Genomic DNA, 72,089 nt, shown 5'->3' with positions numbered 1-72,089 from the left:
ATCAGATGGCAGGAACAGTTCACTTATGGTTCTCTCCACTGAGAAGATCCAACTTGACACTGTTCCACGAGGAAAAATGGAATATAGAAGCAACTAGCATTTCCATTCTCTTGCTATGACATTAAGTAATGAAAGCTTTGACTCTTACTTTCATTTCAGCTTGTTGACTTAACCAGGCACCTCAATACCTGGCAACTTGGCTCTCTGTAGCTCAGCTCATGACAACATACTGCTTTGCTGTCATGTCTTTGCATGATTGAATAGAGGAAAATTAGTAGGGGCATTTGTGAAATTACTCAGGAAGGGGAGAAAAGAGAATGGACTCATTAAGCAGATAAATGCAATGCTGAAAGGAAAAAGCTGAGAAAGGGCTTGGGAAATGGAAAGAAGTGCAAGTCCTATAGACTGATTAAGCTGTTGGATGCATGCTGGTAAGTGACTAATGGTGCTGCTGAGAATTTCATCCACGGCCTTCCAAACCTTACCCTGAACTTGATAAGGAGTCTGGACTAAGAACAAATTCCATTGATATTTAAAAGACAAGTCAAAGTTTCTCACTTAACAAATCAAAATTACCTCTTACAAAGGGAAAGAGAAAATAATATAAAGTAACAGGTAGATTATATCCCCAGAAACCCAGAGCTTCCCTGCAGGCAACACATTGCAAGTGGACCTCAGCATCCTTTGCCCAGAATGTCTGAAGGTACCCAAGACAGTAGACTTGTAGGTCTGCTCCACCTAGGCAACCACCTAATTCTGACCTAGCCTGGCAAAATAGGAAGAGTAGGTGTGACGTGCCAAGTACCTGGCTAACCTTGAGCTAGAAACTTCTCTTTCCTGAAAACAACTTCACATTCTGCCGCCTGCACAGTCTCAGGCTCCCCTCATTCCCGCCATGTTTATGGCAAGCTCCAGGATAAGGCCATTGCCTTGAGTCACACCCACTAACTGGCAGAATTCTAGCTGTGAACTTTAGACAGTGAGGAAAAACTGTGGTCCCTGACCTTTGTCTCTGAGTTCTGGATTCTGCCATGTAGATCGTCATCTTCTCTGAGGCCCTGATTCATAGCTATTCACATCCCTACAGCCTAAAGAAAAATCATAAGTAGATTATAACATGGGATCCTTGATGGGATGCTGGAATATAAATAGGACATTAAAAATGGGAAACTGAATGAAGTATAGATTTTGGTTAAATGTAATTGTCTTATTGGCTTATTAATTGTGACAATTATACTAAGCAAATCTAAGATATTAGTAATAGGGAAACTGAAAGTGGCATATGGAAACTGTGCTAGATTTGCATAATTTTATAAATCTAAAACTGTTTTGAAATGAAAAGTTATTAAAAACAAGCAACAACTGGATGTGCTATACACACTTTGTAATCCCAGCTACTCAGGAGGTAAACATTGGGAGGATCGTGGTTTAAAGTCAATCCAGGCAAAAAATTAGTGAGATCCCCATCTCAACAAAAAATCCAGACATGTTACTAGCATGTAGGAGGATTGTGGTCTGAGGCTAGGCTGGGGAAAAAAAGCAAGAGACTCTATCTGAAAAATAACTAAAGCACAAAAGGGCTAGAGGCATGACTCAAGTTGTAGAACACCTGCCTAGCAAGCACTGGACACTGAGTTCAAACTCCAGTAGCCCTCTCCCCTGCAAAAAAAGAAGTAACATAATGTAACAATGATTATATATTTTGTTTTATTCTAGAAAACATGTTCCCTGCCCTACATTTTCCAGATATATTTTTTGTTATTAATTTAATTCTCTTATTTCTTTTTAAGAGACTTACAGATTTCCCCTTTCTCCTGAACAAATTGATGAGGTTACTTAAGGTCAGGTTATCTATAAATATTAGAACTGGCTTCATTTAGAATGGAAAAAGCAGAACACTTAAAATCATTTTAAGTTAATTATTTATTCCTGAACTTTCTGATTCTTCCTTTTGTATATTGATTTACAAGAGCACAAGCACACATTTGGCTGCTTTATAAAGCTTTCATTATGCCTCCTTTCTCTATCATCAAACTGCATCTTCTCAGTTGGCCCATTTTCTCTCATCTAAACACCTGTAGAAAGAAGATAATATCCTTACCTTCAGCAGCCATGATAATAGAGCACGAGGCTGATTGAAGAAAAATAGAATCTCACCCATTTAATAGGTTTTTGACCTTGGGCAAGCTCTGCAACTTTGTGCTACCTCTACAACAGAAATAATACCAGTAATTCACATGTCATAAGGATTAAGTGAAATACTGCATTTAATATGCTTAGCATAGGAACTGCCACATAATAAGGCCTCATAGAAGCTGGTGCAGAGGAAAATAAGTAATCCTTTTCCAACCCATTGCAAGGTTCATGGCAGAGGCCCCTGTAAAAAGAGATGATTTACAAGAGAAAAGCAATGAATTTATTAAATAGAATTCCTACATGACACAGGAACCTTCAGAAACAGACTCAAAGGAAACCTGTATATTTTTATGCTATTTGATGAAGTGTGACAGCCAAGGGGAAGTACTGGAGAAAAGGTGTCTGGTATAGTGGTGAAACTTGGGGGACCTTTGATACCTGACTGTTCAGTTCTTCCTGGCACCTCTGTCTCTTTGAGGATAAGGACGCTCCTCCCCTCTGGTCCAGGGAGGATACGTCTACAATGAAGGTTTATAAGCTGCTTCAGGGGGAAGGGGGAAGAGGAAGGTGAGAATTATCTTTTGCTTCTGCTGTTCTCTCAAAAGTAAAGGTGCCATATTTCAAGTAATGTGTCAGGAACCTTATTAGTAGCTATTGTTTTTAGGACTATGGCCAGCTATGAACCCATGGATGACAGAGAATCAAGCAAGTCACCGGTGGTGAATGATGCAAGTAAAACATCAACCTATGGAGGCCCAGGTACTCCTAGTGCTGGAAGTCAGAATAAAATGAGAAATTAGAGGAAAGGTCATATATTGATGAGGCAATAATGGTGATGACAAAGTCAGGAGAGCATCAGATGTAGAGCAGCCTGGCCTTTCCTGCAGTTTTAATGCAGAGTTATGACCTCCTCATATGTGTAAACAGATCGTAAAAGGTGTGGTTTTGAAATTAAAAGAATTTAATTAGTTTTGAGACCCACTCCGGTATCTGGAAGAGACAAAAAGAAGAGAGAAACAGAAGATCGTTATCATGGAAACTAGCTCTCTCCAGAGACTTCATAAGAAATAAAATTGTGTGGTTTTATGCAGGAAATAAGTATTTGTTGGTCATATTTATACACATTTGGCACCCAATAGCTATTTTTTTAGAGCATTGCATATGTGACATGCATTCTATGTATTTCATCATGAGTTGTTTTTTATTTTGTTTGTCTGTTTGGCAGTATCATGGTTTGAACTTAGGGCCTTGCACTTGGTAGGAAGGTGCTCTAACATTTAAGCCACACCCCCAGCCCTTTTTCTCTTTAATTATTTTTTGGATAAAATTGCTCCTTCTTCTGCGCAGGGCTAGCCTTGGACCACAATCCTACCTGTGCCTCTAATAGCTGCTGGGATTACAAGTGCATGCCACACCTGGCTTTCTGGTAAGATGTGGTCTCACTAATTTTTTGCCCTACTGGCCTTGAAACATGATCCTCCCAACCTCCACCTCAACTAGCTTGGTCTCATCTCCTTTGCTGATCACTATGGATCAATGAGGTAGATTTGTACTACCCCCATTTTATATATATATTTAAAACAAGAGATTCAACATCATGCCTGACATCTGTCATTTAAGAAAAGGGACTGGCTGCCAGGTCTAACTATAGATAGACACTGGGATGCTTATTCTTTGTGCAGACACTCCAGGTATGATCCCACATGAGATAACTCCTACCTCCAAGGAGCTGACAGTCCACTAGGGGATACAAATGGAGTAAGAGAAGTATGGATGCTATGGGGTCACCCAGGCAGAGACCCTCACCTAGAGACGATTAACATTCATGGATCACATCACTGAGAAAAGTACACTTGCTATGAGGCTTAGATGCGTGAGGTTCTTAGCAGTAGGGAGAATGTCTTATTCTTGAGTAATGCCATAGTCCAGGGAGCAGTTCAGCACAGCTACTTTAAAGTCAATGTATATACTCCCACACCCTTGAACAGCAGGTAATTTTGGATATCCTGTGCTTTGGTTTTCTCATCTATTAAAGAGAGATGCTAATAATTGTGCTACCTTATAGGAAGATGACTTTATGAGGCGCTTAGAATTGTACTTGTTACATCATACTCCAGTGTATGTTTGATCCTGTCCTCTGGACAGTTAGAACCATGCCTGGCAACAGCAGGTACTCAGCCAGCTTTTTAAGCCAAAGTGGAGGTCTTAGCAACTTTGACTATACAGTAGACAGCCCTGCAAGTAAATTCATAATTTATTTCTCCACAAATATTTATCTATGGTTCATTTTCTCTTAACTTCTTATTCTATTCCTAGAATATATCCCTGTTATTCATGCAATAAAAGGGACAAAGAAAAGTAGAACAAAGAATATGAGAAACAGAACTGAGATAAGATCCATCCAAATTTTTCAGTTTCATTAGAATAACAATTGTCAGAACACTCAAAGAAATAAGTTTCAGAATTAACTCTCAAGATTCTTTATTCTACTACCTTCCTCTGTGAAGGAACCAGAAATCACACCAATCAGGAACAGTGTGATAATAACTCAGAATTTTCCAAATGAACCCAGAGGTAACAATAATAGCAGAAATGAATAAATATAATTTAAAAAAGAAAAACATCATTTCTTTCTCTAGACTGACCCGAACTCTTAATTTCATATCCGAGGCTCATGGAACTAATCATAATGAATTCATTTTGCTTGATTACAGGGTATAGTACAAATCTTCAGATGAAATTTTGTTCTATTATAATTTCATTCCAGAGCACCATATCATTAAAGTGAATTATTAATGATATTTTTATTACCATTGTCAAAAATTATGGACAGGATTCCAAAACTGTAAAAGCTTTGAACCGTTTTAGAAACCTACATTTTTTTAAATCTACTATTCAAAGACATTCAACTTCTTAAGAAAATAATGTATAATGACTCTCATTTATCATGGGTATTTATTATTCCAAAATTATATAAATGCTCAACTGAACCAAAGAATAGCAATAAAAGAATTTATGTGAAAGATTAATTAGAATAGAATATTTCCTTTTAGAATAACTCTAAAAGAACTCAATATGTTGGTGTTCATTTTAATTAGAATGTTCACTTTTTAAAAAAGTAACACTCTTCACAACTGTATCTACTTGGAGAAAAAGAATACTTTTAAATCACAGTTCTTTAGGGGATATTAAAGTAGTGTTTTTGGTTCCCAAAATGACTATGTGTAACTTAAACCACGAAAATGTGTCTTGCTTTAAAGTCCCATGGACAAAATTAGTATGAATCCTGAACCACTATTTCCTGTGGAAAATACTAGTCCAGTACTGGGAATAAATTTTCCCCTAAAATCTGGCTGGTATTATAGAACAGTTTTGACAATAATACTACTAGTAGGAAGTAGTTTTTGGTTTTGTTTGTTTATAATTATTTTTTATCACTATGAAGTTAAATAAATTCTTATCACCTTAAATTTTGAATGAAATTTATTCAAGAATATATTTCATTAGGAATTGACTAAGGAAAGTTTGTGTTAAAGACTTCTTTTCCATCTTTATTTTTGTATTTTGTCTTCTTCCTTTCTAAGATTATAGTTAACAGATTAATGCATTAGGAAAATTCAAGTGTATACCTTAGTAATTGAGAAGTCTTTTCTCTAGGAGAAAAAGCTTGCCTAGAACCTACAGGGAAGATATACATACTTATCAGTAAGTCAAAATTTGCCTATTTAAATATTCCTGAGATAGCCAGAGTTGTTTTATCTTAAAGCCTAAAAAGCCAGAATATATTTGAAATTTGTAAGAAAAAAAGATTTTAGTTATCAAAAAATTCTTTTATTTAATCTCATGTATTCAAAAGTGGCCACTTTGGGACTTTTTTTTTTTTCTCACTCTATTTTCAAATATAGCTCCAAGCTTCTTGGTTATCACATTATCCAGGCTATGGAAAATCCAAGTGGTGATTGGTGACAGATTTCCTTTTGTCCAAGGGAGGAGAAAAGAGAAAAACTATTTTTAAAAAATCCCATACAAACAAAAATGGCAAAAAAAATTTTGAGTTCACATATAGATGACCCAAGCATTGCAGACCTTTTCAGTTCATGGAAACATGAATTTCTGATGAATTATATTATGAATATATAATATATGTTATATATGGCATCAAATATTATCAAAAACTTCAGTCCACCTCACTTGAAGAATACATGACATAATATCTAAATACAGATAATAACAAAGGTAATACATCCTAACAAAAGTAATAATTCAAACTCTAGGTAAAATATTTCTTAAATATAACCTGAATTCATTGTACAGAGTTGAAAAACAGATTCTGGAAAGAATTTGAAACTTGGAAAATGATTTGCAAGAAGTGAGCTTCCTGTTTTTCTGTCTTTTAGCATGAAAATGCCAATAGAAAAACCTGTAGTGTTTACAGTCTGGAGACTCACAGGGTACAGAACAGAGTAAAATATTTTAAATCTTGAATGATGACAAGGAAAGCTTAGAACGTAGAGTTGCAGAGACATTGAGTTTCAAATTTTGCCTGTAAATTAATGCAATCTTATACAGGGCAGATTCAGTTCCAAGTAAAGATTCTTTTTACAGTGAACTTAGATAAGAGCTGACACCTCCAAAAAAGATTATAGTTTAAGTCCTAACAAGTTAATTGCCTACCAAGTCAAGAACCTCAATACTCCATGGATGAATATATAACAAAACCCAGATTCTTTATCACATCTGAAATGTCTTTGATATAATCCAAAAGTACATGATGTATAAAAATCTGGGAAAATGTGATCAGTTATCAAGAGGAAAGACAATCAAAATGTCTCTGAAATAACCCAAATTTTAAAATTACAAGGTAGAATTTTTAAGAAGCCCTAATAACTTTGTTCAGTGATAGAAAGGAAATGTGTGAGTCATAACTAAACCCTTACAGAGAGCTATAAGGTATATTATAAGTGGAAATTGTAGAATTTAAGAACAGTCTTTAAAGGAAATATTAACCGAATGAGATTAATGGCATAATAAAAATTTCAGAGGAAAGAAATAATGGATACAAAGTTAGTTCAATAGAAAATATTGAATTTGAAGAGTACAGAAATATATAAGGAAAAAAAATTAGAGAATTGAAGTGCTCTCTAGGACAATAACAGAAAGTCTAATTTATATGTACTTGAGGGAAAACATAAAATTAACAATTAAGTAATTCAGCAAATCACATGTAGAAAAATATAAAAAAAAATAAAGAAAACCATGCTCATGCTTGATCATCTCAATAGATGCAGAAAAAGCCTTTGATAAGATCCAACATCATTTCATGATAAAAGCTCTAAGAAAACTAGGAATAGAAGGAAAGTTCCACAACATTATAAAAGCTATATATGACAAACCTACAGCCAGCATTATACTTAACAGAGAAAAACTGAAACCATTCCCTCTAAAATCAGGAACCAGACAAGGATGCCCACTATCTCCACTCCTATTCAACATAGTACTAGAATTCCTAGCCAGAGCAATTAGGCAAGAAGAAGGAATAAAAGGAATACAAATAGGTAAAGAAACTGTCAAAATATCCCTATTTGCAGACGACATGATCCTATACCTTAAAGACCCAAAAAACTCTACTCAGAAGCTTCTAGACATCATCAATAGCTATAGCAAGGTAGCAGGATATAAAATCAACAGAAAAATCATTAGCATTTCTATACACTAACAATGAGCAAACTGAAAAAGAATGTATGAAAACAATTCCATTTACAATAGCCTCAAAAGAAATCAAATATCTAGGTGTAAACCTAACAAAAGATGTGAAAGACCTCTACAAGGAAAACTATACACTTCTCAAGAAAGAGATTGAGGAAGACTATAGAAAGTGGAGAGATCTCCCATGCTCATGGATTGGTAGAATCAACATAGTAAAAATGTCGATACTCCCAAAAGTAATCTACATGTTTAATGCAATTCCCATCAAAATTCCAATGACATTCATTAAAGAGATTGAAAAATCTACTGTTAAATTTATATTGAAACACAAGAGGCCACGAATAGCCAAGGCAATACTCAGTCAAAAGAACAATGCAGGAGGTATCACAATACCTGACTTCAAACTATATTACAAAGCAATAACAATAAAAACAGCATGGTACTAGCACAAAACAGTCATGAAGACCAGTGGAACAGAATAGAGGACCCAGATATGAAGCCACACAACTATAACCAACTTATCTTTGACAAAGGAGCTAAAAATATACGATGGAGAAATAGTAGCCTCTTCAACAAAAACTGCTGGGAAAACTGGTTAGCAGTCTGCAAAAAACTGAAACTAGATCCATGTATGTCACCCTATACCAAGATTAACTCAAAATGGATCAAGGATCTTAATATCAGACCCCAAACTCTTAAATTGATACAGGAAAGAGTAGGAAATACTCTGGAGTTAGTAGGTATAGGTAAGAACTTTCTCAATGAAACCCCAGCAGCACAGCAACTAAGAGATCGCATAGATAAATGGGACCTCATAAAACTAAAAAGCTTCTGTTCATCAAAAGAAATGGTCTCTAAACTGAAGACAACACCCACAGAGTAGGAGAAAATATTTGCCAACTATACATCAGACAAAGGACTGATAACCAGAATATATAGGGAACTTAAAAAACTAAATTCTCCCAAAACTAATGAACCAATAAAGAAATGGGCAAGTGAACTGAACAGAACTTTCTCAAAAGAAGAAATTCAAATGGCCAGAAAACACATGAAAAAATGCTCACCATCTCTAGCAATAAAGGAAATGCAAATTAAAACCACACTAAGATTCCACCTCACCCCTGTTAGAATAGCCATCATCAGCAACACCACCAACAACAGGTGTTGGCGAGGATGTGGGGAAAAAGGAACCCTCTTACACTGTTGGTGGGAATGTAGACTAGTACAACCACTCTGGAAAAAAATTTGGAGGCTACTTAAAAAGCTAGACATGGATCTACCATTTGATCCAGTAATACCACTCTTGGGGATATACCCAAAAGACTGTGACACAGGTTACTCCAGAGGCACCTGCACACCCATGTTTATTGCCACACTATTCACAATAGCCAAGTTATGGAAACAGCCAAGATGCCCCACCACTGATGAGTGGATTAAGAAAATGTGGTATCTATACACAGTGGAATTCTATGCAGCCATGAAGAAGAACGACATGTTATCATTCGCTGGTAAATGGATGGAATTGGAGAACATCATTCTGAGTGAAGTTAGCATGGCCCAAAAGACCAAAAATCGTATGTTCTCCCTCATATGTGGACATTAGATCAAGGGCAAACACAACAAGGGGATTGGACTATGAGCACATGATAAAAGCGAGAGCACACAAGGGAGGGGTGAGGATAGGTAAGACACCTAAAAAACTAGCTAGCATTTGTTGCCCTTAACGCAGAGAAACTAAAGCAGATACCTTAAAGCAACTGAGGCCAATAGGAAAAGGGGAACAGGTACTAGAGAAAAGGTTAGATCAAAAAAAATTAACCTAGAAGGTAATACCCACGCACAGGAAATCAATGTGAGTCAATGCCCTGTATAGCTAGCCTTATCTCAACCAGCAAAAACCCTTGTTCCTTCCTATTATTGCTTATACTCTCTCTACAACAAAATTAGAAATAAGGGCAAAATAGTTTCTGCTGGGTATTGCGGGGGGGGGGGAGAGGGAGGGGGCGGAGTGGGTGGTAAGGGAGGGGATGGGGGCAGGGAGGAGAAATGAACCAAGCCTTGTATGCACATATGAATAATAAAAGAAAAATGAAAAAAAAATAAAAAAAATTAAAAAAAAGAATAAAATTATCAAGTTGCTGAAAACTAAAAGTAAGGAGAAGATTTAAAAATAACTTAAACAAAATAACCTCTTCTATGCAGAGAAACAAATATTTGAAAAACTGCAGACATCTTACCAAAAACTGTGGAGACCAGAAAAAAAGTAGAACAAATATTTTTAAATATTTGGAACTAATGGTATAGGCAAAGACTTTCTCAATGGAACTCCAGCAGCTCAGCAACTAAGAGACAGCATAGTTAAATGGGACTTCATAAAACTAAAAAGCTTCTGCACAACAAAAGAAATGGTCTCTAAACTGAAGAGAACACCCACAGAGTGGGAGAAAATATTTGCCAGCTACACATCAGACAAAGGACTGATAACCAGAATATATAGGGAACTCAAAAAACTAAATTCTCCCAAAATTAATGAACCAATAAAGAAATGGGCAAGTGAACTAAACAGAACTTTCTCTAAAGAAGAAATTCAAATGGCCAAAAAACACATGAAAAAATGCTCACCATCTCTAGCAATAAAGGAAGTACAAATCAAAACCACACTAAGATTCCCCCTCAACCCTGTTAGAATAGCCATCATTAGCAACACCACGAACAACAGGTGTTGGCAAGGATGCAGGGGAAAAAGGAACACTTTTACACTGCTTGTGGGAATGTAAACTAGTACAACCACTCTGGAAAAAAATTTGGAGGCTTCTTAAAAATCTAAACATAGATCTGCCATATAATCCAGCAATACCACTCCTGGGGATATACCCAAAGGAATGTGACACAGGTTACTCCAGAGGCACCTGCACACCCATGTTTATTGCGGTACTATTCACAATAGCCAAGTTATGGAAACAGCCAAGATGCCCCACCACTGACAAATGGATTAAGAAAATGTGGTATTTATACACAATGGAATTTTATGCAGCCATGAAGAAGAATGAAATGTTATCATTCGCAAGTAAATGGATGGAATTGGAGAACATCATTCTGAGTGAGGTTAGCCTGGCCCAAAAGACCAAAAATCATATATTCTCCCTCACGTGCGGACATTAGATTAAGGGCAAACACAACAAGGGGATTGGATTTCTGTCACATGATAAAGCAAGAGCACACAAGGGAGGTATGAGGATAGATAAAACACCCAAAAAACTAGATAGCATTTGTTGCCCTCAATGCAGAGAAACTAATGCAGATACTTTAAAGCAACTGAGGCCAATAGGATAAGGGAACCAGGAACTAGAGAAAAGGTTAGTTCAAGAAGAATTAATTTAGAAGGTGACACACATGCACAGGAAAGCAATGCAAGTCAACTCCCTGTATAGCTATCCTTATCTCAACTAGCAAAAACCCTTTTTCCTTCCTATTATTGCTTATATTCTCTCTTCAACAAAATTAGAGATAAGGGCAAAATAGTTTCTGCCTGGTAGCGAGGGGGTAAAGGGGGAAAGGGAGGGAGTAGAGGGTGTAAGAGAGGGGATGGGGGGAAGTGGGGAGAAATGACCCAAACATTGTATACACATATGAATAAAAGGAAAAACAAATAAATAAAAGCTTTAAAAAAAGTGCTAAAAGAAAAATAGCAATCCAAAATTCTATACCAAGTGATAATATTCTTGAAGAATGAGAGAAAATAAAGATATTTTCATAGGAAAGAAAGCAAAGCACATTTTCACTAGCGACTTGCAGTATAGAAAATGCTAATGGAAGATCTTTAAGCTAAAGGAATTGAACTCCAATGTAAATCGGGTCATCAGAAAGAAATTCAGAGCATTGGAGTGTTAAGTGCATAGAAAATATGAAAGAGCATCTTCCTCCTAACTTCTTTTAAAACTAAATAACCATTTAAAGCAAAATAATAGTTATTTAATTAGTTCATAATATGTGAAAAACAATAATATACTAAACAGGAATGGGACAATATGAACTTGTAAGTTTTCTACATTGTACATGAAATGTTACAATATTAACACTAAGTAGAATATGAAAAGTTAGAATTATATTGCAACCTCTAAGACAAATAATGCAACAAGACATTAAAAAGGAATTCTAATAAACATTTCAAATAATCCCAAAGAAAATAGCAAGGAACTCATAGGCCAGTTTAAAGCAGATGAGACACGATATCAACTGACAGATGCAAAATAACTCATCACTAACTGTACTAAATTATTATGGAATAAATTTTCCAGTGAAAAGGTGGAGTTTAATGGGACAGATCAAAAAAGCAGAGCCAAATAAATGTTCTCAATAAGATATATTTTAAATATAAAGGTAGAAAGTTGTTGCAAAAGATACATTATATAATTACACTTAAGACGGCTGCTTTGACCAAAATGATATCAGGTTATAAGCATTAAAATAAATAATATTACAAGAGAAAAAAAGGGCCACATTTTCACTTCAGCAAAAAGTTTATTAAGAAGATAATAATCATAAAAGTGTAAGTACTAAATAAGAGCACTTCAAAATTTACAAAGATAAAATTGAAAGAATGTAAAGGAGAAATAAACAATTCAACAACCATAGGAGAGATTATATTTGACATTGACCTGGAGATCCTGCAGTAAAATTAGGCATAATATTAGAAAAAATGTAAATGCCGCCATATAAAATTTTGCATAAAAATAGGACCATATAGTACTTATTCTTTCATATAAGGCTTCTGTGACTCAGAACAATGCTTTTGAGATTGATTCATGCTGATTTGTGTATCAGTAATTTGTTCCTTTTTATTGCTGTGAAGTATTCTATTGAACAAATGTCTACTATTTGTTTACCCGTTACATCTCTTTCTACTTGATTTTTTTGCATATGAAGTTTACCTCAAAAGGAAAAATACACAGTCTTATAATAATGTATATGCTAAAGTGTTTGATAGGAGGTATACTGATGTCTACAATTTAATTTTAAATAAATCTAAAATAAGAAGCCTGAAGGTTTGGATGGATAAAGGCATGGACACACCAATATATGTTAAAGGTGACATCAAAAACATGGTGGATACAGGAGCATCAACTGAAATCTTATACAAATTATTTCAACATTGCTATAGATTTGAAAAATGGCATATATAATGGTTCATCCCATTATCTTCATATCTTTTTTTAGTGTCTATAGAATTTCTAGTGATTTCCCTTTACTTAGTAACTGATATTACTTTTCCCTGTTCCTTTTTCATCTTACTTGAGTTTTAGCAATTTTATTAGTCTTGTCAAAGAACCAAGTATTTGCCTTGTTTATTCTCTATTATGTACTTGACTTTATTTCATGAGTTTGTACTTTGAAATTTTTTAATTGTCTTTTTCTCCGTATTTGAAGGTATGGCAATTTTTTTCTGTTCTTTTTCTGTCTTCTTGACATGGACACTTACTTTATTTGAGGCCTTTCTTTTTCTTGATATCGTCTTTAAGATCTATAGAAGTTTCCCTCTTAAATTTTTCTGTCATGTTTTCATACATATTTTCATTTTATTTAACTCAAAATAAATCTGTGATCTCTTTTTTTGCCCAATGGGTTATCTAAAAGTGTAAAGTGCTTGATTTCCAAATCTTCCACTGTGGTCAGAGCACATGCTTTGTGTTATTTTAGAATTTCAAAAGTTGTTGAGACTTATGTTTTATTGCCCAGCTTTTCTTTTAAAAGGAAAAAACATGAGTATTTAACTGAATGAAGTCTAAAGTTAAATACTGTGTAAGTCCCTATGCCACCCAATATAAAAATCACAGAACAACACTGATCGCCTATTACTTGTTTACATATTTTTTGTTTTCATTTTCATTTTTGCTCTACAAACTAGAGATTATTCTATACATTGATGTCTGTTAAGATGTTAAGCCTATGACCATTCTTATTAACAGTGCAATTCTGATTATCATTCTGGGTTGGTTTTTTTTTTTTTTTTTTTTTTTTGCCTTTTTCTTCTTCCTAAAGTTATATTCCTTAAAATTTCATTAATGTAAGTTATGGGTAAGGAATTCTCTTTGTTTTTATTTATCTGAAAATTTAATCTTCATTACTTTGGGGAAGACAAGTTATTTAAAGCACTAACCAGAAAGAATAAAATTGACGAATTTCATTTCACTAAAATTAGAAGCTTTATCAAAAGTTTACCAAAATACATCCCTGAATAAAAACACAAACAACAGAGAGTATGAGAAAATTTTATTTGGAATACATGTAGCCAAGATTAAAATAATATTCACAGTATTTTTATAAAGGAGAAAAAAATCTACAAATCTGTAGATCAGACCTTCCCAAAAGACAGAATGGCACTTCTCAAAAAAGGATATTCAAATGAACAGTATACACTCAAAAAAGTTGCTCTACCTCATCTGGCATTAGAGAAAAGCAAATGAAAGTCATAAAGAGACATTGCTAAATTCCACAAAAGAAAGTGAAAATTTGAAAGTAACAATTTAAGTGACCTGGAGCATTTATAATACTTCTATAATTGAATATTTCTGCAGTTTTCTGTATGTAGGTACACTCCACTATTATTCAATATGGATGAAATTCAAAGATGGATAAAATTTCAGGACAACTATTAAAAGACAGAACTATATGTTTTATAACATGTACATATGCACTCACAAAATTTATGTATATTTTGTGATCTAGTAGGGAGAGAAATGTAATGACACAGAGAAAATGAATTCATCAAATATTTAGATGGGAGGAAATAAATTTAGATACATATTTCACTCCAGATAAATTCTAAATGGATTAAAAATCTGACAATTTTCCCAAACAGAAAAATACACAAGATCTTGAAAAAAAAGATGGGCAATTTCTTCTATAACCTGATTAGAGAACCTCTTCCTAGCTATAACCCAAATTCAAAAAAGATAAATAAATGTACCTATGTTATTTTTATTACCCTGGGAAGAAAAACATCACAAACAAAATTACTAATTGAAGATTTAAAAAAACGATTTGCATTTTCTGTCATAAATAAAAAGTTGATCCATGTAAAAAATGTCTGAAAATGAAGAAGAAATAATTAAATAACCTGGTAGAAACATAGGAGAAAGATATGGACAGGAAATTCAAAGAAGAAAAAGTGAATATGATTCTTAAACTTTTGAAAAGGTAGTCAGCTCATAACAGGAAAACATGAATTAAATTATGTCTAAGTCTACTTTTGTCACCATCAGAATGGCATAAATCCAACATTACATCGTGTTAGTCCTGGGAAATGGTCAAGTTCTATATTTCTGATAGAAATGTAAAATGATTCAAGCTCCATTGAGGAGAATTTGATAATATATAGCTTACATAGTTGGTAAATGTTGTTAGCTTTAATCAGTACAAATTGATTCTCTTTTTTCTCTTTATTAGTCTATTCTTTTTCATTTTATTAGCATATTCATTGTATAGGGGATTTCATTGCGCTAATTCCCAATGGCCTTACATTATACATTGGTTAGATTGCCCCATGAGTTTTGAAGGCTCAAAATCAGTTTCACCGAGCTCAAACCAAGTATGAAGGCTATGCTCTCCTCAGAGGTTCTAAGGTAAAATCTATTTCCCTGGCATGTCCACTTGTTACATTCCTTGGCTCGTGCCCCCTCCCATCTTTAAACCAGCAGCACGGCATCTTCAAATCTTACTCTACTACCATCACACATCACCTTCTTTTGCCTTCTGTGTCAAATCTCCCTTTTTTCTCCCTCTTATAGGGACACTTGTGATGTATAAGTCCCATTGAGGTAATTCAAGATAATCTTCCTGTCTCAAGTTGGTAATATTTGATTGTGCAATTTGTCCATTAATCCTATTTCTAAAAAATAATCTAAAAAAGTTAAAAAAAAAAAGTAAAGAAAACCCTTCTATACACTTTATTGGTTATGACATTTTACATCGTAGAAGAATTATGGAAGAAATTCAAATGGCTTATCAATAGAGAACTGGCCACATAGCCAATAGTACATACACACAATAATATTCTAGATCACTGTGAAAAGTGTTAAGAACAATCTTTAATTCCTGATAAGACATGATCTTCAGGGTGTATTGTAAAGTGAAAAAAGCAAAGAGACAGATGCATAACAGTATAAACAGTAGGAATTGATGGCAGACAAATTTGTGTTTGCTTGTATTTGTAAAGAGATATAGGGATAGTAGCTTTGGTTTCCAAAACCAAATGGTTAAATCTAAATGCAAGAAGAAATAGGATGAGAAAAGATTCCTCTTAATATTGCCTTGCAAATGCAAATCAAAACCACACTAAGATTCTACCTCACTCTTGTCAGAATAGCTATCATTAAGAACACCACCAACAACAGATGTTGGTGAGGATGCAGAGAAAAAGAAAGCTTCATACACTGCTGGTGGGAAAGCAAGTTAGTACAAACACTTTGGAAAACAATATGGAGGCTCTTTTAAAAAACTAAACCTAGATCTGCCATATGATCCAGCAATACCACTCCTAGGGATATACCTAAAGGAATGTGACTCAGGTTACTACAAAGGCACCTGCACACCCATGTTTACTGCAGCACTAGTCACAATAGCCAAGCTATGGAAACAGCCAAAATGCTCCACTACTGACAAATGGATTAAGAAAATGTGGTATTTATACACAATGGAATTTTATTCAGCCACAAAGAAGAATGAAATTTTGTCATTCACAAGTAAGTGGATGGAACTGGAGAACATCATCTTAAGCGAAGTTAGTCAGGCTCAGAAAGCCAAAAATTGCCTGTTCTCCTTCATATGCAGATTATAGACCTAAAACAAATGCAATAATATTACTGGACATGGGACACACACTAAGGGGAGAATGCACACAGGAGGAATAGAGAAAGAAAGGAAACCTAAAACTTGAATGTGGTTGATGTGCTCACTTAGAGTGAATATAGTAATCTTAAACTGGCAGAGGCCACTATGGGAAGCGAACCAGGAAGTAGTGAAAGGGTCTGGTAGAGACAAACCAATGTGGGTTGCAATACACGCGTGCATGAAAGCAATGCTAGGAATCTCTCTGTATAGCTATCTTCAGCTCAAAATAGCAAAAACACTATGTCTTTCTTATCGCTTATGTTTTCTCTTCAACAAAAGTGGAGAACAAGAGGGTGGAACAGGTTCTGCCTGGAAGTGAGTGGAGGTAGGGGAGGAAAGTGTCCCAAACAATATACATACATGGCAGTAAATGTACAAACAATAAAGTAAAATAAATATTGCCTTGCTGCATAGTTTTATTCAAGAATCACAAATGCATCGACATAGTCCAAAATAGTATAAAAAAGGCAAATACAGCAACTGAAAACAGGAAATAAATTAAGTTAACCACACAATAAGTTGATGTCAAATATCAGAGACTTTGTGTGACTTGGGAAGATGCTATTTTTTCCTTTTTTATTGTTGTGCTGGGTGGAGGTGTATTGTGTCAGTCACAAAAGTTCTTACAATATATCATACTTGAATTCACCCCCTCCACTATTCTCCTTTATCTCCCCCATGGTATTTTTATTGAATGTCCTTGATAAAATAAATTCTCTGGACAAATAGAGCTAGAATGAAATCTTCACTAGGTTTGATATAGTTTTGTATGTATTAGGATAAAGTTAATAAATAATTATTCTAATGGTAAGAGTGTTGTTAGGAACAAAGAATTTCTGTGTAAAATTTTTAGTGTAACTTTTTCACTCATGAAAATTAATGAATTATAATTATAAATAAAATGTAGGTGAATCTTATGAACATAATATCAAATAACACAAAACTCAAGTCCCAAAAGGTACACACAGTATAATGCCACTTTAATAAAATAAAACAACAAAATCCAAACATTATGAGAAAGACAGCCTCTCAGATGGCTTCAGAAGGTCTTCATCTCCTAACAGCTACACCTCTGTAAGCCTTTAGCCTTGAATGTGGGTTGGACTTACTGACCTGATTCTAGTGCATAAAATGCAACAATGTGATTTGCACTCCTGAGGTTAGATTATGTAAAGACTGACTTCTGTCTTTGGTGCTTTCTCCTTTTCTCGCTTGCTTGGTGTTAAGAGTTGAGCTGCATCTACCAAAAAAGATATGATGAGAAACTAACACTCGATAACTCAGAATGTGACCTTGTTTGGAAATAGAGTTGCTGCAAATGTAATTAATTAAGAGGAGATCATACTTCAGGGGATAGGCACCTAATCCAATGTGAGTGGTGTCCTTATTGAAAGATGGTCATGTGAAGACAGAGACACACAGGGAGAATTCCATGTGATGATGAAGGCAGACAATGGAGCTAAGCAATGACAAGTCAAGGAGCAGTAGAGGTTGCCAGCAAACCAGAAGCTAGGAAGTGGCAAGGGAAGATTCCCCTCTAGGGTTCAAAGGGAATGTGGTCCTGCTAACATATTGATTTCACACTTAGGCCTTTCAGAAATATGACAGAATACATTTCCTTTGTTTTAAGTAACCTAGTTTACGGTACTGTGTTATCACTATCTTAGGAAATTAATACATTTGTTTAGATTCCTGACCCACAGAAACAGAGATAATAAATGTTTACTGTTTTAAGCTGCTGAGATTTAGGGTAATTTCCTATGTAGCAATAGGAAATTGCTACATATTACACATATTGCTTTGGATGATCTAGTCAATTTATATGACATATAATATTATAACATTTTCATATTATATTACAATTCTAAAGGGAAAGACATGGAATGACACTCAAAGTTCAAAGTAGTGTTTACTTGTAGGAGGAAGTCAGAGATGAGGCATAGGAGGAATACAGAGGTATATTTAACCTTAATGAAGGAAAGCTACTTCTTAAGTCAGGTTTTGGGTTCAAGGGTATCCATCTTGATGCTATGCTTTATAATGAAGGCACATTTATCAAAATTGTGTTGTTTGTGTCAATATTAAATTACAAAAAGAAGAGGTAACACTTGCTTATAATAACTGAAAATATAATATGGAAAAATCCCCTCTAGCTGACACTTTATAAGGGAAAGACAAATTTGCAAATCTTTCAATTGACCATTATGTCTCAAGTTTGAGTGCTAGAGAAGTTAGTTCACAGGGTGCCAGTCTCCCTGCATTTTGGATCATTACCTATAATATCTAGAAAATTGCTAACATAAAAACAACCTATAATTATTACTAATGAACTAAATGTTTGTGGTCCCTCCTCAATTCATATGTTAAAGTCCTAACCCCCAATGTGATGGTATTTGAAGATAGAGCTTTAGAAAGAAATTAGGGCTAAGTAAGGTTATGAAGGTGGAGTCTGGTGATGGGATTACTGTTCTCATAAAACACACCACAGAGAGGGACAAAGAGAAAGAGAGAGAGAGAGAGAGAGAGCGCACAGTGAGATGAGATCCACCAACAAGCTGAGAAAAGAGGAGTCAGAATGAAATCTACCTCACCATCTCCTTGATCTTGGACTTCCAGCCTCCAGAACTTTGAAAAACAAATCTCTTGTGTAAGCCATCCAGTTTGGGGTATTTGAATATCCTTAGCTCACATATTATGAATATCAGAAGAAACTGATATTCACTGGGCAGGTGGAGAGGTTCAAGTGGTAGAGCTCCTGCCTAGCAAGCATGAGGTCCTTAGTTCAAAACCCCAGTACCACGAAAAAAAGAATGTTCAAGAAACTGATATTCAGAGCTGGATTTGCCAACGCCAAATGTTCACTGTCATCATTGGAATTCCAGCTCTACTCATTTACAATCAAAGCTGAAGGCTTACATGAGGCCCCACATGAACTAATATTCAGATTCAATAGTGCCAGAAGCGTATTTCCACCTTAGCTTTTAGTATATATTTTAAACATAATATAGCTTAGAAACATGAGAGATTATGTAATAAAATTGCAGAACAAACATGAGGAGGCTCTTGATTTGAGTACTTGACTTTTTCTGATTCTCAATCAAGGCCAACTTCACAAGCATGCAACCAATGCAACCCCATAGAGCTAAGAATTCAAGGGGTCCCTGGAATCAACATTTACTACTCCGTGATCACCATCTTGAAATTCTGAATACTTCTTTTCATTTGACTTTATGTTTTTTAAGTGAAGTCCAATGTGACAATGAGGATGCATGTGGTGCTTGAAGCATTGACCCACCTAGTCTTGCCTTCTGCCCTTCCCACCTCTCCGCAGTAGGACCTCAAACATCTACTCCCACACAGTATTCTGGCAACTACTGACATTCTTTGCTTTTGTGAGATATTGGAGAGTATAAAGTTCAGATGTTTGTGCCCTGGACAGCAAATTATGGTACAGGACGTGTGAGGGTCTATGTGTACTACACAAAAATCTGTTCTAGAGAGTATGATATTATAGCAAATAGATAATTGTGACCAATCAAAGAAAAGACCATAAAGAAAGAAAGTGTTCTGCTTTTGAAAGAGGGGAGCCTGCATTTTTGTTTTTCTATGAGTCTTTGATTTTGATTTCTGATTTTGATTCTACTAAAGAGACTTGGTTCTGTCACAGGGTAAATATTCAGTTCTAACATAACAGACTATATTCTAACTTCTGTTCTAAAAAGCTCTTTGCATATATGAGCTTTGGCTCTATCATTTGAAGTTTACAAAACACAAATGGGCAGCTTTCCAACTTCAAGAACATTCTATTTATTTAATTAGTACTAGTTGCCAAATATTTCACATTCCCTGCTACTTCTAGGCCAGGATAGTGTACTTTCTGGCCTCCTTATTCTTGGATCAGTGTATTGGACATCTAGCCAGTAAGTGCAGAGTGGAAGTAAAGTGCCACTTCAGGATATGTATTTATTTGTCATTGTGATAGCTCTCTTTTCTCTGTCATGGCAACCAGCATCACACAAGACTGTAGCAAATTTCATTATTGTAAAAAAAAAAAAAAAACTGTTCCTCTTTTATAAAGTCCCTCCTTAAAGATCTATTCCTATAAGAAGATTCATAAGTTCTTGCTAATGATATTAAGCCTATGCTGTGTCATAACTATTTGCCAAGGAAGTGTGAGTGGAAGTGATGTGAGCCCTAGTGAACAGTGGCTTTCAGAGGAATTGCTTTGTTCGGCATTCTTTCCCTTCCATGATATGGGTATGGCCCACTCCAGGGCACTCTTTCAGCTCAGGTCCTGGAATGCAATGCAGAACATAATACAAAAAATAAACTTTTGCTGTTGTAAATCACTGAGATTTTAGGGTTTACTGCAGCATAATTTAGGGTAAACTGACAGTACTGAGGTGGTGGTTGTTCCGTTACCCTGGGTTTCTGAGGAATAGAATCATACTGGTGAGCCATGATGGATATGTAATATGAAGAAAACAACTTTTTATTATTTTAAATCACTAGGATTTAGGTTTGTCTATGACTTCTGCATAACCTAGCTTAATGAATATTTAATCCATGATGTAAAGGATAATACTTCCATTTTTAAAATGTTATCTTATAAGAAAATTTTAAAAACCTGCATAAACCTAATTGTATACCAGATTTTCAAGAAAGTGACCTACCTTCATCCCACAGAGAAATCTGGCATTTTCACAATGATTTTAAACTTTGAAGGATAATAAAAAATGAGTAATTTTAGAAAAAAGAGAAATGAACAAAATGAATACCTCTTGAGGAGGTGTATGACTTTTTTTTGCAGTGTTGGAAGCAGTAAAGAGACTAGACAATAAAATGTATCATGTTGGACATTCTATTCATAGCTAGGATCAAAATAAGAAAGAGAAGTCATAATACACAATACTGAAGCAAAGTTATTTCTGGAGCAAAAATGCCTTATTAGCCCTTATTTCTCACACATACCATCAAGAATGCTAAAAACAAATTTCACACAGACGTTACCTCTATTTCTTTTAGGAGAGGTATGCAATTAGTAACTCAGTTGTCCACATTCATAACTATAGTCCACGGGAAATTCTTTGCCACAATTCTTATCTTCCCAGCCTATAATTCAGCACTCTATTTAGCAAATTTCTCCTCCTTCCCACTTAGACTAGAAGCCCATCTTAGCTATGCTCTGTTAGCCTTCAGTTACATGACGAGGAGAAAAGTTGTGTTGGGCACTGTATCAGTTGGGAGCCTTTTGATTGCAAAAGATGTCAGTTTACTCTAGGTAAGGTGGTAGGGGGCACAGCAGGCACTTAGTGAATCTTACACCTGGAAAGTCCATGATTTAATTTCAACTAGACTCAGACACAGATGGACCAATCACTTCCAACAATGTACTTCCTCTCTAGCCATGCATTCCACACGACAGGCTCTCTACCTGCAAAATGACTTGATTCAGTGTCACATCTGGCCACTTTAGCAATACTCTCAAAAAGATCTCACTTTTTGACAATTCCTGCAACTGCAGCCTGGTTTGGGTGCCATACAACCCCAAAATAAGTACCAAGGCCAAAAGGATATGATACTCCCACTGGCTTAAGCACAGAATAACTTCAGTGCCTCCTATAAAACATGTGCCAAGATTGGTGCTTGGTGTCTTGCCAGAGCAAAATTCTGCTCCTTTTCCCCCAATAAGGGCAACCATAATACTTTATAACCTCCACAAGTTCTTTCCATGTTTGAGACATTGTCTCATCTCCTGTTTTCTTATTCTGAATTCTGTTTGACACTAGAATTCTTTCTCTGGATAGAAATCAATACAAATTTGGCATGAAGCCCAAAGACTCTTACAAACAAGGCATTGGGATAGAACATACTCTGTTCTAATTCTTTCTGTTACAGATGATAGGACTGGAACCAAAACAAGTTTAGTGACTCGTCCAAAGTTATACAGGAAAAGTCTCAGAACTAGGCATGGACTTTTACATCTGTTGACCACTATCCTTAGTGTTCTTCTTAGCACAAAGAATAAAACATGTGTAATGAAGGGCTACTAGATTGCAGAGTCATTTGAGGGAAAGTATTGGAATGATAGCTGATAATTGATGAACATTTCATAGACTTTGTGACAGAGCAGAAGACTCAACATGAAAGTGGGTAAGACCTATGTAGTTCTGGAAGACAAGACAGCAGTAAATAAACAACTCAGTGCACAGAAAGAATAATTTGGGCTGTGCCTGGCCACTCAGATAAGTAGGTGCCAAACACCCTGTGTCTTTGCATTATTTGCTCTGTGTTTACAATTCATCATGAATAAAGTTTCCAGTTGGGCAAAGTTAAACCATTTTCCCACCCTGGCTGTACCAAGGAGTTGGAGAAAGAATCTTGACCTTCTGACTTCCAAGAGAGTCTGAGTTTTCCATTCTATAAGACCTATGCAAACTAAGGTTAGTTCTCCAAAGGAGACTGAGGGATATTGGGATGGGGCAAAGATGCTACTGTCCCTCAGACCAAGTTATAAATGGTCCTGAAAAGAAAGTCTTTGAAGAAATATTATAGTCTTAGTATCAGTACAGATTAAGAAATCAACACTGTCAAAATAAAATAAGAGAGTAGCTACCCATAAAGTAACACCCTGGGTTGAATTCTTTCTCAAATTCCTTCTATTGGAATTCTAGATATGAAATACAACAAATCATGCCTAAATGCAGAACAGGCAAAATCAAAGCTTAAATCAATCTACTCTATGTACATTTTTATTAACAATATTAAAATGTTTTTGTTTTGACTGCTAGAAAAGTTTGAGTCTTCTCTTCTCTCTCGTTCTCTCTCAAACACACACATACACACACACACAGAACTGATTGCCATAGCATTGAGCAAAAAAGTAATCAGACTGATAACACATCACCCCCATCTTCATAAAGTAAACTGAACTCAGACACATTAGAAATCATTTGTTTCATGCAATTTTCAGAGAGAAAATAGCACACATCAAGCCTATGCTCATCTCATTACAGGGAAACAAATATTCTCCTGTCTTTCATAATTAACTTTTCAAGGTTTGTGGTTGCTTTATTTTTGCAAATTGGGGTGTGTATGTAAATAATAGAAAAAGGAAAAGAGTGTTGCTATTTCATAAGACTTATTGGTTACTTTTCTGAAGTTAAATCATATTAATGTACCACAAGCCACATGCTATAAATTCCTGCTGCATTATGGAAAATGCCTTCTCATGAGTCTCCATGTATCCCTCACTAGTATGTTCCAGAGGTGGCTGCTGGCTTGCAATGCTTGCCTGACGCTAACTTCCTAAGCCAGTCTAAAAAGGCTTTTTGCTTACCTGTCAGCTACCCAACTTCAGGAAACAGGCAACAGCCAGACTCCATGCAGCACAAGTGGATTTGTCAGCTCCAGCAGGTGCTGTGTGCAGCGTTCTCTGATGCAGTTGTGCACATACATTGTTTCTTCCAAGTGCTTTGCTCTGTGTCTTCAATCCCTTGAAGGCCACCAGGGTTCCAATCATTACCAGACACAGTACTCAGGGACTGAACACAGCTTCTGGAAACACAGATATCTAACAGAATCAATATACCCTCAGAGAGCTACTTTTTGAAGTGATGGAATACAAAATCCCAAGTCTGAATATTTAGATTAAAGGGGATATTATTCCTGATCCTTTATTCATTGGGCTTCTCATTTTTATTCTGCATCACTAAAATATAAATATTTTTGAAAAGTAAAATATTCACTGTCTTTTATATTTTAGGTGTTCATCATCTGGAAGATGTTTCAAGAAGAAATTCCAAAAGCCCCATCAAGCAATCCGAAGCAGAAAATGCACTGGGAAAACATGTCCAAAGAATATATTTACCTTAGGAGTGAAAACCTAATTTGAATTTTTTAAGCTTTTGGAGTTTTCATGAATAAAACTACTCAGCTTCACTGAACAGAGAACCTATTGTAAAGCATATTTCAAACAGAGTAATATCCATTGTTTTTTCTCATCTCCTTAAAACAGAAGTAGTTTTCCATATTCCCCTAACCTATTTGTTCTTTTTATCTAACTTATGAAATTGTCATACCTCAATCATTCAAACTGAAAATCTTTAATGTAGAAAGACACTAAGAAAAAAATTTCCCTCTCTCTCTCTCTCTCTCTCTCTCTCTCTCTCACACACACACACACACACACACACACACACACACACACACACACACAAGACAAGATCTCACTAGGTAGCACAGGCTGACATTGAACTAGCAATCCTCCTGCCTCAGCCTCTGGATAAAGGTGTATAAGCTTTTAATGGTATCCTCCATCTTTCTGCCAAAAAGACCACCAAATTTTTTAATCCTACCTCTTTGAGCCATTCCCTCTTTCTCTATCTGTCACTTGTGTACTTTAATTCAAGCCCCTCTTTCAGGGCAATAATACTCCTGTGTCTCTAAAAAAAAAAAAAGCATAATTTTTGCCCTTAGCCTCTCCTGCTACAATTCATTTGCCATATTGCTTTGAGAGTGACTCTAAAACACAGGAACAACCCTGTCATTTACAGTTTGGAAGCCTCACTGTGGCATTCTCAACATTCTCCAGCCCTGCTTCCTTCCCAGTATCACCCCTTTTTACCTGCCAACTGCACTTCACTAAGCTGTACTGTTCACTCTTTCTTGCAGGGTCTAAATGTTCTCAGGTCTCTCTGGTTTGGTCTTGTTGCAGGAAGAGCCACATCAGAAAAGAAAAGTTGAGGGAAAGTTTAATATAAATAATTATTAACTGTAACAAGATTAAAATGATTTAAGGATTCATACAAGACAGTACAGTGAGCTCAAAAGAATATAGCAGCTATAAGGTAAAGACATCACCTCAATTTCTGAGATAGAGTTTGCAAGGAAGACCCATCTCCTTCCAAAGCTAAGATCCAGGCTTTGTGTGTGTGTGTTGGGGGGAGAACAGGGGATATGATCATGGCTCAGTGATGGCAGAGAAGTGTCTCTGGTACCATGCTGGAGGAATTTTCTGGAGACTCAGTATCTGGAAATTGTTCATGGTAAGGCATCTCCCCAGAGGCACTCTGCTATGACCCAAGGAGTGCTACGGAGGAAAGCTGCTTACATCTAGAGGCTGCTGAGCACTGTAGGAGCCAAGAGCTAGAGAACCCACAAGGGCATCTGAGGACTGGAAAGCAAAATCTTTTCCCTCTTGCAATGTTTCTCCAGCACCCACTACTGACAAAGCTCAGTGCTGTTCTAGCTGACCATGGAAAATTATTAAAAGACCTATTAGTTTTGCTGTAGGCAATAAAAGATGACCAGGCAATGACAGGTGAATTTGGAGCCAAGCGGAATAAATTGACACCTAGCACATCCCCCTACCTTTATCTCTTCAAGGAAAGCTCTTTTCCACGATCTAATCCTGATGCCAAGAAAAATTATACAACTCCTTGTAATGTTGTTTCATATTGCAAATATCCTTATCTAATTCATATCTAATGACTCATCGCTATGCCTCTCATACTGCTACTTCTCTCTGTGATATATTCAGCAATAGGAACCATGACTTAGGCATCTAGGTGTCACATCTCCTAACACTAGACATAAAATCAAAGCAAGCAAGCTAGCAATAGAGAATTTCAGAATGCAAAAGAAAATACAGAAACCAGAAGTTATCAGAGAATGATACACTTTTGGTTATCTATTACTCATTTTGAGTTAAGTGGAACCGTAGATTTCACATGCTTTTGTGTTTTAGCAACTGAGTCTAGAGAGGTCAAATGACTTATAAAGTACTGTGTTGTATAGTTATTGGCAAAGCAAAAATTTCAACCCAACTGATAAATATGACACTTCAATTCCAGTGATTTTCCACCTTGCTGCCGATTAAATGTAATTCACACACTATATTGTACTGGAATTTTTATTTTCCATAAATTTCTATCAATAACTTTTTCATCTTCTTAGTATCCAAAAATGGAATCATGAAATAGGAAAACATGAACAACATGTCTTTACAGGATCTATGCTCTCTTCTAGAGTTGACTCATCATTTTTACTCTATTTGTAATTTCTTCCCCAGCTTTTCATCAGTCTTCATTAAAGCTCTCTATAGTTGGAATAATAGAAGCACATTAACTCCAGCTTAATTAAAGGAGATAAAGTAGTTCTCACAAAGAGCTGAAAATGGAATCTGGAAAAATCACTTAAAATTTCTCTCTGTCTCTCTCTCTCCCTCTCTCTCTCTCTCTTTCCTCCCCTCACCTTTTTTTCCCCTCTCCCCTCTCTCCTTTCCTGTCTCCTCTCTCTCCCTCTATCTATCTTATCTTTCCTTTCCTTTTTTCTTTTCCTTTCTTCCCATCTTCACTTCTTACACATTCTTCACTTTTCTCTTTACACCTAGCCAACCTTCTTTGCCTCTCTGGGCACATGGTAAAATAGTAATAGGGTTATTTGAAACTTCAAGTTAACATGTCCATGTCCCAGCAGGTCCACCACCTGCCACTAACTATCTGAAATTTTAAAGTGGCAACTATAAATCCCAGGGAGACAGACATGGATTGGACCATCTGGATGTGGATGTCAATTCACATCTAATCAGCTATACTTAGTGGCCTGAAACAGCGATCTCTTTTGTTTTGTTTTGTTTTGTTCCCCCACCCCTCCAATAAATATCTTGTCTAACAGGGAGAGGGAATCAGTTTAACGAATAGAAAGAGAATATGTTGTAAGTCAGAAACTTCAATGTTTACTACACTTTACTATTGAAATTCCATAAAGCCTCAGGCCTAGTTTAAGTGGACTCGAAATGACTCATCTTGCCTGAACTTAGAAATCAAAATTAATTACTCTTGGTTTTTGTGTCTCTGTTACAAAACTCAATTGATTATGCAAATTATATACTTTATATATATATATATATCCTTTCCAACTACATGATTCATGTTTGTGTCTCCCTTGGTACAATGCCACTACAGTGTGTGGCATAGCATAAATAACACACAAAGAAATTAATAAGTATGAAAAATCTCATTTTTTTTTTGTAGAACTGGGGTTTGAACTCAGGACTCCAAAAATCTTATTCTTTATCTTAATTTCTTGTGTCTCTGAACATCTGTGATGCACTCATTTATTCCTTCAGCAAGTATTTATTGAGCATATGCTACCTTCTAGACACTGTGGTAGATACCACATACACTGTAATGAACAAAACAGACTGCCCATATAAAGTCCACTCTCTATTATATACTTTAAGAGTTACAAATTATGACTAGTTCTATCAAGAAAGTAAGGATATCATGTCAGTATAATGAGGAGATCTAATTAAGGCTGGCTGGTCAGAGAAATCCTCCATAAGTAATGACATATCATGTGCGACATAAGAAAACTGACAGGTGAACAGAGATGGGGAAGACAATGAGAAGAACTCAAAGCCAGATTTACTAGAAAAAGGAGAACATGTGTGAAGACTCCAGGTGTGAAGGAATTTGATATATCCCAAGAATGATGAAAGGTTAGCATGCCTACAAAATCATGAGCAATCAATGAATGGAACAAAGTTTGCTGGAGGTACACTAAAGTCAGTTTATATAGGACAATGCTTCGTTATTTGATCCTGCAAGTTATAGATATGCAACTGGATGCTTCAAACAGGCCAGAGTCAGGATGCAAATTTTAATTTTTAAGTGTACTCTGAATTCAGATTGGAAAATTGATTGGATAATGGAGACAGTATAAAAACAGAAGCAAAATGTGAAGAATTATGTAAAGGAGGTGACACGTACATGTTGAATCTGTGGCCATCTTTGTCTACTCACACTGCTTTTAGTCCCTTCCTTCACCCTGAGTTCTCAGTGACTTCCTTTCTATTTCTCTTTTGGCCAAATCATGGATTCCTCTTCTTGACATTCCTCTTTCTCTCTCACAGCTTTGCCTAAGCCAATCCTCTGCCCTCTTAAATGACAATAGCTGTATTTCTTTCCTTGAATTTGGCAAAACTTAATTTGATCAAAAGCTTTGTTATTTGATCACATACTCTTAGGAATTGTAATGGTGCCCAGCCATGACTAGTCATTGGAATCACAAAGGGAATCTCTTCAACATATAGATGTCTTAGCTATATTCCAGAAAGTCCCAACCAGCAGGACTGCAGTGAGTCTTAGACATATATGTATGTATAGTTGTACTTAGGTTTGAACTCAGGTCAAGGCAAGCACTCTACCACTTGAGCCATCCCTCAACCCTTTTGGTTTTAGTTGTTTTGCAGATAGGGTCTTACGTTTTTGCCTGAGACTGGCCTTGATTATTGATTCTCCTACCTATAATTCCCTCATACGCAGGGTTACAGGCATCCATCATCACCCCCAGCTTATTTGTTGAGATAGGGCCTTGCTAACTTTTTGCCCAGGCTGGCCTCGAACCAGAATCCTCTTGATCTCTACTTCCTGAGAGGATAGGATTACCACACCTGGCAGACATTTGTACTTTTAAAGAGATTCCCAAAATAATACTGATGATCATCCATGTTTAAGAATCTTTTATTAATAGGTTACTATCAAAATCGTATCACAACTATTTGGTTCAAAGAATTTCCTAACATCTTTTAAGGTCCCAGGGGCCACTTGTGAGGCATATTATTGCCAATACAGAATTAGAAATCACTATCCAATAATTTTTCAATAATTTTTCCAAGGCTAGTAACATTCTTCCCAGTTGTGACTGTTGCTTACTGGTTGCTTACCTGTCCTCAATAAGATCTGCCTTTTAGACTTACAACTGTATTGTGAAATTTTCTAGAACCTGCAGCCACATTTTATTAAGAGGTGAGTATCAGTTGTACATAATCCTAATAATAGAAAATACATTGCAATCCTGTTTCATCTTAAGAAAAAAAAGCCTCATTTCTTATTACTCACTCACTTATAAGATTAAAACATCGAGTCATGTGAGAGAAATGAAGGATACAAGCTTATGTGACTTGCCTACCAGAAAAAAATAAGAGCAAATTCAAAAACTCTGAACTCCCAAATTTCCAGTCTCCTGTTTCTCTCCCAGAGCCATACTACCTCCCACACTGCACATGTTGTAAACTTTATGTGGCCCATCTGTTAAGGAGTTTGTTTTCCAAATTCATAGGGGCTTGGCACTTCTGGACTGAGTACCAGAACTAAATGTGACACAGATTTTTACCTTTTGAAAAATTCTGAACTGCAAGGGCACTGGTGTTGGAAAGGGTCAGGGGAAGAGAGGAAATACAGAAATGGTGATACAACTGTTCAGTGTCATGACTTAACATCCTCAAATGACAGCAGTAGCAATGCTAAGGGTATATTGAGTTTTCAGGTTGGTTGTGGGCTGAATGTGGGCACAGCTTGGCATTTAAAATGAGGCAGATTCAGACCACGATGTTTTCTCACAGTTAATGCAGAGACCATAGATAATAATTATGTTGCTGAGCCTACAGAGAATCTTTACGACTGATCCTCTATTAAACTGGCAAAACAAGAGGATAATGTCTCCAGCACTAACAAGTTGGCAGGGAAGTAGCTGGCAGCTCCTCCTTCTAATGTTCCATCTGTGCGAACCTTCAATATGATCCAGAATATTGTTTCCCCACACAGGTTGTGCCTGCAGTATAATCAAGAGAGAGAGACTGAACATAGATATCTTTATTGGTTTTGAAAATCACTGCCATTGGGGGGTGAGCAGTGTTTGGGATTGAGCACTGATGCTATGAAATCATTCTAAGGAGTAGTGTCCATGCAGTGACATCAACAGGAAAGTAACATTTCTGAGCACTGACTTGTGCAAGTGACAAAAAGTCACAGAACAAGAACAATTTCTAAATAGGATTCATTTTAGAAAAGTCTTTTGTTTCTTTTCATGAATGCTTAGAAAATTGTTTTTGCTTAAAAATATCTTTTCTGTTGGTAGCTAATAGTGTGTGCGTGGTACTTTCCCAGCCTTGACTCTCCTCCCAGTGTCATGGGTTGCTAGCTCAGAATTTCCTCTGAAAGCACAAGAAAGAAGAAAGGCTTGTGAATGCAAAAGGGGTGCCCAGATCAGATGAAACAAACCCTGACTCCAGGTCCTGGAGTGATGTCTCTCATTGTGTGCTTCCGATGCTACCCATGAACTGACGGTAAACATTCTAGGCAGCAGCCACAGCTGCCTCCTCTGATCTCCTCCTAAACATTCATTACATATTTAAAAGTCCTTCTTTGTATAGAAATTATTGTATTGTGTGGAATATTTTTCTTCTGATATGGCTCACAGTGCCTGGAATAAGGCTTCACTGAACATATTTTTGTGTCATGATTTTAAAAATGGATTCTAAGTCATGCCCATGGAAGGGCATGGATAGGGAAGAATCTTCAAGTTACTCACCAACACAGCAAGGTATTAGCACCATTACTTGTTACTTATTTCACCTTGATGGTGGATGCTCTGTGAATAGTAGGTAACAATAGGTAACACCCTGATCCTTGCATGTGCCAGCCTATTTATTAGTACATTGTGCATTTAATACATTTAAAGCTCACAACAGGGAGCAGTTATCGTTATCATCTCCATTTTATAAATAAGAGGACCATCACTCAAAAGAGTGTAACGTTCTTTAAGATCCTGTACCTAGTAAGTAAGGATGTTGCAATGTGATCTGTCTTCAAAATCCAAGTTCTTAAGCCCTTCACATACTGCCTCTGGATGGACTACTAAATATCTACAAAGGATATGAATTCTATGACACCATTTTTATAGCATCTCTAAGGCCTGCATAAGGCAGAAATATACAGGAGACAAAGGATGTTTTAATTATCTGTTATTTTTGTGTTCTCCTTCATAGAATTCACTTTGAATACATTTAAGTGGTCTGAAGAAGCCCAGAAAATAACTTCTTCCTATCTCCTCTTTATTAATTCAAACCCATACTCCTACCCTACATTTGTTCACTCTTTCCTCCTCCTCTAAACAAAGCAGAAGCTAAGAAAAATGTTATTGCTACAAGAGCTATTAACAAATATTTATATAATTCTTCCCTCTCTGGAAATTTCCATCATTACCTCATTCACCTAGCAACTCCTATTCATCCAATCATGGTCCCACTGGAGTTTTTCCTTACCTGTACGCAGCTTAGTTGCTTCTCATTGTCCTTTGTTCATAGTTATATTATGTTGATTGTCTTTTTACAAGACTGTTGTTTAATTATAATGAGGTCTCTTCTTCCAGACTATAAATTCTTTGAGAACAAATGTCAGGTCTTTTATTTATTTATTTACTATTCTTAGTTCTGTGCATTCAGTGCACACTTGAATTGTGTGCGCTGAATGAATTAATGAATCTAATACAAGTCCCTTCATTTTATAAAGAAAGAAATTGAGTAATGGTGGAAGTGACTGTTCACTTCACACAATCACATAACAAGTCAGTAGGAAAGCTGACCTCAGGTAGGCTATACTTTCCATTATGAATGCTAAATTGTTCTCTATGGCTTAAAACAAGCCCAACATTCTTAAAAACTGTCAACAATAACCTAACACTAACAGCTGTCTTTTTTGAATATTATGCTTATATTATCTGCAAAGCTCATTTAGTTCTAGGAGCTTATGAACATATTTTACTTATCCCTACCTAGATTATAATTATTTTAAAGTTAGAGATGCACCCTATTTTTTTTTCTGCTCACTGTGCTTTGATTACATGAGTGTTTGAGCTTGGGAAAGCTAGGAATTGATCATCTTATCCATTCTTACCACTTCTATCATCACCTCTAACTACAGCCCCAAGCACACTCTCAAGTGCCAGACATTTTTCCAGCTGTGGCATAGTCTCATGTTTCTATGTCACCTTGAGACTTTCAGAATACTCCTCTGGACCACTAATAACTGTCACAAAACTAAACTCAGGCCATTCTGAGATTGGATCAGGCAGATTTATTCATTTTCCTTAGAAGTTCTCTGAAAACTGCAAGGATCATTATCTTATATAAAGATTTTGTTGTTGTGCAAGTTACGAAGTATCTCAGAGTATCTTGAGTGAAGGTTTCTGGGAGTGCAGGAAGGCCCCAGAAGATCTCATCTCTTCTCTTCTCTTCTCCTCTTTCCTCTTCACTTCTCTTCCCTCTCCTCCCTTCCCCTTCCCCTCCACATCTTCTCCCCTTCCCTCCCCTCTCTCCCACCCCCCCCCATCAATGGTCTTTCTCTTATATGGCTGCTTTCTCCAGATCTGTTGTCTGATAACCATTGTCTTATAGCTCACAAGTGTATTCATTCAAGTAGCATCCCAATTCCAAGGTCCCAAAACAGTCATGTGTCCCTGCCATGGTCCAACTAGCTTTGACCCAGAAGTTACTGTTATGTAGAACAGACATGAGTTTGTACCATTTGATTTGACTTCTACTAGACACCACAGTGAAAGAGAAGAAAAGTGAAAACATTATCTTCAAAAACTTTATAATAAGTTGCAGAGTTAAATCCACAGCTACATAGATACCTCTCAACTTATTAATGGTTAGGTCCCCATAAACCCATTGCGGTTTGAAAGTATCAAAAGTTGAAAACGCATTTAATATACCTCCACTATTAGATATCTTAGCTTAGTGACACAGAACACTGCAGAGTATCAGTGGCTTCCCCTTCTGATCACTTAGCTAAGCAGGTGCCGTGGTTTGCTGCCACTGCCCACTATGCCCAGCATAGCAAGGGAATATTGTACCACATATTATTAGCCCAGAAAAGACCAAAACTCAAAATTTAAAGCATGGTTTCTACTGAGTACATATTGCTTTGATACCATTTGGAAAAATCATGAGCCACACCATTGTAAGTTAGGAATCGTGTTTTTTTTAAGGGTCTGTATTATCCTTCCTACAATCAAGGAAGATAGGAAGTATCATTATTTGTTCAGAACAAATAACAAATAATTAACTCATTGATCAAAACTATTCACATGGCCAGACAGAAATGAATAGGAGGTGGTAATATGTAATCCTCTCACTGGATGATATTGTGACCAGCTAAGAATCAAAAATCCATTTATCTATAAAAAAAGAAGAGGAGAAAGGATGTTTTATAGGTCATCTGTCTCACCAAACCTTCAGTTTTTGTCCTGAATGTATATTACTTGTCCATACCTTTTGATCCTGGTACAATCCTTCATGCCTCTTTAAATCTTATCCTCCCTTGAATATTGTGATGCTGAACTATGCTATTTCCTTTCTGATTATTTTTCTCAGTTTATTTTACTGTTTCTCAAATTTCCTCCTGCCTTCTATGTATAGGTGGCCTAAAGGCTTTCTATCTTTTCTTCTTCATCCACTCCCATCACTTAAACTATCAGCACTACTTTCGAGCTCTCTCTCTCTCTCTCTCTCTTTGTTCTAAGTTTTGAGAGTTTATTTTAGAATACTTGCTAGCCATTTTATATTAACTATTCCACCAATTAAAACTCCAACATCTCAAAAAACCCTATTGAGTTCTATGGAAAAAATTCATATTCAAAGTATATTATGAGCAATTTCAACAGGGTAACTCTGATTCCCCACACCAGATACGGTCATTTATTCCATGCCTCTGTCAAATTCAGCAGTACTTCATAGGGCCTACAGCAACTGTAGCTAGCAGTTAATTACTTGTACAATGATTGACTCAATGTCTGTATTCCTTGGTACTTTGCTAGGTCTAAAGGACAAGAAAAATATCTGACTTGTAACACTGAATCTTGATTGACTCACATCATATCTGGCACATAGCAATCATAAATGTTACAATTCCTACATTCATTAAGATCAATATCTTTATACCAGATATTTTTTCAAAGAGAGACACCAACACTGTAATGCATAGAAGAGTTGTGTCTGACTAGTGCTGGGAGACACACATGAGAAGAGAAATTATGTTCAGAAGGTTTCATGATGAATGAGGAATCAAAGTTTGTATGGGCAGATGATTCAATATTTAGTGTATGTAAGCCCAGATATGCTAAAGTTTCTATCTTAATAATAAGAGAGGTGTTTTCATCATGGGATCAATGGACTTGTTATTCCTGTCTCTTGCATAGTATGACCAACTTGGGTATGAGTTTCAGCTCTGAGTGATTGACCTTGTATTAGTTTCTTTTTTGTTCTGCCTTCTGTTTCTTCATATGAAAATTTTTTAAATGAATATTAATACCTACCTTTCAAGGGTGTTGTGAGGATTGATAAGATAATTCTATAAGGTTTCTCAGGATGATTAATCTATTTTAATTAACATATTTTAGATATGTCAAGTTATCCCCCAGTCCTACTGGTCAGGGAGTCCATCTTTAATAGCTCTAGTCTCATGTCTTTTGTGTTGATTTAATAGTTTAATCCTTAGAGGCTCTAATTATCTCCAGGTCTCATCAGTCTACTGCACAAAAAATGAAGTTACATTAATAATCATTATAAAAATAATGATAATTTACATTTCCTGATTCCTATTCCTATCTACTAAGAGAAAACCTCCAACTACCAAGAAAGCTCCCCTCCCCAAACTATTTAAATATTACTGAGAAGGCTGGGCAGAGTGTCTCAAGTAGTAAGAGCACTTGCTTAGCAAGCATGAGGCCCTGAGTTAAAACCCCAGCACCACAAATAAATACATAATAAATAATGCTGAGAGTCCCCAGGAACAGTCTCACATGGGCTGACTCAGTGTTCCAGACTCATTAAAGGTTCACCCTCTATTGATTCATTTTATTGATAGATTTTGTTTACCCTCTCACTATCAAAGATCAACTTAGTCCCAGAGCAAGACCTAAGAAGAGGCTCCATCTTATCTTCCATTTCTCTTTTCCAAATTTTCTTCCCTCTTTGGCCAAAACCACTAGAAGCTCACATGCTAGCAACACATACCCAGAGACCTCAGAGGAGCAGACAACAAATCGTTCTGGGCCCCACAATCCCAACTCCTTAAATTCAGTCCAGAAACCATACTGACTTATTTTTCCATTGTTGGGTCACGTAACAGTGTAATTCTTATTTTACTATAATTTCTTTTCAAATACCTCCTCTTTCTATGGACTACATTTTTGGTAACAATACTAGGCTCAAAAATATCAGAATAGTCATGTGTTCTCTTTCTCCTTGTTTTTTCACAATCAATTTCAATTAATGCATATTTTACTTCCATAATCTCTCTTATTTCTATCTCAAGCTTTCTCAACCAAGGTGAGTCATTAACCACTCTTTACTGAATTGTTGAAAGGTTCTCCCAATATGTCTTTCCCTTCTCCCATTTCTCTCCATCTTTACAAGAGTTTTCTGATAAGCAGTTTGGACACTAGACTAAATCTTGCAGCTCTAAAAGCCACTGACTACATGAAAATCAAGTTTAACTGATAAGACATTTCCCTACCAATTTACATCACTGTTTCCATCCATTTTAGGTAAATCTGATCAACTAGGTCATTTTTTCCTGGTTCAGGCTGAAAACAAGTTGTTAGAAGCCAAGTGTGACTCTTTTGAAAACCAAAAGTAAATGTCCTAGATTTCAAATGTAGAAGTTGCAGAGATGCACCCTATTCAAGGCATTGCTATAGGGCTACTTTTAGCTTGACTAGAAAAAAGCTAAGTCTGAGAAACAGTTGAAATCATCCATAGGCAATTATAAGCTGCTGTGGTGTTGATTCAAAGCAAATGTTCATGGCATCCTCCTTGAAATGATAAGCCCCATGCAAATAGGATGGCTCCTTCCCTGTGTCCACATCACCCAGCAACAAGACCTGACTCATAGTTGATACCAGGTCATTTTTTACTGAGTAGATGAAAGAATAGTTGTCTTCCCAAAGTACAAATCTGATACTCTACATAACTTATAAATTGAAGCTCCATTAAGTCGGGAGCAGCATCTCCCTAGTCTTTCTATACCTTGTAAGGTTCTGTCTTGTGCTTTGCACAGATTAGTGGTCAATGAGATTTAAATGATTGAGGAGGTTTTTTTTAACTTTATAGGTACATTTGTATATATAACAGCAGAGGAAGTAATAATGTCAACATGGTAATAAACAACAGAATCTGGCCAGGGAAGTAATCACTTCTCAAATTCCTTCACAACCTGAGGAGAAAGCTTTCAAATGTATGAGGCCGCTCAAAGGAAGTGGATGACGCATCTCCAAAGGAATTCCCGTCTGGCAGGGGTAAAATGATGCCTCCTTCCAATTTTGTGCACACCATCTTCAGACTTCATTGCTATACTTTAAAACAAAGAAAAATAGTTTTTCCTTCTCTCAGAAAGAACAGAAAGATTTTTAATGGAAGAATATCTGCCAGACTTGCAATTAGATGACAAAGTACTTACCAGGGGACAAGGTACTTTGCAGGGCATTCCTATACATTTCAGGACTCAAATTCCATATCTATCAAAGAGATTTATAATACCAACCCTGTCTTCCAAATACTATTATTGAAGTTATAAAAGATCACCTACACGAAAGTAGTTTTAAAACATGAAATCGCTGCTGTTGCAGTTATTATTTTAAATGTTAGTGACCCTGGTGTGGATTGTAAGGCTAATCATCTAAATCCATATCCTTAATGAGTGCTTGAGAATAAAATCCCCTAGGTAAATTCTCTGCTCAGTGTACACCATAATCACATGATTCCAGGTGAAAGATCAAAGTCATCTTAAAGGAGTGAAAGTAACTAAAACTATTTTAGTGAAGCAAGGAATAAATATTTAAAAAAGAAAAAAAAAAAGACATTGGTGTTGCATTCCAGAAAAAAGTGGCAAAGGATATGAGTTGTCCATCTAAAATATTGGATATTTCCAATTATAACAGATAGAAAAAATAATATAGCACTCCGATTTTATATTTAAAAAGAAAACAAACAAAACTTAGTTCAAATCTAAATTTTTCATCTATCATTCCTTATCTCTATTCCTGTTTTCTCTTTTTTTATGCTTAGTGATTTCACAATTCCATAAGCAGTTCAAAGTTTTGGTTTTGCTTGGCCTATTTCTTGCTTTAAAACCTAGTAAAAAATATTTTCTCCTTCATTCTGTCTACACTTTGCATCCATTTTCCATTTTTCTTATTACCAGTCATTTTTAATTTCCACAGCTTCTGAGTATCTCTTTATTTCAGCCCATCGACATGACTGTTTGGGTATTTCTGCCTCATATTGACATCTCCTCTGTTGTTCACCTCCCTCTCTTTCCCAATCTTACCCGTCTGTCCTCTTTTTTTATTATTTTTTAAAGCACGGGTGGGTGGCCTTAAAATTTTGCAGGAACAATTTGTTACCAAGATATTTAGGAGAGGGGGTGAAATCACAGCAAAAATCATTTATTCTGATGAGTGTGCTTCTGAGTATGTGTGGGAGCAGATGGTTGGCTGAAATCACTAGGTGGCAGTATTCCAGATCTGATTCTAACCAGAAAACTGTGCCCCTCCCCCTCCTTCCTTAATGTTTATGTCCTATATAGGGATTTTTATACAGAAATTCATTTGGTTGTCTGCAGCATCTGCCTTTGAAATCTAGGACATGTCACATCAGTTCTCAAAAATAACATAACTTAACATTTAAGGATTTATGACTGCTGATTTGAGCCTGGAATGGGGAGGAAACGATTTGGTAGATTTGCCTTTTATTCTTGCATGAGAAAAAAAAAAAGCAAATTTAAAGGATTTTATATATAAATTTGCTGGTGAATGAAATTCCAAATATTAGTGCAAGCATCCAACTTATGAAACAGAATGTATTAATGAGTATGTCATAAAAACATGTCTTTCAGACAAATATTGGTTTGATTATATAAGTAATCCATAGACTGCCCAATTGAATATGTAGTACATTCCTACTTCTGCCCACTCTGTACTGCTTCAGTTTGAGAATTGACACTGTTTTACCATTTATACCTAGAAGACCTGCAACATATTATGAGCTTTCAGTGTGCCTTAATTTTCCAATTTGTAAAATGAGATTAATAGCACATACTTTATGAGATTATTGCAAAGATTAAATGAGTTAATATGAGTACAACATCTACAACAGAATCTAGCATGAAGTTTTAATGTTAACTCTCATTTGTTCAAAATATCCTTAACTACCTTACTTTTAACACTAGATTAGGAAGAGACGATTAAAAAGGTACTGGCCCTAATGTAAATTATAAAGTTAGAATGCAAATAAATAATCAGGTAATTATGATGGGGGAGGAGGAGCAAAGAATTCTGTAGGATGAGATAAGATCAACCAACACAATATTAGGATATGTGAAGGAGAGAAAGAAGCACTCCCATATAAAATTTATGTCTCACTTGAAACCAGAAGTGGAGAAAGTTTGAGTGGATGAACTGGGGGAGAAAGGGAAAAAGTGTTTCTGGAAGAGAAATGAGCATATACTCTTCCTTCAGGAGCAACTAAGAAGGAATTTTGCCATTATTCAAGAACTAGGCCATTTTTCCTTAATGCTCACAGGTATTTGTGAATAATTCATTTTGATTCTCTATAAAGGAGAAGCAAAAGAGTCATTTCAAGAGCCAAAAAGCAGCTATTATAGCCAGGCCCACTGAAGTGTGACTGTGAAATAATGAAAGATTTTTAAACAAAATGTGGCATGAATCTTTTCTCAAATAATATGCTGAGCTCTTTCCTATGAAATGTTACTAAATATTTTCAAATAAAGAATGCATTCATGGATTATATTTTCCAGGAGTGGTGATGGGTTCATAGTGAATCATCAATTATTCTTTTGGGGGCCAATTGTGTGAATGTACAAATCAGCTTTAAGTGGGATGGGAAGGGCACAATCAGGAGCCAGTCACAAAAGGAAGTCACAGAGCACAAGACCAATAAAAACTTGCATTAAAGTTTTTTAAATCTATTTACAATCAATTGACCTTAGGTTTTACTTACAAGAATGAGATCACCAGGGGTTGGATTTGGAAAGAATGTCCCATAAATATGTAATCTTGATTTCAAACTTCCTATAGCATGCAAAACCTGAGGTGGCCTCACCCTTTTTAAAAGTGGCCTACAGAAATATAGAACAATGAGCTTAACAGTCCAGAAACTGAGTAGGAACACCACCTACAAATCCTTACAGAAAATATGTTTCTGTAAGGCAGAGAACTGTGGGCACTTTGTGTGATAAAATATATAACAGAATCCCCATGGGTCTGTATAAGGATGCAAAAGTGATTAAGTCAAGCACTTACTGTAATTGCTTTCTACCATTTAGTGAAGTAGTGATTAAAATGGAAGCTATGTGGTTTGGGTAGAAAAGGGTCAAGTGTATTCCTAGCTATGGGCATGTCCTTTTATAATGTTCTTCCTTATATGCATCTGCCTTTTCATATTAACACTATCTGACTCCATGATGTACCCAAGTTTAAGGAAACTATGTAATTCCTCACTGAATTACAACAAAATAGAGCTTCAGTATATGTGAGCAGTTTGAGATGAACCTGAGAGTAGTTTTTCTCTAGACTCTGCCTGCTAGCAAATTTATGGTTCCCACAAAGCATTTCACATCCTGGAGGTTAGTTATTGGCAATCACTTAAGAATTTTCCCTACATGGAGTTTCCTAACCAAGGGTCCAACCCATAAGGACAGCCTCATCTTTCAGTAACCTTAATTCAGTAATTACTCCCACACTTCCTTTTCCTCCTCCTATTTGGATTATGGAAAACCCTTTCATCTCTTCTGAGCAACTTGTGCCATCTGGTTTTTCAGGGATTTCCTGGAATGGAAAGCAAAAAGGTAGTGATGCTGAGTTTTTATTTTTATTTTTAACTTTCCGGTCGAACCATGTGAAGTTACAAAATGCTGTACAGTGGGCTCAAATTTCTTCTCCTATTTCATAAACCTGACCATAGTATTTTTACTTGAAAAAGAAATCTACCAACAACAATCATTACTCCCTTATGATAGCTTTTCTTTATATTACTTCCAATTAGCTGCACTAACATGCTTTTACCATAATATACCATAAAGCTCAATAGGATTAAAACTTCAGCAATGCCCACCTGCAACACACTGATATGTAAGACATATTATCTTATTTATTTTCCTGCCCTTACCACTTCTGCCATTACTATTTAATTATAGCCTTCCTATTTAAGATAATTTCCTTCAGCTATTCCTGATCTCTTTCTCCTTGGGTTACGACCTCAAGACAAACAGATACAAAATATCACTTATATGGTTTTTAACTTAGTTTTTGCCTATTTTGTTGGACTTGTTTGTATCTCTCACCCACCACCCACTCCATGTTCCTGCCTTCTTTAGCTAACTGGTGGTCTCCTTAATTACTTCTCTTCCTCTTTTTCATCAACAACCCATTCCCTTAGCATCAAATAACAAGTCAGCAGTCTCCCATCCTCTAGAGTACCACACAAAGCCTTTTGAAAAGTTTCTCCATGTTGGAAAGGACTCAAGGGAAACTACAAACTAATAAAATACATTAAAAGAAAAAATTTAACATTGAATGATTTAATCCTCATATTGAATGAGGATATTGTGTTTATTCACTTTTTGTCACTGTTACAAAATACTTGAGAAAACCAACTTAAAAAAGAAAGGATTTATTTTGGCTCATAATTTCAGAGGTTTCAGCCACGGTTGCAGGATCCATTGTTTCTTTGCCTATAGTGAGATTATCATGACAGAAGAGCATAGTGGAACAAAGCTACACATTTCATGATGGCAAGGAAGAAGAGCAAGAGGACAGAGCTAAGGACAAGATATACCCTTTGAAAGCACACCCTCCAGTGACATACATTCTAGAATAAGGCCAAACTTCCTAATAGCCCATTCAGCATGAACTCATCAATGGATTAACCCATTGACAAAATTAAAAGCCTCATGATGCAATCATCTGTCAATAAAACAGATGGATACCAGACCTGTAACACACGGGGAATATTTCATATCCAAAATATAACATTCTGCACCTACCCTCAAAGGCTGTGCCCATCTCATGATGCAAAATGTATTTAGTCCATATCCAACAGTCCCCAAAGTCTTAATGGTTGCGGCATTTCTTAAAAGTAAAAATCCAAAGCTGCCTCTGAGAATTGAGGCAAGCTCTCAGCAGTGAACCCCTATAAAACATATCAAAAATTAATTTACATACTCCCAACACACAATGGAAGAGAGTAAGTACTCCTACACAGAAAAGGAGGAAAGGGGACATAGAAAGGCAGTATAGGACCAAAGCAAGAGTGAAATTCTCAAGGTGAACATTAAACCCTATAGCACTGTGTTTGACATCCTGGAACATGGTGGCATGATATGACCTCCAAAGGGCTTAAGCATCCCTACTTCAATGGCCTTGCTGGCTAAAGTCCAGCTGACCTCTTTTGGGGTTGATTCTGCTCATGGACTATGGATTTCCTTATTAGATTTATTTTCCATGTTCCTGGCATCTCTTCCTTAATGAGATCTATATGTGGCTTCTTCTTCATGCTAACAGCTTCATTCATAACCTTCTCAATGCATGCCTGCAGGGATTTCAATTGCTGCACATTGCCTGACTTCCCCAGCTTTCTTTTTGTTGGTACAAGGGTTTGCACTCAGGTCTCACACTTGTTAGGCAGGAATTCTACCACTTGAGCCATGCTCCCAGCCCAGATCTTTTGAAATCTGGGTGAAAACCTCCATACAAGCTCTGTAACTCTTGCATTGTGCATACACTTGAAAGACCAGCATCACATGGATGATGCCAAGGCCTGTCATCAACTCAAATAGTAACAAAACCCACTTGGACCATGGCTACAGTGGTCTCTGATTGCCTGGATAGCTGAACACAGGAGAACACTTCCCTAAGTAGCCTTTTATAACATTTAGCCTTCAAGAATTGGATTCTGACCAATTCCTGAGATGCCTTCAAGGCATCTTTCCTACTGTGACAATGCAAAGTGATTGATTTCTTTTTAGTGGTGTTAATCTCCTTAGCAACCATACTTTCCTTGGTCATAACTTTAAATGCACTCCTTTTCTGGCAAGCTGAAAGTTTTTCAAATACTTCTTGTCTGCTTTTTTGCTCCCAATTTTCACTACAAACTTGACTGAAATCAATCAGCAATACAAACCACAGCCTGAATGATGTAGTACCTTGAAATTTCCTCCACCTATTAGTCTGTCACTTTAAACTCAGCCTCACACAAAGTTGCAGGGCATGTACAAAAAATTGACAAGTTCTTTGGCAGAATATAAGATGAATGCCCTGTAGCTTAGTTCTTAATGGAGTACCCATTTCCATATGAAAGTTCATGAGCACAGTCTTTACTGTCCACATTCCTATCAGCACTCTGGTCTGCTAAGCTTAAAGCCATTAAATTCTGCTTATAGTATTCTAAGTTTTTTCAAGCCTGTTTCTCCAAAATTTTCCAAATTTCTCCCATGAACAAGTACCAAATGTTTTTGAACCACGTGGTCAAGTTTAGTCACAGCAATAACTCACCCTTGGTACCAATATTCTGTGCTAGTTACTTTTCACTGCTGTGACAAAATACCTGAGAAAATTAACTTAAAGAAGGAAAGATTTACTTTGACTCATGGTTGCAGATGTTTCAGTCCATGTTCACTGGTTCCATTGTTTTGGGACCTGTAGTAAGACAGAGCATCGTGGTGGAAGAGCATTATGGAGCAAAGCTGCTCACCTAGGGTGGTCAGGAAGCAGAGGAGGAGACAGAAAGGGAGGGTCCAGGGACAAGATTTACCCTTCCAAAGTATGTCCTGAGCGACATTATTCCTCTAATTCAATCCTACCTCCAAATAGCCCGTTCAGTGTGAACCAATTGATGGATTAACCCATGGATGAAATTAGTGTCCTCATGATAAGTCACCTTTTAATAGCAACAAGAGCTGGGGATCAGGCCTTACCACAAGAGCCTATGGGAGACATTTTATATAAACCATAATATAATACAAGCATCTCTTTAAAATTTAGATATAGTTGGAGCCTGAAACTCAGAGATAAATTAATCAGTATAACATGTATTTGTGATGTGTATGGACTGTATGTGTGTGTGTGTGTGTTATGCCATATGTTGGCTATAAAAAGATAACCCATATTTACCTAATATGTTGGAGACATTTTACAGAAGTACACAATCTACTATCTGCAACTTACTTCTCTGCCTTAGAAAATCAATAACCATTCTCCAGCTATCTGCTGCCTTGGTGAGAGAAATTTCGTCCAAAGGAGGCCTGAACTTAGATGCTCCATCTTTTTGTCCCACTTCAAATTTTGGAAGATGGCATATTTTGTGATCATGAGTTTTCCTTGATTCTCTTTTTTGCACACCATTTAAGAACTTGAGGCTTTTGAAATAATTCAGTGAATAGCAAATATAGCATTTTAGTGAACTTCAGTTTTCCCTAATCAGTTTATAAACTTTCTCTAGAAGCCAATAATGTTCAGAAGAGGTAAACTGAGCAATTATTTGTGATTAGATTCCAAGAGCCATTCCAGGCACCTTCCCCTTTTCCCAGACTCCTTCTCTCTCTCTTAATCAGCAGAAGGAATTCTAAACCTGGCCTAGCAGTTCCAGCTACAATTAGCTCTGCCTTTAGCTCAGGGAGGAAAAGTAAAGTTTTTCTGGGCCCTTGCCCTATGGCATTTGCCTGGTAACTGGATTTCCAAGAATAGCTATTTTCTGAGGTTTTTTTTCAATCCATGCTCCCTCGGGAAACCAAGGAATACAAACTTTTTTTTGGTCCTAGGGTTGTCTCAAACACCAGCAAAATGTTTGCCTTGGTTATTGCTAACACCTTATTTCATCCAAATGAAGTCCCAGATTTCAATTTACACAAATTGAGATGCCCATCAGGCAGTTTAGTGAGCTTTTCTTCTGTAACATAAATAGAAATTGAAATAATAAATGGAGGCTAAATGACCTCTAGAAAGAATATTCGATTGACTGATGGGTAGAGCAATTGAGAACTGAAAGTCAGTGCCTTAGTCTTGGATTTAAAATGCTGTCTTGAGTCACAATTGACATTACTTGCTAGCAAAAGGGGTGCTTTCAATATACTTTTTTGACTAAATCACAGAGAAATTTAAGAAGAAAACAGAGTATCTCTGAAAATTCATTTGTAATGGAAAATGAAAATCAGAGTAGAGTACTAAACAAAAAATTCATAACTTCATTCAACCCTGAATACAAACATAACAAAAATGAACTTCCCAAGGAAGTTGTTTTTGCCATTTGATTCAAATTAGAATCACAAATGGTACACTTATGAATGTCTCTACAAACTTGGGAGTGCAAATAGGTCATATAATTTTTGTTTTTAATTTACCTAGGACTTCACCTGACATAGTGACATAGTTTTCTATTGAAGCTCAATAGAAAACCATCATAATACAGCAAGAAAGCACACAGCCCTTAGGACCAGACTGTTCCATACCCTCCTCACTTACCAGTCATGTGATCTGGGAGAGACTGGGACAGTTAGGTAACTCCCAAAGTCACACAATAGTAGTAAAGATGGAATAGTCCAGCCAGAGGTCTAAGGAACTCATATTGATCCACTTTTTTTTTCCCACTCAGTACAGCTATGAGCCCACTGGACAGATAGGGCTATTGACAAGTAGTCCTCTGATCAATCTGATAGATAAGGTCTCCACAGACACAGGGTCCCAAACAGGCTACTGTGAATACTCCAGGAGAACAACTCCCTCCCTCCAATCATGCCCCTTTCATAGTAGCTTCCTATAGTTTCTACAACAAATTACCATAAATGTGGTACTTTAAAAACAGAAATGTATACAATTATAATTCTAGAAGTTGGAAGTCTAAAGTCAGTTTCATTAGACTGAAATCAGCAGGTCTGTGCTTCCTTTAGAGGATCTCAGAGATAATCCACTCCTTGATTTTTCTAGCTTCTGGAGGCTACCAGCACACTGGCTTGTGATTGCTTCACACCAGCTTCTTCCTCTATGATCACATGGTCTCTTCCGTGTGTGTCAAATCTGCCTGTGACTCCTTCTTAGAAGAATGCTTCTGATTACATTTATGGCCCACCTGGACAATCCAGGATAATCTCCTCATCTGGAGATCCTTAATCACATCTACAATGACCTCCAGCCCCTCACCCCAGAAGTTGACATTCAGAGCTTATAGGAATTAGGGCTTGATATCCTCTGGAGGTATGGGGGAGGTGTTTTTCAGCCTGCCATGATAGGATTGGGCATTGCCTTGTTCAAGAACTAAAAGATCATCCAATTCCCTACCCAAAGATCCATACACTATCAGGGGCAGCAGGTTTTCCTTTACATACCTAAATAAGTTTTTGAAAATATTATCATACCTTTTTTTGTAAAATAAAAAAGCTATCATTTATCATACACAGTATAGTTATTGCCTCCAGAAAAACCTCAGACCCTTAAACACAGAAAGCATAAAATCATTATTCACTTTCCCAGTTATAGACCTGGGGCTTGTTCTATCAATTGTAGTTGCATCCCAGGGAAAACTTACTTCCTCTTGCATCTTAGTATCTTGGGAAATGTGAAAGTTTTTCCTTAAAAATTAACTCATCTAAGGACATCCCTGGTGACTTTCAAGTTCCTCTCTCACCAAAGCAAAGCAAGGCAAAGGCAATACCTTATTTGATGCTGAAAAAATACATTCCAAACTGTGCTGTAAGGTAGTGTGAGAACCAGAGAACTGAGCAAAGACACTGCTCTTCTCACTGACATGTTAAAGTTATTTTCCTCTTGCTTCCCATCGCAATTTTAAGATATTTCATCTCCTACCTTCATGATCGTATTCTCTTTCCTCTAGGGTTGTCCACTCAGTCTATGCCATGGTTGGTACACAGGGCTGTGAAGAATGTGGAGTCAGGCTCCAAACATATAAAGTTTGAAGCCACACACAGCCTCTTCAAACTGCAGAGTCAGGGACAAACAATTAAATCTCCTCTCTATACTTGTTTCTGGTGTGTAAAATAATGCATCTGCTCATCTTCAACTATGAAGGTTAAATAAATTAATGTGCTTAGAGTACACAATAGACATTATCTGGTATTGTCTTTTTTCCTTTTTTCTTTCCATATAGAGAACTACCACTGGTTCATTCTTCCTCATTCACTGGAGGCTTTGGCACATAGTTCACAGGCTTCCTTTCTACCTCAAGGACTGATAGATGATTTTAGCATCCTTGATCATGGTTCATTCCCAACCTCTACATATCCAGGGGTAAATTTACTTTAAAACTAATAAAGTTTAAGCTTCACGAACATTCCCTAAACACAAACACACAGACATATACACACACACAAACAAATATTTAGGAGCTTAGTTATTTGCATTCATAATTTTGTATTCTGTTTTTTAAAGAAGGCCCTTCTCCAATGGTGAACCTTCAGGCCCCAACAAAACCTGGATCCATACCATCTCTTTTCCAGTGATCTATACCTCATCCACCTTCTCCAGGGACTGTTCTGGCAGCAGCCTAACCTATACCCCTGTGCCAAAATCACCTTACTTTGACTTGACACCCCACTTTTTCCTGTTTTCTCTAGGATTCCTTAGGAATCCTAGAGATGCATATATTGATCCTATCATCATTTTGCTCTTCAAAATTAATAATTAGCTTTTTTAGCAGAAATGATGCAGTTATATATTTTAATCCACTGATAATCAAGGAACTCAACTACTTTCATACTTGAGGTACCCTAAAATACTTTGATCATGAAAAAGAGTCCTTATGCTCAATGAATCAGGAAACTTTACATTAGAGTTATGTGCTAAATCAAGGCATAAAACAAACAGCCATTTTGGAATATAGATCATCAATTTCCAACACCCCTCTTTTGTGTGTCAGGACTGTTCCTCACCTTTGTGGTGGTCACTGGAGCTATACGAAGTGAAATTATTTTCTAATCACAAACACTAAGTTTCACCTATTACTAAGAGCTTTTCCTCAAAGAATTGAAAAGTTGACATGTTTTTTCTATATTCCTGCCTTAAACTCAAACCTAATATTTCTGTATATTATCTCTCAAAATTCTAAATTCAAATATTCATGAGTAAAACCAAAGGTGATTCATGTTTAAGGAGCTTCAAAGATCTGCCTGAGTTGTTATTCATAATAGCAGTAGCTGTATTGGCAGTACTAAGCAAGAACTCTACCACTTAAGCCAGTCCACCAGTCCTTTGGCTATTAGTTTTTCAGATAGAGTCTCATGATAACTTTGCCCGGGCTGATTTCAAATCTTGATCTTTCCTCTCCGCTTCCTGGGCTTATAGCTATGGACCACCACACCTGGCTCCTGCCTGAGTTTAGTGGTGATCCTGATGATAGTATTCTAGACTAATGAAGGAGTAGCACTGTTAATGTAGCAGAATTCCAATCACTAAATTTTAATTCAGGATCTGTTAATTCCCAACTATGAGATAATAGCCAAATTAGCCAATCTCTCCTGACTTCAATTTTCTCATCTGTAAAGAAGAGATAATACATATGGGAGGTGTTTTATGAGAGTTAAGTAAGTTAAAATGTTGACTAATACCTGACTAATTGTAAGCAATCAATATTACTCATTTTGTTATTAAATATTACTTTAAATAAGTAAGACATTGAGGGGAATAGAAATATCTCTAATCATCTTAAAATGTGTGAGGGTTTTGGTACAATTATGTTTTTTATGTAAGAGTTTACTTTCATCATAGAAAAGATTGGAATTTGCTCCTGAAATAAAAAGTTATATGAAAGGAACCTTTTGATCTTGGTGTCCAAACTGTAGTAATATTGCTAAAGGAATAGAACTCCAGATAAACTGTCTTTAAAATATGCATTTACATGCAGTGTACATGGCAGAAACTTCAAAGACTAAGAGTTTATCCATGACTATCGTGCCCCAGAAGAGTATTTTAGGAGTAATCCCCTTACTGAGTATTTATTAAATATATAATAATATAAAATATTGATAAAAGTGTATGTCCTTATAATTTGCAATCTAGTAAGAATAAAGGCTAATAAATATATCTTCTAACACTGTAATACGGCAGATGAATACATGGGGTTTTAGAATATTTAAGTTTAAGGTAGCATTTCATTATAAATAAACCATCTTCTCTACAAGACCATGTTAGCTATTGAAGTTTTGACATTTTTTCATGATTATCTTTCTTTTAGACTTTTTGTTTACTAGTTAGTGTACCCTTCTACCATCACTACCTGAGGCCACGAAAATGTATTTTGTTCTATTCCATTTATAAATTTTGGTGTGAAAATGTTAATGTTAGTGATTTATTCACTCTTTCAAAGAAATAAAATACAAAACCATTCACTGTTATTCAAATTCAGGTGCATAACCCAGAGTCTTACAGAGGAAATAATTAAGCTCACTTGCCCTTACCAAATCAATACCCATGAAAAAAAGAAATTCCAGAAGAGGATTAATAATATTCAAGTATACTGGTAATCCCAAGGCAGGGCTTGAATTTTTTAATGAGTCACAGCACGGGGACTTGCATTTTGAAACTATGCGCAGAAAGTCAGAGAGCCACAGTTGGAGGCTGCCGATAAAATGAAAATGTCTCATGTGAGTCATTCCACTCTGTGGTGTAAGGTAATTGAGGACTTTCCCCAATGTGTGAAAGGATGTGGAAGCTATTCTCCCACCTACTGGGTGGGGTGCAATGACCAATGCATCACTGGGTGTGGCTGGATTATGATGCAGCATAAAGTTTTAGCAATGCAATTGCTTGGAGCAGACCACAATCAGCTTCACTTCAGGATCATAACATGTAGTGGTGCTTCCCTCCACCTCCCAAGGGCAGAACTAAAAGAAACTGGTAGAATGCAAAAGTGGGCTGAGGGGAGAGAAGTAACTTCCACCCTTTATGTTCAAGGAGGGGTCTAAAAGACAGATGTATGTGAAATGAATTATATGTATCTCAACCTCCTTCACTCTTATCCAGAGTGAATACATGGCTTTGTCATACAGCTGCCTGAAGCTAATCCTCCACACTCCCACAATCTTCTCAGTCTACTGCCTGAGTACCTTTGAAGCCAGGATTTAAAACCCTAAAAATAGAAGCAGGATTACTGGTTGCAGACTGTCGAAAAGCTAAACGCTTCCTGGAAAGAGCAGGGAATGATATATGATTACAAATGAAGGGATGAAAGAGGAGGGGTAATGACAAATTTTAAAATAAATAGTGAAGTCCAAACTAGTATTGAATTTCAATAAATCTGGCTTCTCTTTTCTTGACTCTCAGAGATTTTGTAAATTTTCACAATTAGAAAATTGTATCCAGTCAACTAGAGTCTTTATATTTAAAATGTCGTATTCTCTTCCACCAATTTAAATTCATCCTTTTCTCTCATCTCTACAACTGTCCAGCAATTCTGCTGGCTCATTTCACACCTGAGTTTTCTGGTAGGCAGTCTTACTCTGTCCACACTTCTACGGGTGCACCATAGATAAGGGTAATCACTGTCTTAGAGACAAGGTACAGGAAAGTGTCCTCACCTGGACAGGTCTTAGGCAGACCTGTTCATTGAACTGTCAAGCTTTATATATATACCCATCAACTTACGATAGGGACGTGCATGCCTGTGAAACCCATCAAAAATTGAAAAATATCATAAGTTGAAAATGCATTTCATATACCTAAACTACTGAACATCTTAGTTTAGCAACATAGTCCACTGTAGAGTATTTTTGGTTTTCCCTGTGATCCTCATAGCTCTGGGAACTGTGGCTCCCTGCCATACTCTAGCATTATAAGAGCGTATAGTACCACATATTGCTAACTCAGGACAAGCTCGAAATTCAAAATATAATTTCTATTGAATGCACATTGCTTTTGTTACCAAAGGATGGGGTGTTCCTCAGTCCTTTGGGTACAACATCTAAGATTAAGACACTGCCTCAGGTGTAGCAAAAGAAACACAAAGAGTTGGAAGGTAGCAAGGAATGATTTGGAAAGTGAAAATAGACCTCAAGATGTGAGGCAGGCAGTCCAGGTAAGGACCAACTGCCTCTAAGATGTTAGGGCTTGGGGGTTTTATTATTTAATAGGTCAAGGTTATAAGGTGGCATGAAATTGGGGCTCTGAACTTGTACCCTTTCCAAATTGGTCTGGCAACTGCACAGTGGCCTCCTAGGTGTGGGAAGTCATACACTTATACTTTTGAGAAGGTGAAGGTAGGTGTCTGCACATTTGATCCTCTTTGCCTTTTTTTTTTTTTTCAGTACTGAGGTTTGAACTCAGGGTTTACACCTTGAACCACTCCACCAACCCTTTTCTGTGATAGGTTTTTCAAGATAGGGTCTCACGAACTATTTGCCTGGGCTGGCTTCCAACCACCATCTTCCTGATCTCTGCCTCCTGAGTAGCTGGGATTACAGGCTGGAGCCACTAGCAGCTGGCACTCTGTGCCCTTCTTGGTAGTGCCACTAGTGGGAGGTCAGTCATATAGCAGTCATTACACCCCCGAGGCACATGTGCAACCTTGATAAGTGAAGGGTGCTGGACAAGGAGAAGTTAGGGCCATTATCTTAATTGCAGGTCTGGACTTTTTATGATTCTGCCTCTGCAAAGGGTAATTGAAATCTTATGGTGAGGGCAATTCCTCATTCCTGCTGTGTCTACCTAGCTGTCTATTTTAACACTTTCATACCACCATAGGGTTCAGAAATCATAAGTAGAGCCATTGTAAATCAGAGACCACCTGTATATGCTTTTATAAATCAAGTCTTTTTATGTTATCACAGAGTAAGAGCAAATAAAAATATTTTAGCAATTACATTTGCTACTAGATTTGGAATTGATAATGAGTGGGACTCTTTTACATACCTGTGGTCTTAAGGCTACAAGCAATTATTTATTTCTGTATTTCTTTCAGTTACATTAGGATAGCACTGCCTCATCCTGATTAACTTAGGGGTCGTCCTGTAATTTTCTTTAGCCAATGAATGCATAATGTGATTGTTTTTTCTAAGCAGAAGCATTAAGAGATGGTGTGCATGCTGCTACACGCACATGACCTTTTGTTTCTCCTATAGTGAATGGTAGTGTTCTGGATAGAGACTGAATCTCTAAATAAGGACAATATTGATGTGGGAACAGAGACCACACCCAATTCTCAGTGGATAGCACTAAACCTTTGCTATTTTAAGTGAGAATATTTGAGGGCTATTTGTTACTGCCACATAACATGGCCTAACTCAACTAATGCATATCACAAACTGCTTCTTGACTTCACTGAGCTAAATATCATGGTCTTCCTCTTTTAAGCACATCTTTTTAAGAAGTCTTTTTTCATTAAATATTTTCAAAGCAATTTTACAGATTTCAAAAGCATGAATACAATAATATATATATTCATTTTTACTCAGCCATAAAGAAGAAGAAATTGTGCAATTTGCAGAAAAATGCTTGGAATTAGAGATCACCATGTTATGCAAAATAAGCCAGACTTGAAAGAACAAATGCAGTATGTTTTCTCTTATATGCAGAATCTAAATTTTAATTAAAAAAAAAATACATGAAAGAAGAAGGAGGCTGGCCTGGGAAAAGGAAGGGAACCAGCAGGAGGAATGAGAGATGATAGGACAGGTAATAGGGAGGTGTATATTATCAAAGATATTATATACATTTTTTAAAATATCAAAGAAAACTAATTATTTTATACAGCTAATAAATTCAAAGTAAAAAAGAATTAAGATATTGCCAATACAGGGGGAAAGGTACTAATGGAAAAAGAAAATTTGAGTCTAAACCTAATGAAATCCTGACAGAATAAGAACAGGAAAAGTCCCAGCTGTTCTCTAGCCTCTATTGTATGAATATTTTCATAGGAAAACAGTTTCACAACAAACTAAACATATTTCTCCCTCCATGTTTTTACTAGGGCAAAGTAAAATTCATCACCTACCAAGTGGTGGAAAATGATTTTTATTCTTAGTTACCAACATGAAACTAAAGAATATTATGAAGCTGAAAAACACAAATGTTTTTGAAAACAGAAAAGATAAATTAATAGGTAAAGTGTTCCAGCTCCATCTTAATGAGGCAAACAGTTCAAGATTCCAAGACATTCTAATATGACATTTTATTAATATCCAACCTCTCTTCTTTCAGTCCCAAAGGATTATTAGTCTAATAGTTTCCTTTGCAATTAATTGAAATATTTTCACTTCTTTGAAATTTTTCTCCCGGTCTGTTTTATTTTAAAATGCATTGAATTATAATTTCCTTCTCGAGATTTTAGTAGAGCAAAACAAAATGCTATCTATTCATTTTCCAAGTATGGATTAGAATGTGCGATTGGAGTTTGTTTCTACAGAAACAAAAGATTAACAGCAAATGTACCCCTTAGAAGTTGCATGGCTGAACTCCACTACATTTGAACTTCATTCACTTTGGTAAGTTAAGAATAACAGCTCTTTATCTCATCAAAGTCTCCTTAGCAATGGAGCATTAATGACACATTGTGCTTTTAGCATAGCAAAGCTTTCTTACCTGTTGCTTAGGGTAGAGATTCTCTCAGAAATGCATGAAGATTACTTAGTGACTCAGACTAGAGCCAGCTACTTCGTAAGAGTAAAGACAAAAGTGGAGTCACTATGTCTCCTACACAACAGTTCCCTGATCTCTGCGGAGCTTATTAGTCAAAGATATTGACAAAAATGAGGACTCTTCTATTTGTGGGTCTGAAGAAAACCACCAAGGTCTTCTACTCATGTCTTTTCAGCTACGATTGCTATAAAAAATTGATGCAATGACTATTCTTACCCCTCTACAATTTCTTTCCACAGTTTTCAAATACTCAACATATATAACCCATATGATAGGTACTATGGTAGTCTTCAAGAATAGAGTGGTAAGCAGAATGAACATTACCCCTATCTTGTACATCTTACATTAGTGAGAAATGCAGATCAGCAAAGCAGCAACAATACAAAGGATGGAAATGGAGGGTGTGCCAGCGTGTGAGAAACATACACCGTAAGCATCTACTCTGCACAAATCCAGGACAGAGAGCCGAGGTAGATGCAACAAGACTTCTACCACATCACCACCAGAAGTTAAATTGGCTGTACAAAATGTGCAAGCCTATCTCAGGGTGCTAAAATCTGGAGAAAGTACCTCTGAACACAAGATTCTGATCAGAATCTTTAGTAATATAAGGTAGGCTTACACTGTGCACAACTGGAAAGTCCTGTCACAATTTTTCTTCATAGTTCTAAAAGTATAAAAAAAATGAAGCCAAGGAATTAAAAAAAAGCAAGTAGAGGACAATCAGCAGGCAAAAGAAAAGAAAAGAAAGATAAGGAAGAATTGCAAAGTAGCAAATGTATACTAGCCTAGAAGTCAGGAAACTCAGCCAAGTTTTCAGAACTATGACCAGCCTTTAAGAAACTTTCTCACTCAATTATGAAAAAGATACAAAGTAAACTGTTACCAGAAAGTTTAGCACTGGTGTATACCTGGGTTCTTGCGTCAGGCAAGAATTCGAACAAGATGAGAAAATAAAAGCAAAGTTTATCAGGAAAGAAATTTAGTATAACAGGATAAAGTAGAGAAAAATGGGGGAAAAACGGGGCAAACATTTCCCCATGCAGGAAATGGAACTTATCTCTAGTCTTATACTTTTCCAAGCTAGGGGAATACACATAGCCACAGCTAACAACCTCTAATCATTAGATAATGGATATGGACTAAGATGGGTGCTAAAACAGGGAGATGTGATTTAGGCCTACCCAAAACACAGGGGCAGCAAGTATGCTTTAGGACTTCCCTTTGCCAGGCATGCCTTCTATTCTTTTTTTCCCTTTACCCAAGCTGTAAGGAGCCTTACAGCTTGTAAACATTTCAAATAGTAAGGCAGATGCAGATAGTCCCTTCATCTCTCCCTGTTCTTGTCATTTAACATCTACAAAAGAAGTGGGAGGAGCCTAGCTGCTCTGGCATTTTAGTTTTTACTTTCATGTTGAATGTCTAAGTCTGGCCCTTTTAATATTTATTTAAAATAATATAATTTCCATGTCTCCTCATCTATCTATCCTGCCTCCCCTATCACTCCTGGTAACTGCTACCTAGCTTAAAGATCATTTTAATTAGTTAAATGAGGCTTAGATATGTTAGACAAACTGAGGGAAATGTAGCACTTATGCAATTTTTAAGTTTTCAAATTCCTGCAAGCTTGAGAGCCATGCCACAGCACCATATTCAACTGCATTATGCTGAGAGCAGAACTGTTTTTAAACACCTTTCTGCAGTTTAATAGTGACTTTCAAAGCACCAGTACTGCCCATTAAAATTGTCTATTAGGATCCCAATGTCCAGGGTCACCAAGACCAAGTAAGTGAAATCCTCTGGGATAGGATTCAGATATGAATGTGCAGAGTTAAAAAAATAGTATGGCCTTTGCTACTTGTGAATTTATTATATGTGTGTGTGCATGTGTACATGTGTGTGTATGTGTGTGTGTCTAGCTGTCTATCCTTCTCTGTATATAATTTTTCCACTTGGGCCCATATCAATAAATTGAAGAGCTAAAACTAAATGATGCCTGAGGTCCCCTCCAGGTCAAACATTCTACAGTTTTACCCCTCCACCAAAAAAAAGATCTATTAATATGAATGCCTCCAAAAGACTTGAAAATGAGTAAGATAATTTATGCCCTTAATAGAGCATGAGTTATATAGAGTTCATCTTGTCAATAGTTAGAATCTCAATGTATATTTATGAATTATAAAAACTTGTATCTTCCAATATCATAATGATTCCACTATTGCAATCCGATAAGTGAGAAAATCATTCCAGTTCTGTCTAACGTAATAAACTAGAGAAGACAGGGGGAAGAGAAAGTCCATTCCAGTTAAGGATCTGAGATGATATATAAACCATTGCATTAAAAAAATTATGCAAAATTATTATGCTTATTATTTTTAGAATTAGTATATAGCCAATATGTTTTTCTTCCCAGAAGATCTCTAAGACATAGAATTTCAAAAAGTTGCTAAATTGATCCAGCTGTGAAATGTACAGGTGAGGTGACTGAAATAGAAGCTGGGATCTTGTAATGAGAAGGGGTCTGCTAAGACCAATAGAACATTTTCCATATTTACTGGAGAAGTCCAAAGAAGAAGAGAATGAGAAAAGAGCAGATAAGATTAGCAAGTCATAAATTTATGCAGATTTGTCATTGGAAAAAAATAATAATAAATCAACTCCTCCAGAGAAACTGATTAAGCCCATAGGACAGAGAAAGAAAAACAATTATTTCTGGTTTTAAGAACTGAAGAAGACACCAGACAAGCTGAGAAAAATACGGCACTTATGCAATTTTTAAGTTTTCAAATTCCTGAAAGCTTGAGAGCCATGCAATGACACCATATTCAATCACCTATTCAATCACCTTATGCTGGGAGCAGAACTGTTCTTAAAGAAATTCAGGCTCCTTTAGTCCCCATAAAATTAATAACTGGGCTTTAGACATAATCAGATACAATCTTTCCAGCTAAAATATAGAGACAACTATCCATGGGGAGTATTCATACTAAATGGGTCAGAAGGTGACCTAGATTTTGGAATGTCCTCATGCTTAGTTATGGGCATTAATACTGAATCGCTAATAAACAACATCTGGTGCTTTGAATATTTCTTATGAATGTTGCCTTCTTAGCCAAGAATTAAACAATGAAAGGCATCAAAAAGTCAGTTATGTTCCTAAACTTCTCAGCCCAAATTTTTAGGTCACTATAATTCTTTCCTCTAAACAACATGATACATACACAAAATGGGTGATTACTGGCATGCTGGCTTATCTCATTTTGTGGCAATCTTATAACTCATCACAGTGAGATTTGTCTATAGCCATTTTCACCAACCCTTCAAGATAGCAAGTAAACAGAATAGGATGGGAAAGAACTTATAAAAAAGTCATTAAAATGAAAGGGTAGAAAAAAGAAATAGAAGACAAGTAAATGAGCAGTGAAAGGAATAGAAATGGTGTAGAAGCAAAAGGAAGGATGTGATTAAAGGACAATGGTGTTGGCCAAGACGCAAACATCCCTGATCTACATTTGGTAAGAATCTAGTTAAATTCAGCAAGTATTTGTTGAGTACCAACCAAATGTGAGACACTGTTGGAAGACCAGAGGATATAACCACACTTAAGACCTAGTCCATTATTTAAGGATTTAAGGAGCACATAGCACCTTGGAGTAAACAGATATGTATATTTGCAATCAAATATTCAATAAACAAGTAATTTTTGGTAAATATTATGTACCAGGCATCACCCTGGAGGCTCAGCATATGAAAATCACGGTAATGTCAGAGTTCTATCCAAGCAATAAAAATAAAATATGATGGGAATACAGAAGAGAAAGTGATAGCTTCTACAGTGAGGTTGCTGAAGGCCTCAGTAGGTGTTAACATCAGAAGTCCAGGTACCAACACTGGACTTCACACTTACCAGGTGTGTGATATGGACAAGTTTCAAAGTCACCATCACCCACTGAAATATTGTTAGAAGACAGATTTTTCTATCCTATGACAGTTCTAATAATAGTGCTGCACGTCCAAATTCACAGATTAAAACCACTGAAGGAACAATCCTTCTCACTGCACTTCCCACAGGGGTGACTCAATCAGATTTTCCAAATATAAGAAAATCTGCAATTGAGCAATTACTCTATGCTAATCACATTTCTAAATAAACAAAGTTGAGGACGAAAGGGATGTGTAAAAGAAATTGAATACCTGCTCTCTGCCCATCAACCTCAGTGATGACAAAACAAGAAACAAAACCATGTTAGGACACAGTTCCTTAATGGGTACTCCCACAGTTATCTACTCCCACAACTGTTTCTGGTACACTGAAGTAAGAGAATTCAAAACTTGTCATTTTATAGAAGCACAGAGTGCTGAAACTATTTTAATATTGTCTTACCTAACTTCTTCCTTTGAACTGAGAAATTCAAATGAATTTGAATGATATTCCCAAACCACAGAACTAGTTAATAAATTAGCTAACATAAATGGTTACTCAACTCAAGAAGTAAGTGATCAGGTTCTGACAGGAGATGATAAATAGAATGTTTTCTGTCTCTGCCTATGTTTCTATCCTGGGGAAAATGCTGTGATGATACCAGAATAACCAAGTGAGAAAGGGTCTCTGAGAATAAAAGGATAAGGTGATAGAAAAGCTATACATGCACAAGTTTAGTTTTCAGTATCCATAGCCCACTCACTCTAAATATTTTAAAGGAAATATTCAATCCAAGAGAAATAGTCCCATGCTTATGTCTTTGCGTTTAATAGAAAGCTACATTTTCTGACTTAACAGGAAAGCAATGCGTTTTCTGCTCTATACCTGAAATATTACCAGTTCATGACAAAATAACTAGTAAATAGCTAGAGACAAGTAAATCTCAAGAGGACCTCAAGGTACAGCTTGAATGTTTGTGTTAATCAGTCTAGTCTCAAAGCAGAACTGGCATCTCAAAAGGAAACTGTTCTGTGCAATTCACATCTCCACCCATTGCAACAGGCACTCCTCAAAAGTGGTTTTTTATATTTTTTTTCCTTATCCTAAACACAGCCATTGGGTTAGTCAGCTTTCCAAAACTATAACAAATACCTGAGATAATCAACTTATGAACAGAAAAGATTTAATTTTGGCTTATAGTTTTTCAGGTTCCAGTCCATGATCAATTGGTTCCATTAATTTTGGGTCTGTGGTTAGGCAGTACATCTATGGCAGGAGCACATGGCAGAGCCAGGAAGCAAAAAGAGAAAAATAATGATGAAGAGTCTATGGCCCTACTATTCCTTCAAGGGCATACCCTCAGTGACCTAAAGAACCCCCAGGACGCCCCACTTCTTAAAGACTTCACTACCTCTCAATAATACTTCTGTGGGGATCAAGCTTCCAACATGTGGACCTATTGGAGGACACTTAAGATCAACTGTAGCAACCATATAAGGCAAAATGGGATATGAGTATATCAATATGTATTTGTTAAAGATTTTCTTTGGGTATATCCCCAGGAGTGGGATTGCTGGATCATACGGCAGGTCTATGTTTAGATTTTTAAGAAGCCTCCAAATTTTTTTCCAGAGTGGGTGCATCAGCTTGCATTCCCACCAGCAGTGTTTGAGGGTTCCTGTATCCCCACCTCCTCACCAACACCTGTTGTTGGTGGTGTTTTTGATGATGGTTATTCTAACAAGGGTGAGGTGGAATCTTAGTGTGGTTTTGATTTGCATTTCCTTTATGGCTAGAGATGGTGAACATTTTTTCATGTGTTTTTTGGCCATTTGAATTTCTTCTTTTGAGAAAGTTCTGTTTAGTTCAGTTGCCCATTTCTTAATTGGTTCATTGATTTTAGAAGAGTTTAGTTTCTTAAGTTCCCTGTATATTCTGGTTATCAGTCCTTTGTCTGTTGTATACCTGGCAAATGTTTTCTCCCACTCTGTGGGTGGTCTCTTCAGTTTACAGACAATTTCTTTTGTTGTGCAGAAGCTTTTTAATTTTATGAAGTCCCATTTGTCCATATTTTCTCTTACTTGCTGAGCTGCTGGGGTTCTATTGAGGAAGTCCTTGCTTATACCTATTGGTTCCAGAGTGCTTCCTGCTCCTTAAGAATGGCAAAATATGGCTTATGAGGCCATACTTTGTCTACAAGAGTTTATTATAATTATTACTTCTAATAACACTAACTCTTTAGCAAAACTAATAATAGAAAACTCAAAAAAAAAAAAAGAAAGAAAACTCATCTACACCTTCCTCACTCATCTTTTGCCACATGTTGGAAACTCCTTACTAGAAGATCCTTGCTTTTTCTATATATGATGGCAGAAGAAAGAATCAAAGGAAGTGGTAAAACCTTTAACTTCCATGGGAATTCAATGTGTTGCTTATGCAAAGGTTGCAATAACTCACTCATTGGTTAATAAAGATGGCCATTGTTCATTTATGCAATCCTGTGATAGTCAATTATGAGGTGTGTGCCTGTGTACATTTATATGTGTCTGTGATGGGAAGCAAACGTGAGGGAAAAAAATAAACACGAGGGAAAGAAAAAATAGTGATTGTGTAACTTAGAAGTAGTATCTTGAAAGGTATGTCTCAGATCATTGAAATGATTTATATAAAATTGACAAAACTTGGTCACCTCTCACTCATTCATAAATGCATTGAGTGAAGTCTAGAAATGTCAGTGATTTTCCTGGCACAAAGTGGGCAAATGAGCCAGTGAGATTTAGAGTTTATTATCTTCAAGATTATCAACCCTTTTTACACCTAATGCTTTATCAACTTGTATTTGACTGGTGGCTTTGAAAATGTTCTTGAATTACTTCAATGAATGTTTTATTACCCTGTGCTAGACAATTTTCCACTGCTGTGACAAAATACCTGAGAAAAACAACTTAAAGGAGGAAATGTTTATTTTGGCTTATTGTTTCCGAGGTCTCATTCTATGGTCTCTTGCTCCATTGGTTTTAGGTATGAGGCAAGGCAGAACATCATTGCAACAGGAACATGCAGTGAAAGAAAGTGACTCACCTTATGGCAGACCAAAGGCAGAGAGCCAGAAGTGGGGCAGGAACAGGGACAAGATATGCCCTTCAGAGGCACACCACCCCCAAGTAATCTACTTTCCTCAACTAAGCCCCATCTCCAAATAGTCCATGCAGCTTATGAGTTCATCAGGGGGCTGATTCATTGATGAAATTAGCATCCTCATGATACAATCACCTTTCAATGATGCCATCAGATGGGGATGAAGGCTTCAACACATAAACCTTTGGAGACATATCCAACAATAGCATACTCCACCTAGACAATAAGCTCCTTCCAGTAAGAGATGCTCTGTTTTTCCTACTGCTTCCATACTCCTAATTACCATTTTGTCTCCTGACTGTCACTGTCACACACTTCTGTGAGCCAGAGCACCCAAGAACGGGCACACTGAGTAAATATTCATGACCTGAACACAAGCTCCAGAATTTTTTTCTGAGGTACCACATATATAAGGTTAAAACTTCCTAAATTCTTGTGACCATAACCTGCTCCTTATTTTAAAATTCACATTTCCTTAACTATGTCTCATAGTCTTAGGGCTTTTAATGCAAATTCTGCTTTCTCAACAAATTACTGCTCTGACTCACTCCTATTTTGTCCGAATATGAGATAAGGAAAATTTACCTCTCATGCCTAATGAAATTCTAAAATATTATAAGTTTCTAAACTTTTCCTTCTTTTTTTATTATTACAAATACCATGAAAAAGCACTGAAGTAGGAGTGGGGAGATGTCAGGTAAGTCTCACTTTTATCTATCCTGGATGCTGCAGCAATCTCAGTAAGTATGAGCCATATTCATGAAGTGGTGGTTACTTAGCAATTAAAAGAATGAATGTCAAAATTCACTAATCACCTTTGGACAGATCACTTAGTCTTTTGGAAGCACAGTTGTCATTTATATAAAGTGTTATAATCTATAATCCTAAATTTATGAGACATATCAGGTACTTGCACTGTGCCAGGTTTTTAAATAAATACAGCTCTAAATAGAATGATATACACATAATTTAGTCATACAACAACCATGATTAACCCAGTATTACATTAGAGGAAAACTGCAATTCACCAATGTAACTAGCCCAAGTGAGAAAGTGTCAGAACTGATTTCCAGTCCCAAGTTTGTCTGTCTCCAAAGTCAATGCTCTTGACCATCCTCTCACACCATTTCTCATTATTCTTCTAGTTTTTTATCTTGGTATGAACTCCATGCTGCCAATCTGTATGTGATTTAGGTAAAGCATGCATTAAATCTTAGTAATTTCAATTTTTTCTATGTCTTTTCTTAAAAAAAAAGCATTCAGAATTTGGCAAAGGTAGGGGCTGTTTCCTATAATAAATAATTAATTAATAATGGTTACAAGGGTCACAGATAAGCATCCCAATTACATATACTTTTTCCTTCTCAATGTTCATTCACAAACTCTACACAGAGTTATGTACCATGCTTCAAGAGCCTTCCTTTTTTCTTCCCATTTCATGAAAAGCTTAATTTTTCTAATACCTGACATATATCTGAATTTCCAAGTTATTGCTTAAGAGTATTCCATTTTGCTTTCCCTTGAAGCTACCCATTTCTGACTGCTGGAAAAGTTTATTTCAGCTGCTCTGTTTATTTTAATGCTTCTTTCAACCTACTAACCAAAGGTTAGTAGAATAACTCAGGCTAAAGATTTCTTGCTCTTTTCTGCCTTTGTTCAACAAAATATGGTATAAAATGATGCATGTTCTACTTTTAAGAAAGTGTTCTAAATGCACCAGATATAATACTGAGATGATTTCACAGTCATTTCCCAGACTCTGCCACCTACTTTGCATGTATTTTCCTGTTAGCAAAATGTGTTTGGGAACAGAAGGAAAGAACTCTTCTGTTCTTTCAAAGAGGTTATCTCACACAAAGATGTCACAAATTCTTTATTATTTTCTGTTAAAATTTAGCTTAAATAAAATAAGGTGACTTACTGAAAGGTTTGAGGTCAGTTATGAGGACTTCTCCCTGTAGTATAATCACTTCTCTATATTTATATTATTATCCTTATTGATGTTTTTGATCTAAGGACATCATAACATCAAGAAAGATTGAGTAGCGTATAATAACCATACTTCCAAAGATGAAAAAGCTAACAAATACATTTTAGAATGTCTATTCAATAACAAAAATTAAAATAAAAATAACCATAGAACATACTCTTAAGTATCTAGAAATACAACTAAATAGAACAACCCATTTACCAAGAAATCTTGTTAATCATATATTCTAGTGCATTTCATACTTGAATTCACAAGGTCAGGGATATCCTGCTGTCATTAAAGTTAATTTGGGGTTGATTCATGTATAAACAGGTATTACAGGGAAACCAGGCCAAGTGTTCCCGCAGAAAGTCAGTGGATTTTTATGGTTGTTCTGCTCACATGGTGGGAGGCAGGAGGAGGGAGAAGATAAAAAGAGGCAAAAAGGCCTCTGGGGTCAAACGCCAAGTTCTATTGAGGTTCAGTTCATACTGCTCCACTTATTCAACCTGACTACATGGTAGCAGGGAGCACCATGCCACAAGCCAGATGTAAATATTCCCTTTTGGAACTGTCAGACATTTTTGGTGGTTCACCAGCCTGACCTTCAAAATCATGTTCATGACATTTATCTGAAGCCTAAAAGTTCTATGCCAGAGAATTTTAACTGTGTAAGCATAGAAATGGCAAGTGCTTACATCAAAGTTCAAATCTCTATTTAAAAAAAATACAACTTTGTCCCACCACTAAATTTTTTAATTCTACCATTCTATAGTTGAGGGGAAAAAAAATTTGCTTTGCTATTTTATTACATCAAATTATAGGAACTGAATTTGAAAATGGAAGCTAGAGAACTAAATATTTTTACACATATAAATAGTCTTTCAAGAAAAATTATTTAGGGTCAGTTTTCAGTGATGACCCTTCCACAAGGCAGGTTGTTTGTTTGTTTTTTCTGTATGTGTTTTCTATTTTTTTTGCATTCTTAAAAGCATTAAAATAACTCAGTCATAAAAGTAAAATATCTAAGTGATATTTTTTCCTAATACCTCAAGTGTTTTTATAGTCAAATCTGTCTTCTGTCTTTCCCTTGTAGAACCATGAACCCTGAGTTGCCCTCTGAATGAGGCAGACAACTGCCTCTCATCAATACTGGAATTAATGCTATCTTTTATAAAAGTAAACTATTTATTTGTGAGGATAAAAAGCCAAATACACCTATAGTTTTAGAAATCAGGACTAAACCCTAGTGTGGACCTCTCCAACAATTTTGTCCTTTTCCAACTCTGATTTATCCTCTAATTCATCCAAACAAGTCAACAGTAAACACAAAAGCACTTTCTAATTATTCGTGTGTACCAATCTCCATAAGTAGCTACAACTTGAGGAAGAAATCTTGTCTTTATTTCTTTTTATATTCTACCCAATGATCAACCAGTATAGCAGGAGTATTTGCTAAAATAATGCTTCTTCAACACTACAAAGCTATATACATGTGTGATAGAGCTTGCCCTATAAAGAAAGTAGGCGTTCTTATCATATGACAAAGATAATCCTTCTAACAGAAGGTTAACAGGCTGAAAGTAATTCTAAGTTGTACTTCTCTAAGAATCAAGAAACTAAAACAGGACTCTCAACAAGTGGAAACAATGAAGTCCTCACTGTAAGGGAATATAGGCCCCAAAATGACCACGTGGAGTGGAGTGATCTGGCCTAGAGATTCTTTATTGCCAGGTAGGAGAGGGAAAGAGCAGAGAGCCAAGGGGGGGGCGGGGCTTAAATACCCCTCAGTGGGACTCAGCATGATCTGATTGGTTAGGATCTTATGGTTCATGCTGATTGGAGGTTGGGGCAGAAGGAGGATTCAAGCTAAACTTAAGGCAGGACTTGTGACCCTGGAAAACAGAAGCTTAAGGGTGCAGTAAGAACTGAAACCTATTGGCACCATTATTGCCAACATTCCTCCCTTTTTTGTTTGTTAAGGAAGGGGGGCGTTGTGTTCGCTCTGGCTTCTTCGAGCTGGGAAGGGGCAGTGTAGGGGAAGGGAGGGTTAGTTGGCAAATGGTGTTGGGGTAGTAAGTCTCATGATGGTGTACACCCAGGCTCCGAAAATGAAGATTTCCTCTTCTCTGAAGTTGATGAAGGTCCCTTGTAGCCATCGGTCATAGAGTCTCGAGCCAATCCTCTGACCTCCGCATGGTGGGTATCAGCCAACTATCCTGGCGTTTTGGAGAGGTTGGTTAAATTTTTATTAGCAATAGCAGACATGCAGTGTGATACAAGGGAGGAAGCTTAAGAATAGGAGAGCAAGAAACATAGGCATTGGGATGGGCATTGGCCAGGCGAACCACTGTGAAATGTTGTTCCCTAGAGGATTCCAAGAGTCCTCCAATTCCCTTCTCCATTTTCTAAATGTTTCTTGAGAGGTGCCACCATTGGGGAAACCCACTGAGCTTGACAGTAGTGGGTGTCATGAGAATGACCAGATGAGGGCTGGTCCATCGAAGTCCCAATGGAGAGGGTGGAATATCCTTTTGGAGAACAAGATGCCCTAGTTTAACAGAAATTGTTACAAGGTGGGTCAGGATCTGGTTTGCATGCTCTCTGAGAAGTTCCCTGAGAAGGCAGGTAATCAGCCAGAGGAGCAGAGTCTGTTGGAGGCAAGTTTTTCTAAGAGAAATGGGTGGCCATACATTATCTAAGACCTAAATAAGAATATTAGGAGGAGCATAAAAAGGTTCAGGGACTACATACCTAGGGATCTAAATTCTGCAAAATCCTATAACTACCAGGAAAGCTGTAAGCTGTCTTATGGTATGGGGGTTGGGAAACGGAAGATTGGGTTGATGCATTTGTGACTCAGGGAGTGAGTCTGTCCCTTTAAGGCCACACCTAGGTAGGTGACCTGTGGGAGGCAGGGACTGTCAGGATTTAAATGTAACACTCTTGGATAAAAGAGAGCTTTAGCTCATTATTTTATATAAATTGACACCTTTAACTTTTAAATGTTTGTACCATATTTAGATAAAGTATAACATAACACTGTTACAAGGTGGTCATTTAAGACACATAAGCAAATATGTAAATGAACTCTGATTTAGTAGTACTTAAAAGCTTGACAAGATCAGCAGAAAACACAAATAATTTCTTTGATAAAATCTTTCTCTGTAATGGTTTTTTGTAGATGTTACTCAGAGCAGAACAATATTAAGATGCCCCTAAAAATCGTCTGGGCAACTCTTAGATTATATCTAATTTTAACTTTATCACATATCGAAGCTTTTTATTATATACCTTTAAAACTTACTTAGACCTTTATATAACATACTAAACCCTTTGATGGCTTGTTTTTACCCCTCATATTTGAAACAATCTTAGGAAAAATCCTTCTTTACAAAATCCCTTCTCATCCAAAAAAACCATTCCTTTTTCCTTTAACTTCTCAAAAAATACATTTATTAACTATCTATATCCTTTCCAGTTGTTTACTTTGTAACTTGTTTTTAAAAATTAACCTTTACAAGAATATTTATTTTATATTTATATATATAATTATTATATTTATATATATTATATTAATATAATTTTATATTTATTATAGGGGCTGGAGTAACTAATTAGTAGCCCTTATTGTTTTTAGGAATAGGCATAAGACCTCATCATCCCTCAGGCTTGAGGGGATATTGTTTTAGGTGTGGAAACTGTGAGGGATTTTTGAGTTTTATTTGAATAGGGAGGGCCGTTCTGGCTCACCCTACACTCATCTCATCAGTCCATACTGTGGAATCTTCTTTGTTCCTGAAGGAGGGGCAGCAAAGATAGCTGCCTGGGGGGAGGAGAATTTGAGCTTTTAGTTGAGATGGTAAATCCCATCCCAGCAGGGACACTGAAGTTTCAGGTACTATGAGGAAAGAGTGACAGAAGAGGAGGTCTCCCCAAGAGCAGGCCAGAGGCCAGGTAAACTAGTGCTCTAGGGGCTGGCCAGATTTGCCACAAACAATAACTTTTGTCATTAGACTGGGGACCAGGAGAAAAAGGTAAAACAGAGAAACAGGCTCCACTGTCTAGGAGGAAAATGACCTTTTGTTCTTCTGCCATTATGGCTCCTCAACATTGATGCCAAGAAGTGGAGTGTGGCCAGGAGGCTTGGACCCATCAATCCATAGGAGGAGGCACCTCACCTTCCATCTGGTGACAGGCACTTAGACCTCCAGTGGTTACCCTTGCAGAGGGCAGGGTGCCGGTTGGGGGCGGGGCTGTCTCCTGGGCTGTCCCCCCTTAGGCATTCTCTGCAGAAGTGCCCCTCCTGTCCACCACAGTAGCAAGTTCAGGATACAGGCCCCAGCCAGGCCCCAGCCAGAGAGGCCCCCTCTCTGAGAGCAGCATGAGGCCATGGTGTCTCTTGTCTTTTTCTCTCCTGTTAGTAAGGTCCTGGACAAACAGACGTAGCTATAAATACAGACATAGCCAGCTGTATTACTTGGCTCAATGATTTTTCCCTTCAGTCACAGTCTGAGATTTTTTAGGAATATCTGGGACTGACTGTTAGAAATTTATCTTTGAGGAGAACCTCTCTCACCTGTGACTCTGAGTCCACCATGGCATGCTTTCTGATAGGTTGTTGCTGTAAAGTAAAGTTATTTTACATTGACACTTGACACTCTGGAGAGCAAGTCTCTGAACTGTTCTGGGCCTCAGTTTCCTCGCTTGAAGAATGAGGGATCTGGTCTAAGTTAAACTATGCTTTTCCACTATGAGATGGCTGAAGTGACATTAATGCCACTTATCTTCTTTACCATGTTTTTACCATTTTTTTTTTTTTTTAGTAATGCTGGGGAATTGAACCCAGGGTTTTGCACATGCTGGGCAGACATTCTCCCATTGAGCTACTTCCACAGCCCCAAATATGATTATTATTATTATTTTTACTTTGGCTGTACTGGGCTTAAACTCAGGACTTTCTGCTTGTAAAGCGGCACTCTACTGCTTGAGCCATATAACCATTTCCAACCTGAGTGGCCTGGGCCAGAACCCATTGCTTCTCTAATGAAAGAAATTTGTATAGGGGACCTCAGTTTACTTTTTTTTACTTTTATAGAAAAGGTCTAATTGGAGTATGGTATTGTAATTTAAGGAACCCTGTGAAGGCCACTTCTCTTGGTCACCCAAGGCATACTGAGGCCAACATCAGTACAAAGCTTCCAACATCTACCAGCCAGAAGACTGGAAGATGCAGGTCCTGTCTAGAAACAACAAAACGTTAGGATCCTGTCTTTTTGCTAAACACAGGCAGCCTCTTTAATAAAGGCTATCTTCTTAACAAAGAAATCATTTGTAAAGTTAGAGAAGGGCATTCAGAGGGCATTTCAGGCCAATAACAGCGCCATACAGGACAACAAGTGTTAATATTTGGAGGGAAAAATTTATGCTGAGGCCAAAGTTATGGAAAATTCAAAATGAGAAATTTAGAGACCATAGTAATGTCTATTTAGTTATTTCTGGAACTATAACCTTTGCTAACAATTGACTTACAAGGGTCTGATGCCCTGAGGTGTGAGGTGGGGCTAGGAGCAGGACTTGTGCAAGGCACCACTCCCTCCACACACACCTGGGACAAATGACCCTGACTGCCTAGGCCTGATCCTGCGGCCTGTCGCCCCCTCCCCTTCCTGTGTACTGTGTGCACATTTATTCTAGGGGAAGTGGCGGTGGGCCACAGCCATTGCCACGTGTGGCTGGCAGCCCAGGATTTGCTGGGTCCTCTCTATGGATTTTCTTAGCTATGGCAGGAGTTTTTGCTATGTCCAGGAGCCAGCATCCTGTGCACAGGTGCTCCTGTTTGCTTTCCCTCCTCCCCTTGTGGGGGTGGAGTTACAGTGTGAGCGTGGCAGCTGCAGGTTTTTTGTAAGCGCTTTTTTAAAGCAGCTGATTTAAAGTTACGTTAGACTGAGAGGCCTGGCAAACTAGTTGGAATAACTTAAGTCATAAGGTACCAAGCTACAAGTTTGTCATGGGAGGCAGGGTCCCAGTAAGCCCAGGAAGGGGAAGGCAGACAGAGACAGAGGACATGTGGTGAGACCATGGAGGAGGCAGAAAAGGTGAGCTGACATCTTAGGTAAGGGAGGGGAAGGCAGAGCCAGGAGATGTGACACATGCTTAAGGGATTAGCCATCACCTGTGCCTCCAGGTTGCTCCCATTGATTGGTACTGGCAGGCTTTCGGCAAAACGAAACCTCCACTCTCCGATCACCAAATAAAGCATGAGCTCTCCAGAGCTGGAACTGCCTTGAGGTCAGAATTGGCAAGGAGTGGCTTAACTCTATGACAGGGAAAGTTTTTCAGGAAGATAGAAGGAGATAGGTATGGTAAGCAGTGCAAGAAGTCTGTTTACATGAGGAAGGAGGAGGTTTGGAGAGGAATTGGCTGATTTAGAAACTGGTTTACAGGCTGATAGAATCTGTGCAGGGGAACAGAAAGTACAGAGGGAGGATTTGAAGTCAGAGAGCTGGATTTAGACGGAGATATGAAAAGGCGTGGACATAATGGAATCTCTCCCCATCGTCCAGATCACTCACAGTAGATATACGTCCCATAAAAGGTTTGGATTTAAAGACCCGAAAAGGGGCCAGTGACTTTGGTTGTCTAAAGGATAAGTGGGCCAGATTTGAGTGCAAAAGCAGATCAATTTTTTCAGTTTTATCTCTGGGGTCAGACCCAAGGTGTCTAGGCATTTTAGTGGGGAGTCAGACGGCAAAGAGGAGGTGGCCCCCATAGTGGGAGCCAGTTGGAAGGATATATGGAGTCACAGGGTGTCCCCTCGTGGCTCGAATATCCTGAGAATGGTACAAGGTGCACAAGAAACAGTCGTCACTGCATTCAAGTGGCTTGTAGGGCCCCTGGGGCCTGGAGGCTGTGGGTCACCCGGCGCCAGGCTTTGCAGATGGGCGGTCCGACAACAAAAATAGACCCAAGCTGAACAGAGGGAAGAGAACTCCCCACTACCATCTGAGTCCCAGAGATATCCGAAAAGGGGGGTTGTTGAAACTCCAGAGACACCAAAGGGAGAGACCGCAAAGGGAGCCCAATAAGGGTATGTGGACTCACCAAAGAATGTCCGGTGTTGGATGCAAGCAGGGCGAGCAGGAGGATGAGTCCTGGCCAGTCACGTCCTCAGGGTGGTCGTGGGGTGAGTGGAATTGGGGTTCCACCAGGATTAGTGGGGAAACCTGCCCCGAGTCATGGAACCAAATGTAAGGAAATATAGGCCCCAAAATGACCATGTGGAGAGGAGTGATCTGGCCAAGAGATTCTTTATTGCTGGGTTGGAGAGGGAGAGAGCAGAGAGCCAAGAGAAAGAGAGGGAGAGAGAGAGGGGCAGGGGCTTAAATACCCCTCAGTGGGACTCAGCATGATCTGATTGGTTAGGATCTTATGGTTCATGCTGATTGGAGGTTGGGGCAGAAGGAGGATTCAAGCTAGACTTGAGGCAGGACTTGTGACCATGGGAGGCAGGACCGTGACCCTGGAAAACAGAAGCTTAAGGGTGCAGTAAGAACTGAAACCTATTGGCGCCATTATTGCCAACACTCGTTGACACTTGCACTTCACACCTGGGGCCCACCCCACTAAGTGGGCCAGCAGACTAAGGCAATTATCCAGGTGACTCATGGAAATAAGCCATTTTTAGCTGAAATATCTAAGCAACTCAATCTAAAGTAGGTTGTTACCTGGGTCATTCAGGCAAAAGCAGGTTGTTTTGTTTAAATGTTCTGGTAGTAGGGAGAAGGGAGGATGCTAACTGAACAAAAAGGTCAGAAAGAAGCTCTCTCAAAACCCTGGTGTTGAGGCTTATGGCATGACAAATGAACTTCATGAGCTACTGTAAAGGGGAAAGGCATTAACATTTGAGTTGTTTCTTATTGTGCTGCATGTATACACAGTCATAATCTTAATTTAAAATCAAGAGCTTTTGGCTTACAGAAATTATATTTTACCCATCAATAATCAATTAAAAAAAAAAAACCTATGAGCAGAGAAATCCTGACTGTTCAAGTACTGATGTGTACCTCACAGATATCTGCTCATTTAACAATGAATCCTGATACAAAAAAGTGTAGCAAAGTTTCTGCTTCTTGTGGAAATAAGCATTTAAGATTAGTGTTATTTGTGTTGAGTGCAATACTATTTCTGTGGGGAGTGGAGTAGGAAAAGCTTATGAGAACATAAGCACAGATGTACTCAATATTCTGCAGGCTGAGTTCAGCACAGCCCTAGCTGCAGAACAGGGCAAAAGTAAGATGCAGAGTAGCTGTTCCTCCTAAGATGTTTATGCCACATAACTGTAGGCTGAGATGTGGCAAAGCCCCAGGCGCTGAAGAGAGCAAGAAGGCGAAATGCAGCTCAGCTGCTTTTCCTAAGTTGTTTACCTTCAGAGAAGTAGGAATGCAGGTTTCTCCTATTACAATGTGAGGCTTTTTGATGGGGGATCTTTGGCTGAAGGGAAATTGCTGGAGGGAGGATTATTGAAGGGAGGATTCCTGAAGGGAAAAGAATTGCTGAAGGAGGATTGCTAAAGAAGAATTGCTAATGAGGGGTTGATAGAATTGGTTGGCAGCTTGCTAGGGAACTGCCATTGAACTAGGAGGCCACTGTTGTTTGTCTGCAAGTCTGAGGGCTGAGACTTTAAGAAAGCTAAAGAGAGAACATGAGACAGTGCAAGTCTGGGGGCAAAGACTTTAAGAGAGATTATTCTAAAGAAAAACTAAGAGAAAACATGGGACAGAGCAAATCTAAGGAAAGAGACTTTAAAGAATAGAAAAGAAAACTTTAGATGCAGGTTTTAAAGAATTGTAAAGGAGTAAGGCCTTAAAGAATAAAAATAGAGAAAAGCAAAGTTAAAGAAGAGGTATTACAGAAAAAAAGCAACAAGGTTGTTATGCATCTCCACCCAAGCATCCAACACACCTGACCCCAACTTTCTGCATGTCTGTCTGTCTGTCTGTCTGTCCTTTGTCCTTTCTGCATCTTCCGTTGCCCCCAGTTAGTCCCAGTTAGGTTCAGTAGTAACGGAAGTGATAAAAAGCTCGCTCCATATTTCCTAGCTGTTGCATATAATACACATGAGTCTATTTCACACTCTAACTAAAGGACTGTTTTCTTTTTGTTTCTTGGCAGTACTGGGCTTTGAATTCAGGACCCCATGCTTGCAAAGCAGGTGGTCTATCACATCAGCCACTCTGCCAGCTCCCCCTAACTAAAGGATTGTTGATGCCATCATGAAAACTCAGTGCTGGCGCAGAGCTACCTCATCCTACAGTCTGCTCAAAAGCTTTGTGGAAAACATGCTTGTCTACATGTCCATACTATGTTCAGCTCAGGCCAGGAACCATTTTACTTTGTTGGATCTCTGCAACAGCATTGCTTAGACTTGTGTCTCCATAGGATGTTCCTTATTTTACCTGAATACAGTGCTCACAATATCTCTAAATAGTGAAAGAAGCTATTGTAAACAACTGTGCTTTTCCAGACTACAGCAAGCTCAGATACAGTAAAAGGGGACAGAGAATGATGCAATGGGGTAGAGCAGAATGAGTAAGATACTCTAAGAAGTAAGGACACTCATACAACTTTCAAGGACATCTCTTGGCCACAGATCGGTACAATTGCTATTTCCTCAATCCTTAGCAGCTCACACTATAGACTCTGGAGGCAAACTAGACAAACTAGGAATTCTGGCTCTTCCATTTGTTAGTGAAATGACTTAAAAATATTTCTTTAGCCTCTCTAAGCTTCAATTTTCTTATCTATAACATTAGAATAAATATGAAT

The sequence above is a fragment of the Castor canadensis genome, chromosome 8 (genome assembly GCF_047511655.1).
Source record: "Castor canadensis chromosome 8, mCasCan1.hap1v2, whole genome shotgun sequence".
Taxonomy (NCBI): Eukaryota; Metazoa; Chordata; class Mammalia; order Rodentia; family Castoridae; genus Castor; species Castor canadensis.
Note: the sequence above shows the minus strand (reverse complement) of the source record.